The 71,511-nt window shown below is 38.9% G+C and overlaps 6 protein-coding genes across 9 annotated transcripts in view; 2 read left to right on the top strand and 4 right to left on the bottom strand.

The window, feature by feature from the left end:
- LOC128604647 (corticotropin-releasing factor receptor 1-like) overlaps positions 1–5,693 on the bottom strand; it is a 23,255-nt gene extending 17,562 nt beyond the window's left edge. Inside the window, exons 1-4 of one of the 2 annotated variants that reach the window (XM_053619852.1) lie at positions 4,760–5,693; positions 2,614–2,704; positions 1,465–1,509; positions 1,258–1,377 (exon numbers count right to left, since the gene is read on the bottom strand). In XM_053619852.1, coding sequence (XP_053475827.1) covers positions 1,258–1,377; positions 1,465–1,509; positions 2,614–2,638 — 190 coding nt within the window. In that variant the 5' untranslated portion in view covers positions 2,639–2,704; positions 4,760–5,693. The remainder of the gene's footprint in view (positions 1–1,257; positions 1,378–1,464; positions 1,510–2,613; positions 2,705–4,759) is intronic. The other variant, XM_053619790.1, reaches the window with a different exon arrangement.
- A 7,812-nt stretch (positions 5,694–13,505) lies between these two features.
- LOC128615933 (protein FAM171A2) lies at positions 13,506–23,367 on the top strand. The gene is made up of 8 exons (XM_053638339.1): positions 13,506–13,596; positions 14,405–14,719; positions 15,721–15,813; positions 17,441–17,593; positions 17,703–17,882; positions 20,527–20,640; positions 21,266–21,392; positions 21,539–23,367. Exons 1-8 carry the CDS (start codon positions 13,506–13,508, stop codon positions 23,106–23,108), a joined length of 2,643 nt encoding a protein of 880 aa, XP_053494314.1. The 3' UTR covers positions 23,109–23,367.
- Positions 23,368–29,372: 6,005 nt separating this feature from the next.
- Positions 29,373–33,492, top strand: dcakd (dephospho-CoA kinase domain containing). The gene is made up of 5 exons (XM_053620182.1): positions 29,373–29,666; positions 30,235–30,347; positions 30,953–31,156; positions 31,830–31,917; positions 33,059–33,492. The coding sequence occupies exons 2-5, from the start codon at positions 30,236–30,238 to the stop codon at positions 33,342–33,344; spliced, it is 690 nt and encodes a 229-aa protein (XP_053476157.1). The 5' UTR covers positions 29,373–29,666; position 30,235; the 3' UTR covers positions 33,345–33,492.
- An 8,451-nt stretch (positions 33,493–41,943) lies between these two features.
- Positions 41,944–47,031, bottom strand: LOC128605053 (C1q-related factor-like). 2 transcript variants are annotated; one of them, XM_053620173.1, is made up of 3 exons: positions 46,586–47,031; positions 46,127–46,531; positions 41,944–42,769 (listed from the first exon to the last, which is right to left on the bottom strand). In XM_053620173.1, the coding sequence occupies exons 1-3, from the start codon at positions 46,718–46,720 to the stop codon at positions 42,590–42,592; spliced, it is 720 nt and encodes a 239-aa protein (XP_053476148.1). In that variant the 5' UTR covers positions 46,721–47,031; the 3' UTR covers positions 41,944–42,589. The 2 variants fall into 2 exon arrangements, with proteins under 2 accessions (XP_053476148.1, XP_053476141.1); XM_053620166.1 differs by having other exon boundaries at positions 46,127–47,031.
- Positions 47,032–52,854: 5,823 nt separating this feature from the next.
- On the bottom strand, positions 52,855–58,573 carry LOC128615923 (endonuclease domain-containing 1 protein-like). The gene is made up of 2 exons (XM_053638328.1): positions 58,310–58,573; positions 52,855–54,868 (listed from the first exon to the last, which is right to left on the bottom strand). Exons 1-2 carry the CDS (start codon positions 58,571–58,573, stop codon positions 54,245–54,247), a joined length of 888 nt encoding a protein of 295 aa, XP_053494303.1. The 3' UTR covers positions 52,855–54,244.
- Positions 58,574–63,321: 4,748 nt separating this feature from the next.
- LOC128605080 (receptor activity-modifying protein 1-like) lies at positions 63,322–70,390 on the bottom strand. 2 transcript variants are annotated; one of them, XM_053620208.1, is made up of 6 exons: positions 70,187–70,389; positions 68,930–68,965; positions 68,616–68,690; positions 67,033–67,068; positions 66,642–66,795; positions 63,322–64,330 (listed from the first exon to the last, which is right to left on the bottom strand). In XM_053620208.1, the coding sequence occupies exons 1-6, from the start codon at positions 70,242–70,244 to the stop codon at positions 64,084–64,086; spliced, it is 606 nt and encodes a 201-aa protein (XP_053476183.1). In that variant the 5' UTR covers positions 70,245–70,389; the 3' UTR covers positions 63,322–64,083. The 2 variants fall into 2 exon arrangements, with proteins under 2 accessions (XP_053476183.1, XP_053476192.1); XM_053620217.1 differs by lacking the exons at positions 68,616–68,690; positions 68,930–68,965 and having other exon boundaries at positions 70,187–70,390.
- Positions 70,391–71,511: the final 1,121 nt, after the last annotated feature.

Below are 71,511 nucleotides of genomic sequence, written 5' to 3'. Positions count from 1 at the left end.
TCCGCTCCCAGTCCATAGTACTAGTTCATGTTTCTTGTTTTGTGTTTTGACCCTGTTTTCTGTGACCGCGACTCTGATTCCTGGTTTGCCCCGTTTATGCCTGTTTGCCGATCGCCCGACCCTGTTTTGTCTTTACAAACTGTCTTTACCTGCTTCCGTACTCTACTCCCTTACGTCTCGCGACGTGACAGAGTACTCCAGAACAGAAACAAAACAAACGCACGTGTCCACAGTAAACTTCTGTCAACATCCGAAGAGCACGTAGCTCGTGTACGTAGCTCGTGCATGCGCGCGCCCCCTCATCGAGGTTGTGACATTCGCGCATCTCACTCTGGTTGCTAGGCTATTTGGTTGTGTCATCAAACACGTCACTGTTCGGTCAAATTTATTTGGCCTTTTCACTTATTCGGCCGAACATTGAAAGTGCTTTTTTTTTGCTATTTTCTGCCGAATAATTTTGGTTGCTGAACATTCAGTGCATCCCTAATATATATATATATATATATATATAAATGGATCTATATAAATGGATCTTCCCTGAAACCGAGTTTGATTACTAATTATATTTTAAACATCCCTGCCCAGATTCAGATTTAGTGTTAGAGGAAAGTTCCATGTATTCAGAGTCGGGTTACACACATTTAATTGAGCTGTGTGTAGTTCAGAGTGAACTACCAGCTCCTCCCTTGAGAATATCGCACAATAAAAAAGTTGGGATGTGACTCAGACATGCTTCTGCCTTCCGAACTTCCCAATAGTCTGTAGTTACATCTAAGGTCTGAACACCGATCCTCACTAAGCACGACTCACAACTCAACTCCATTATGACACCGCAAGCAATGCTGAGGTGCATGGATCGAAGGTTATAAGGCTAATAAGACAGGAAGACGTGAAGATAAACAAACTGAAACTGTTTGGCTAGCCTTAGGACAAAACAAGAAGAAGAGGAAGAGGAATATTCGTTTAGAATAACAAGACATTTAGTATGCTAGGCTTTGCAGCTGTTCTTGCCAAAAAAGTTTAATTTCCCTTTGCTCAATAAGATATAAATATTGTCAAATAGTTTGTACAGCCACACTTGGACTTTATTACCGCCTCCAAGCGCTTTCCCATCCGCTGAGCAGCTTTTGGATGCTCTCAGAGTCAGAAGACTCCATAAACTAAAATTGTGAACTAATTACAATGAATGTTGTTAGCGACTAACGGCAGATATCGTCTACTCGATACATGGTGTGATGTTTTAAAATCTCTCCTTACTGGTGGTGTTGTATCGGACTCCGTAGAGGAACTCCGGACACGGACGCGACACCATCTCCCCGGCCACGCTGAGCGGCCAGCAGGTGCCGATGCCATCGATAGCTGTGCTGCAAAACACACCTACGCAAAGAGCGGGGGATTACCAATCTGTCATCTGGGGAGGAAATGGATGGCACGACAGGGAACAGATATAACCATGACACATACCCGAGTTATTAGTGTCAGAGTGATTAGCGGCATCCAGATGGTACACTGATTAAAGAGAGACAAAACAAAAAGAAAGTCATGTATATGCAAACAAACAAAAAAACAAAAGAAGTGATAAATCCACATTTCAGCACAAAACTGCTAACCAGTTTAGCTAAACAATACAGACCCACAATGTACATATATAAATTAGTAGTGTACTTGCTGACATGATCTCTATGTTCTCTTCCTTACAGTATTCGCTCTAAATTCTGGTCAGCAAGTGAGGGGTTTCTAGAAAACATGGTAACCTGACCACGCCAACTCTACTCTTGTAGCTAACATTTCTTTTGAATCCTAAGACTGCATATCATGACTTAAAAGGCAGCTTAGCATTATCTAGCATTAGTTAACAAGCTAGTTAGCTGTTAGTCAACTTACTTTTTGATACTAGAGGTAATTACTAATGTGAAATTTGACAAACTATCATGACATGGCCTTTACAGACTTGCTAGCTAGCATTAGCTGTTTAGTAGTTAGCTGTTATCTTGGGCTCTTTTGTTTTTTGCTGCCAAGCCTATTTGAAGTGCTTACAAGTTGCTCTAAGTCAATCTTAATACTAAATTTGGTTAGCTATCATCACATGACGTGACAGAATGCTTATGTAACCTGCTAGATAGCATTAATTGTTGAGCCTGTTAGGTATGTTTGTTGACACAAAAACTAGGCCTTTTTAAAGTTTCTATGCTATAAGTAAACCCTAATGTTATATTTGGCTAGTTTTCATAACATGACCTGACAGACATTTTATGTAACTTGCTAGCTAGAGTTAGTTGTTTAGCTAGTTAGCTATGTTAGTCAGCATTTTTGATAGAAGAGCTAACCCTATTGAAAAACACCTAGTGAGTGAAGAAATGTCACATGTAGAGTTACTAGAAGCTAAACAAGTAATTGTGGACTTCAGTATCATGGTAAATATGCTAATATAATATCAATTTAGTGAGTTAGCTCAACATTCATGACTATTCCATACCCTGTACAAAGTGTATCATTGACAGGACTGTAACGATGGCTATCTAACTGACTGAATATGAGATTAAAGATGCTCACTCTCACTCTCTCTCTCTCTCTCTCTCTCTCTCACACACACACACACACACTGAAACGCACATGTGTGATTTCCAGAAGCCAGCATTAGCACGGCATCGCAGGTGAGATCAGCTGACACCTTCACAACCACAAAAGGCAAGATAGACAAGACCTGAGGAAAAAGAGAGGAGACAGAAAAAAAGAAAGACAGAAAGAGAGATAGTTAGGAGTTGCCCAGAGAGGACAAAATGTCGTTCATTTTACCCTTAGTTGATCCCACATCTGTTTTTTTTTTTTTTTTTGGTATATGAGTTGGCTATTTTAAGAAATCAACAAGTGAGCCAAAGTCAACACTTCATATCAGTCTATATCAGCTGACGATTCAGTTTCTGTATCTGCGTGTAAGAACAAGCCTAATATCAACACCATTTTCATCACATCGGTATGCATGAGGATGCAATACACTTTCCAATCATGAAATGAATTTGAGTATATCGATCACCATAATCATTTATGTAAGGAATAAAAGAGGGGTATATATATAAATATATAAATAATCAAATCAGTATTGAAGATATATATTGTAACTACCTATAACAGCGTGACCCGAAGGGTTTTTATTCCTTTTATACCACAAAAATTGGGCAACGATTACAGCTGCTTATGTTTATATTACAGCAGCTCTGACTGTAGGTTGGTTGCAATACGTTTATCGTTTTTATAGAAACAACATTTTGTCCCATTTTGTTGTTACTATAGAACGTGCTATTGTTATATGTTTTCTGCGAGGACATGTTTATTTAACGTTATTGGATGGAATCTCCAGTGTCAGCACTTTGTCACAGTAAGACGTAAAGCTGTTTCCAACACGAGAAAGTCTTTGGAACAGAGGAGTGTATGATTTTTTGGTGGGTTTTTTTGGGTAATGCAAAATAACTTGGTAACACAATGACTTTGAAGTTGCTTACCTCCAGGATTTAGCAAATTTGCGATCACTGAAATGAACGCCAAATCAAGGAAACAAAGTAATATTCGGAGAGGCTTGCAATTTTGTGCATGATTTTCCATGCATTTGGGCCAAGACGTGTCATGTGACGTCATCACAACGCGGCATTTGACGTCATCACGACGCGCATTGAGCCGAAGCCCTCTCCGATTCACGTGCGTCGAACGAGTACAGCTAAAAGGTCTCATTTACCAACAAACATCACAGCGAAAGACCGTGTGAAACAATTTTGTGCGACTGCAGTTTCCCCAATTGAATAGTTTTCCGCAAAAAAAAGCACAAAAAAATTCTGCAAGTTGCATATTTACAAAAAATCCGCTGAACAATCCAGCGTTTTTGACCGCAACAATCACATAAAAAAAAAAACCTCAGCGAAATCCTGTATGGACTGATTTCTAGCTATTATAACAACAAGAACTAACTTGTTTCACGAATGTTCCACGACTTTAACTGTAAATCGATATAAAACGTCCAACACACAACACCATTCTTCCATAACATCCTGTAGTTTTAGTGTTGGCAAACTGCTGTGGTATAAGAGGAATAAAACACTATGAGATGGGCTTTAATTGGAAAGTAATCAATGTCAAGGTGATAACAGTAACCCTTCGCGTCAAGTCGCATCGCACCGCCTCTTGGTTGATTATTTTCCTCTAACAGCATGCGCTGTCATGTTTTCTTGCTTATATTTTCAGCTGTGCAGAGCAAAACAAAATATTGCAGGAAGATCTGAACATCTGGAAAATATAGGACTGGGAAATAGACCAATGACTTAATGTGCTGGAAAAATCATAAAACAGTATTTTAGTGGATGTTTAATTACAGTATTGGTTCATTTTTAACTTACTGTATATCGTATAATTGTTATTTTGCACTGTTATAGTTTTGACTCTTGTCATTTTAGGGATTTAAAAAAAAAATCATTTTCCATAATTAAGGGATTACTACTGAGGTCATATACTGAATCGGGTATTAAAGCCGTATCACGCTCAAATGTAGAAGACCGGATATAATAATTCATGTTAAATCAGAATTAATACAGCCTAACATAGCATCATTTTCTTGTGTTACACCAAATGTTTTTTTCCCCCCCAATCCTGCTTGCTAAACTACACATTTCAGAGTGTTTCCCCTCCTCACACACCCAGGTTCACTGCCTGAAGGGCTTTACAATGAGTTGATTCAGGTGTAATGGATCAAGAAAAGTGAAAATGTACTTACAGACTCTACAGTCTCACCTTTAGCATTAGGCAGATCCACATTTTCCTTTCCAGTTGATCAGATGGCAGGCTTATTAATCAGTTCAGCTTAACATCCTGTTTGACTCCAGTGAGGGACTTTTTTTTAGTGTAAGGCAGTCTCCATCTCCATATTTCTGAGTTGTCATATTTAGAGAGCTGTCACATTCCCATGCACATGGAAAGGAAGAGATTTTTAACCCATGTGGAGCTGTTGCCTGAGAGGTCAACAATGCTGCATGATCCTGTCCAGGATGCAAGTTCTTCACACAAAAATATTAGGATTTACAATCCAAAAAAATAAATAAATAAATAAATAAACCAAATTGCACATGTCCAAAGAAGCAGAAACCTCCAGGTCACTTCGAAGTGCATGAAATATGAAGTGAAATATCCCATGCACGTGAAGGCAATTCCATAATGTGACAGATAAATGTCGGGGACTTCTTTTTATTATTATGCTCTTCTTCTTCTTTTTTTGTGTTGTTTTCTCCTTTTATTTATTAATTTTGTCCATTTAATCGCGCGCCTGTTAATCCACTGATCGTCTCCGCTTTCCCTTCAAGTTCAAGGGAATCACGCACCGTCCCCGCGCGCGCTCACACCCGCAACCTGACGTTCAGAGGGAAGCTTTGATTGGCACGCGGGTGGGCGTGGCTGACCGCTAATACCCCTCACCCCCGCCCCGCTCCATAAGAATGAGTACAGCCTATAGCCTACTGCGTAGCAGCTGAGGCACGCGCGCGAATCGGCTCGGAATTGTAGGTGTCACGTTCATGGGGGCGATTACAGGCGACAGAGCTCCCGGAAGTTTATCATAACCTACGTAGCCTACTACTACTATTACTACTACTACTACTACTTCTACTACTACTTCTACTACTACTATTACTACTACTACTACTACTTCTACTACTACTTCTATTACTACTACTTCTACTACTACTATTACTACTACTACTACTTCTACTACTACTACTTCTACTACTACTATTACTACTACTACTACTTCTACTACTACTATTACTACTACTACTACTATTACTATTACTACTACTACTACTACTACTACTACTTCTACTACTACTACTTCTACTACTACTACTACTACTAATAATAATAATAATTAGAGGAAGAAGAAGAGTTAGAAGAAGAACAATACTACTACTACTACTACTTCTAATAATAATAATATTAAGAAGAAGAAGAAGATGAGTGGGAGAAGAAGAATTAGAAGAAGAACAATACTATTAATAATAATAACAAGAAGAAGAGGAGGAGCAGGAAGAAGAAGAATTAGAACAATACTACTAGTAGTAGTAATAATAATAAGAAGAAGAAGAGGAAGAATTAGAAGAACATTACTACTACTAATAGTAATAATATTGATGCTAATCATAATAATAATAATAAGAAGAAGAGGAGCAGGAAGAAGAAGAATTAGAAGAAGATGAACACTACTACTACTAACAATAATGATAAAAGGAGGAGGAAAAATTAGAAGGAGAAGAAGAACAATACTACAACTACTACTACTACTACTAGTAATAGTGATAATAATAATAATAATAATGAGTTAGAAGAAGATGAACAATACTACTACTAATAATAATAATGATGATAATAAGGGGAAGAAGAAGATTAAGAAGAACGACAACAACAATACTGCTACTGCTAGTAATAAGATTAATAAGAAGAAGATGAGGAGGAGGAGGAAGAAGAATAAGAAGCAGGAGAAGAAGAACAACTACTACTACTACTACTATTACTTGCATTGGGACACCCATGTATTATGTTTAAAAAAAAACAACAACACCAAAAGCAAAATTTAATGTAGATGAAACATCAAGACAAGTATTATTTAGTGTCTGTTTAAAGTGAATGTTTAATTCTCAGTGCTTTGCAGTCGGGTGTCACAGTCCCTGCTGAGTAGCCTACTGCATTTAACATACCTAATTCATCTCACCATAATTCAATTACCATCATGGCCATGGCCTGCTTTTCCTTCATTTCTGTTTATTTACCTTAGGAGTATTTAAGATTCTATGTCTCAGCTAAGATATCCACCACATTCAAACACAAACAAGGCACATCACATTGTACTGTAATGTGTTTACTTTGACAATAAAACAGAACTGTAAACACAAACAAATCTCCTGGCAGTGTGGGAGAAGGTGGCTAAATAATTAGCTGGTCTTCGGAATAGCACGATTGAATCGCTGAATAAGCATCAGGCACTTGTGTTTTTCAAACTTATGAGGTTATAATTATTATTATTATTAGATTCTTATTTCACACAGTATCTAAATAAACAAATTAGGTGGCTACTTAAATTCCTTAGTAGCCATGATTTCTCCAAGTTCTTCTCTAAAGATTGTAAGGGTTAAAATTCAACATTTCCTATAGACATGGATTAGCTCTAGTGTATCTTGCTGATCTCCTGAAGCAATTTAACCCATCTTGAGCACTTAGTTTAGTTGAGGCAGGCCTACTCTTGATATTTTTCTTATATCGCCCCTAAACTCTGGAATAATGTTTCAGAGAACTCCAGCTCAAGTGATGTTTTTCATCTTCTTAGGTATACTTATTGAGACAACACCTACCAGCAAGAATGCAGATCAGAAATGCATCAGTAGGATCTGCTATCACATAAACAATCAGAATGTTCTGCACCATCATATGACATTCTGTATTAAAGTATGATAGTTTGGTCATGTCTTTAAAAATTACCCAAATAAAACCATGAGAGTTAAAACAAAAGAGTTCAATGTTCTGGTTTGATTTTGTGTATGTATATACAAATCTCACCTGCCTGTCGGAGTTTGGTAGTCCGTGCATCCATCCATTTTACATACCTCTTATCCTACACAAGGTCAACTGGAGGAGAACACAGGGGAACCTGGAGCCTATCCCAGGGAACTCGGGGCACAAGGTGGGGGACACCCTGGATGGGGTGCAACCCCATCGCAGGGCACAATCGCACACACATTAACACACCCATTCCCACACTATGGATACTTTGGGCATGCCAATCAGCCTACAATGCATGTCTTTGGACTGGGGGTGGAAACCGGAGTACCCAGAGGAAACCCCTGAAGCATGGGGAGAACATGCACAGGGCAGCGGCAGGATTCGAACCCCCAACCCTTGAGGTGCGAGGCAAACGTGCTAACCAGGATTTAGTAGTCATTAAAAAATATTCTTTAATTCACCTTTACATGTATGTTATACATATATACATACATACTTTGGTGTCTAAAAGTAAAATTTTCGAATGAAAAAATTCGCATTTTAGTACTTTTTAGCAGAAGTATCATAAAATAATGGTGCATCACAGGTAATAATATAGTGAACTTTGAAATAGTTCATGATTTCAGACACAAATAACATAAGGCCCCAGCTAATATAGCAGGACTTTGGCCATTCCTCTCTTTTGAGTTGCTGTTTATGGAAAAGGGGCAGAGTTGAGGACCTCCAGTCATGCTGGGGACGGGGCTAAATTCCAGGCTGGATCAAATGTCAACAGAAGCCTGACATGAATAGACTAATGGTATAACAAATCTAAAGTAAAGTAGCTTCTTTCATTGCATGAGCGAAAAATACAATTCATACAATTCTTACAGTCAAGAACACTGCAAAGACCTGCTTATGACATTTAAGGCTTTGAATGGGTTTGAATTGCTGTATCTTGCTGATCTCCTGAAGCAATATGACCCATTCTTTTTGTTTCAGATAGCATCAGGAATTCCAGCTTAATAGATGTTTTTTAAAAATTATTATTAGGTTGTTTGCTATAAAAATAATAATATTTCTTAATTATGTCTTAATATAATAATAATATAAACACTGAATCACAACGTATGAAATTGGACATTTTTGCCATGAGAACCAATGGGTGTGCAGTTCACGAGGAATCTTCCTGGAAACACTATGACATCATGGCCTTGCATAAATGCAGAAGCCTATTTCATGTTGAACAAAATCACATAAAATATTTCATGGTATATTTAAAAAACAAAAACAAAACAAAAAAACAGATAATGTAAGCATTTGTCTGAATAATGGTGGAGGAAATGCATTAAGCTTTCAGCTGTGGCCAAACACACACACACACACACACACACACACACACACACACACCAATAGAAAAGATGACTCTGGTGACTTTGACCTCTTTGTGTAGATAGTAGAAGCTTCCCTGAGATGTGTGTATATGTATGCGAATGTATGTTTGCGTGAAAGATAAAAAGTGACAGAGCTGGTTTGCCGCCATTCTATTTCTCAATGCTGCACACCTCATTTAATCTCAAATGGAAGAATGCAACATAACCAGCATAGCTTAGATATCTATCTATCTGTGTGTGTGTGTGTGTATGTGTGTGTGTGTGTGTATGCATGCAAAAATGTGTGTCCTGTTCAATATTTACATATGTAGCTGTGTTTCTGTGAACACTGGATAACCAATGGGTCAGTGAGACCTTCAACAATGCACATAAGTACAATTACTTTGTCACTGTACGTAATTTTGGTTTGGATGTATCGGTATTTGACTTGATTCTGTTTGTCGTAAGTAAGAAGATGATGGGAAAAATGGATGGAGTTTATGGAGCCGCAGTGCCGTGTATAACTAAGAGCTCTGTAGTTTTGCATAATGAGGGACATTCTTCTTGCAGATATTCCCCACAGTGCCATACTGTATAATCCAAAAAGAGACAGATTAACTAAGAATAGAAGTGTGTGTGTGTGTGGGGGGGGTTAAATGGAGCTTAAAAAACAGTGTCAGAAACATTTATAAAGCAGTTATAGCAGCAGTTGTAGCAGAATTATAGTAGTTTTGAACTTCATGATTTCAAACTTGTTGATTATGCATAAATACAGTAAAGTAGTGTTGCTGATATTATCTTCTTTACACTTCCTGCTAAGACTGTTCAACAGTGACCCAAAGCTCAGAATCAGAAATACACCAAGCAAGGCTCAAACATCTTCATCTACAAGATTTGGCATTGGTGAGGATCTTACCTTGTCTTTATCTTTGTTGTTGACAAATGTATCATCTGTTTATGATACAGTGTTTTATTTGTCATAAACCACAGCAATTTTCCAGTGGAGAAGCTGGGCAACCTCTCAAACTCCAACTGGGATTGGAGTGGAATCGGCTGTTTTTGGATATTCCAGTTCCAAGTCGTCTTTCTCCACCGACACTGACGAAGACTGCTTTCCTCGATTGTTTGAGAAGGTTAAAGTGGTATATGTGCTGTGTGTTTCTCCTGCCTGTGAGCAAAACCTCATAGTCAACTTCTCCCACTCACCATGTCACCTCAAAGGGCCCTTGGCAAATTCTCCACAATACTATAAGTGACCCAAAGTGTATTGAACTTCATTTTTACTGGCCGTTGGACCGTCCTCCTAGTTTTCTTATATCATGTCCAGAACACCGCAGGTCTTCCGCCTGTGTAATAATTCAAATGTGGGAAAACCCTGTGGAGGCCAAGAGTACCTCCCAGACCATTTATCCCAATTTCAACTACGAGATTAGGAACATTGCTGTTAAGCATTTTATAAGCACTTAAAGTGCTCCAATAACCCCTCCATTAGTGGATGAGAAACACTGGTGTGGATCTCTTTAATTCCCACTAATTCATACAGTTCATGTGTTATAAATGACATGCCTCGATCAATTAGGATCTCTTTCAGGATCCCAAGTCGGGAGATTACTTGAAACAGTGGAGATCTTTCGCAGAGGGATATCCTTGTGCTGGCCTGAAGAGATCCATCCCAATTCTTCTGAGTTGGATCTCAATAAGAAGGAGAGATGTTAACGTCATCTCAGTGACTAAAGCCTTGATTCTTGATAGTGGCCCCCTTTAATGAAATGATATGCTTTACGTGTAGTCTAATGAAATGTTTATTGAAAATGTAAATCACTGGAAAAGGTCACAGTATTGAATAGACTTTGAACACGAAGATATAAAGGGCAGTCCGTGTGCAATGAGACACAATTAATAACAACAAAATTGAATTTTCCCTACAATCATTTGGGAAAGGGAAATAAAACAGATGCCTAACCGGGCTGTACCGTTTTCACACAGTGTATTTATTATATTGTTCCACCTCCAGTATGGAGTTGTGTTCAATAGTTAGTGTCAGCTGGGATGTGGAGTTTATTTATGCATGTTGTTGTTGTTTGAAATCCACTCTTTTTATTGTTAGAACAGACTGACCTCATTTTTCTGGCTCTACTGCACAGATTTGTTGGACAAACAAACGTGTGTGTGTGTGTGTGTGTGTGTGTGTGTGTGTGTGTCTTCTTCCAGATGTTCTCACAGTGCCCCGTAATCCAGGAACAGATAGATTAACTGAGATTAAAACATTTCATAAACTGAAACAAATGAAAGCAACCGCATGAAAAAACAAAAATGTTATAATATTTATTATTGCAACCAACTGGAATATGCTTGCAATGACACAGCAACACCCTAGAAACCACCTGGGATACCATAGCAACCATATAGCAACACCCCAGCAACCAGCTGGAATATCAAAGCATCTAGATAGCAACACTCCAACAACCAACTGGAATACCATGGCAACAACCTAGGAAGATCCTAGCAACCAACTGGGATAGCATAGTAACCACCTTGCAACACCCTAGCAACTATATGGAGTATCATAACCATTTGGCAAGAATTGCAACCACCTTAGTAACCTCCTGGAATACCATAGCAACCTAGAAAGACCCTAGCATCCAACTGTGTTAGCAAATCAAACACCTAGCAACACTCTAGTGACCACAACCTACAGTCTACTGGACTCAAATAAACACTCTGGGTGTTAATTCAACACTGGGGATTTTACTGTGTGGAATATTATAGCAACCAGCTGCGTTACCATAGCAACCACCTATCAAAACAACTAGCAAACAACTGGAATACTATAGCAACCACCTAGCAACCATATAGAATATCATAGCAAGCACATAGCAAAAATTATAACATTTTATATATACACCAATCAATACTGATTGGTCAGAAGGTGTTGATTCATTTTCTATAACAGCAGCACGGACAGTAGTTCCAGCACGGGTAATAATCACAGATAATTAGTTAACATTTCTGGAAGGCATTTCCAGAGTCAGTGCTGCGTTTTCAGGGCGTTGATAACAGTTGGATAACAGTAACTCTGTTTTCATTTTGGCCGCATCACACACCACCCTGTCCTTGATTATTTTCCTATAACATCTCACCCCAAGTGTTTTATTCCTTACATTACATAGTTTTACATACTTAATTAAATCTGGACTATCTCTTAAATATTTTATGCATGCTTAATTAACAAACGACCTTTAATTTAAGAAAGAGGCTTAAGCAAAGCTTCCCTAAAGGGCAATAACTGTCTGTCCTACTTATTCACCAGGAAAGGAAGGACATCGAGAAAGAAAGAGAGAGAGAGAGAGAGAGAGAGAGAGAGAGAGAGAGAGAGAGACAGAGAGAGAGAGAGATGATTTTTGTCTGTGATATCATTTTGTATTCACTGTTTTGATGGAGATGGGAACATTATTGCTTGGGTTTGTGTCCCAAAAGCCTTTTCCAGCTTAAAATGTAAGCAATCAAGCAACAAACAAACAAACAAACAAACAAAGACAAGAAACAGAAACTGAAAGAAGAGTGGAAGAACAGAAAAAGAAAAACACTTGCTCATTACACTGGAAAAAGAAAGATGATAATCCACATCACATCACCAGTCCTTTAAAAAAAAAAATCTGAAATACAACATAGATTGATAAATAAAAAGAAAGAAAAATATTTAAAAAAAAAAAAAATAAAGGCAAAAATAGACAAATATGAAAGAAGGCTCGTTAAGAAAAGAAAAAATGTGAAAAAATGGAAAGAATTTAGAAAAACAAAGATGATGAAGAGAAACAAAAAAAATGAAGAAACCAAATGAAAGAAAAAAGAAAGACAAGAAAGAAATATGAGAGTTAAAAAGATGTCAATCTGCATCAACATATATTTAATCCTTCAGATATCATATCTGAAACACAAAAGCTGATAAAAATCAACAGAAAATAAGTAAGTAAGAAAGAAAGAAAGTGATAAATTGCGGTAAGGAAAATGAAAACAAGAAATAAAAGAAACGATCATTATACTACTGAAAGAAAGAAAGAAAGAAAGAAAGAAAGAAAGAATGGAAGGAAGAAAGTGCCCTAAGGAAAATGAAAGAAAAGAAACAAAAGAAATGATCATTATACTACTGAAAGAAAGGGAAGAAAAAAGAAAGAGCTCTAAGGAAAATGAAAACAAGAAACAAAAGCAACAGAAGTTCCCCCCGCTTTTTTTCCTTCTTCTTCAGTAAAAATAATGTATCGCGTCAGGCCTGATGGTATTATTGTCAGTAACGCGATTAAATGGCGCCCTCTGGCGCTGTTTGGCAGGAAACGCACAGCGCTGTAAATATTTATCATGCAACGCTATTTTCCCACCACTAGATGTCGCTGCCGCTGTTTTTATTTTCTGGAACAATGAAGCTTCAGCGCACGGCGGCTGTTCTGAGGAGGAACAGGAGGAGAGAGAGGACAGGGATGTGTCGTGGTGAGGATGCGCGAAACGCCCCTAGCAACAACCATCTTTAAAAAAAAAAAAAAAAATTTCACAGTTGGGAAGAAAAAGCACACACATAGACGGATGAATGGAAATGGCTAACGTGGTGGGAACGGCGGTGTAGGTTTGACAATGCCGCCCGAGCGCGTGTGCCGTTTTGTCGTCTTCCTCCTGCTTTTGTGCTGCGCCGCGAGGACGCACGAGAAAGCGGCGGCGGATCCCGGTGAGTGTGTGCGCGAGGAAAAGGGTGGGGAGCGGCGGGCAAGGGGGTCTAATCTCTAATCAGTTACATCAGCCAAAAAACAAACAGATTTAAAAAAACACAAACAAACAAACAAAAAAGACAGCATCATCTGCATGATTAAAAAAAAATAAAATAAATCGATTATTCGATCAACGCTCTTTGTTTTGTGTTCAAGCTGAATGGTAGTGAATTCAGTTTATCCTAATAAAAATGTGTTTCTGGTATAAAAGAGCATCTTGTGTTACAAAAATTATCACTGAATTGAAACCTGTCTTCAGAGGTCCATTTTATTCAGTAGGTGTTCACTGGACACCCATTTCGATGAGATGTCATATATAATTTTTTCTATTAAGAATATGACAGCTTCTTCAGCACAGCCAATCAGATGACATCATTTGAGATCTTCAGGCCTGTCATTTATGCAAACGAGTGAAACGCGCGACACACGTCTTGCAACGCTTTTGTTTGTAAGACATGTGCAGGGCCTGGGATGTGTAGAAATGTGCACATAGCTACTTAAAAGGAAAAAAAATCCAGCCTTACTAACATGTATATTAATCTTTATCATAAAAATCATCTGTTCTGTTGTAGTTGAAACTCCTTTCATGCTTTATTTTCACTTTGAGTTACGGTTTCCTACATTACCCACAATGCCATTCGACACATAAGCTTCTACTAAAGGTTCGACTTCGGTGCTAATATCGCAGTGAACATCTCAATCTCTCGTCATATAACGACTGCACTGAAGTTTCCTTCATTACATCACTACGTTATTGGATTCCTCGTTAACGTAAACGCCACTGTCACTGCGCTATAGCATTATGTCGTCCTTTTCCCCGTTCATCACTTCCTGTGTGCGATGTTGCTCTTTCAGAGGTGCAGGTGAGGGTCAAGGTCTTTGACAGCGGCAACCTTTCGCCCCTGTCCGATGCCGCCGTCGTCGTCCATGGTAACCGGAGCGTGCTGGCATCCAGCCAGGGGGCCAGTGATGATGCGGCGGTAGTGAATTTCCAGTACCGCACGGGCTCGTGGGTAATCATCACGGCATCTCGAAAGGATTATGTCACCAGCTCAGTGCCGTGGCACGCCAGCAAAGTGCCCTGTGAGTAAACACTGAAACCCCCCCCCACTAATTCCACATCACTGTCGAATTCTTGATTCCGATTGGTGGGATGGTGATGATTGATTTCGTTCATGACAGCTGATTCACAGAGACTTGTATCGTGGACGCAACTCATTTAAAAACATGTCTTAGTGTTGATATGGTGACGTTTTCTGTAGGGAGATGTTTATTTACAGAAGGAGTCTCCAGTGACAGTGTTTTGTAACAGTCAAAGATGATGATTTGCTGGTTAGCTGCAGACACCAAACAACAACAACAACAACACCAACATGTGGTTTCGTAGTTACTGGAAGAGATTTCCAGTAGCTCTTGACTTCTTTCATCAATTATAAACATTACACAGTTAATCTCACTCTCGAAACAGTAAAAATGATAATTGAATGCTGAAGGCGATGCTTGATGTGTCCTCTCATGATGGGTGGTATTCAGAGTTGTTGACTTAAGCCCGTAAGTTAATGTCAATATTTACGCAGGGAAATTTAATAAATTTTCAACAACGTCTAGACCAGTGCCTTTAAAAACAAACACATGCCTTTTAAAAATTGGGGGATAGAAGATAAGGACTGAGAAGACAGATCTAAGTTCAAGGTCAGAATCGTGCATAACTGAGACATGCTTCAGGTTTCTTAAGTTGCTAATTAAAACCTTTCAGTTGGATAGTTAGTAGTTTCCTTCCTCACAGTCGACTAGTTTTATGTTTGTAGTGTTCAGAGGAGATGTCGGAAAGGGTGATGGAGTCGGTTTTCTTAAAGAAATGATGATGTAGTGAATGTGATACGGATAGTTCTAGTCTCAGACTGTCTGTCTGTATTTGAAGGATGCTATTTTCATGATATCTCCTGCCTTGGGGACAAGTGTCAGTGATGGGAATGCAATTATTCAGAATTCTTTGTTAGATTTCAGAACGTAATAATGATGCTCCAGCATTCTTTCATGACTCTCTCTCTCTCTCTCTCTCTCTCTCTTGTTCTGCATTTTAGTATTCTCCTCAGTCAGCCTGTACCTTTTGGCTCAAAGGCCAGGAACCCTCATCCTGTATGATGATGTCATCCATGTGTTTCACGGCTCTCCAGGTACAAAATGCAGAAGATATTGGGTACCACTGCGGTGATGATGATCAGTGATGGCTCGTCCATAGGGGCATGTGTAGCAGAGCCCAACCACATATATCAGCCATTCAACAGATGTTAATTTTCATAAAGTCCTCATTTAGAACTCCGTAGATTTTACATTTCCATTGATATAATAATGACCTTTTTTGAGTATCCAATAATTTAAAATATGTTGCTATTTGACAGATATAAGCTGAAGTGCTATTGATTTGCTCACCTTTCTGCCCTATTTAGCTCCGTAGAGTTATTATTGCAACTATTGGCGCTAATAGAGGCCCATTGAACATTTTCAGTAGAGGAAGAGGAGTAGGCAAGGTTGCCAGGTGCCAAATTGGGATAGTTTGAAAATGCTCCTCAGCAAGAATGAAATCTAATACATTTCTGCAAATAAAGGCAAAGTGTAAGTGCAGAGAGTGTGTCTATAATGTATAGAACCATTTCTATTGTAAGATATCTTGAAAAAAGATTGGTTGGGGGAAAGGGTGTATTACAGAGTGGTGAATGTTCGTACATCATAGAGTAAATGCGTGCGCACCACAGTGACCTTGTTTTCCCAAGGTCAGCTAGCTTCAGGTCTTTTGGGATGTAGCTGGGCTGGAAATTTCGCTGAAACTAGGCAAACTCGCATGCTGTATCAAGCAAAACTGAACAACATCTTTCACAAGCTGCCAGACTGTATGTTGGTGACTCTCAACTGCCTAATGCCTAAATAATGGAAATACTCTAAAAATTCACTAGATACTAGCCTACAGGAAAAGTCAAGTGTGATAACCTCTCGACTTCATTTTGTTTGAGTCTATTCCGGTATCTCTCGCTCTCTCTCACATGTGCACACACATACATAACCTTTTGTCTTCAGCTACTTTTCCTTACAGTTACTATTTCCTGCTGCTGTTGCCATAGCAACAACATTCTCAAAAATCTTATGGTTAACACAATATTCTAGCATGGATCTGAATTATTAAATACTGTATTTTACTACTCTACATAATAATAATAATAATAATAATAATAATAATAATACAACTATTAGTTTTTATAATTATCAATGTGAAAGCTATATTATGATATGGACAGTTAGCTCTTGTAACACTTTTAAAAAAAAATTACAAACTTGATGTTCTTTGTTTCTTTGCTGACAGGCTACACTTTGCTTTTAAATGTGTAACAGGGTTGAACGGAACAAGAAAAAGTTTTAGCATAGAATTAACAAGTACATAAAGTGGGGTTACCTAGAATCCATGCTAACATTATGAAGACATTAAGAACATTTTAATGATTTTTAAAAAAACTTATAATGAATAGCTTATCATTTGTGTAACAGTGGTGTACATTCAAAGTGTCTTGTCTTGTCAGTCAGTATCATTGTAAATAAAGAAAAAAAAATGAGACACTTATTTTTCTTCTTCCCATGATCTTCTGTCAATTGATGATGCAATAATGAAAGTTATTTATCTGAAACATGCACATTGTTGCTTTGAAAGACACTTTGCCTGTGTTTAAAATGTCTTTTACCTTGTAACTCTAATATCAATTGGACACAAATATATATATAAAAAAAACAAACTACCCTGATTTGTACACACAGGAGGGCGGAGCCAGCCATGGCTGCACATTCCAAGGCGGAGCTTGCAACGGAACTCCTCCTTCTCTGAAATGACTGCTGTTTTGACCACTGCCAGAGATATCAGTGAAATCAATGACTTCCCCTACCTCCTGGCCCTGGAGCCCAACACCACAGGTCATATTCCAAATGGAGAGATTGATATTATCACTGTAGATTTTTGAAAATGATAAGCATATTTGCTCCTAAACTACTGCGTGTAAATAAGGTGTGTATGTTTGTGTAGGAGGAGAGAACAGTTGGACGGATTTGACAGTAGTAGCTGCAGTCAGTGCCCAGCTGTTTGATCGGGAAGGCAGTGAGGTTCAAGTCACAGAGCCAGTTCATTTCTCTGTTCCTCTGCCCTCTGACACCCGTGTCCGGTCGCCCACCAGCATACCTGTGTGGGTGTATAACACGAATACAGGTATACATACAGATAGAAACCTTGAAGACTTATTTAAGTAATATATTTATGTAATGTACTTTCTGATGGATTCTTGTCAGAAATGGTGAAATGTTAAAGCTGGTGTGCCACAGGGTTTCATTTTGGGGCCTCTATTGTTTACTGTATGCTGATGACACAATTGCTTCTTATTGTGCGAAATTCTCAACTGAGGCAATTTCAGACTTAATTGTCCTGTGCAGGACAGATCATATTATCTTTCTGTCATTTGCTCTTCTTTTTTTTTGTAATTTCCCACATTTTCTCCCCTATTTGGTTGCCTGCTATTTCTCACCCACCAGCCAGCTATCCCCTATTATATGACAGATATCAATTGGGGAGGGTGAATGCTAACACACTTCCTCTGGGACATGTGAAGCAGCCAACTGCATCTTTTTGACATGCTGCTCATGCTGAGTCACGGAGCAGCATAACAAACTCTGGGGAAAGCACTATCAACCCTCTTCCACACACATCAGCGAACAGATTCCCACAATTGTTGCTGTGCAATTGTTGCAGGGGAGAGCCCACCCATAGAGCATAGCCAATTTTGCTCCTTTGGCTCCTGGGCATGGATGTTTGTGGCATCATCCCTAAGCACTGGCTATGTACCTAAATCACTTAAATTAGCAGTTATTAAACCCTTGATTAAAAAACCTGATCTTGACCCGTCTCAATTGTCCAGCTATAGACCAATATCAAATCTCCCCTTCATCTCTAAGATTTTAGAAAAGGTTGTAGCAAAGCAGTTATGCTCGTACTTAGATAGGAATAACATTCATGAAATGCATCAGTCAGGATTTAGACCTCATCATAGCACAGAGACAGCGTTAGTTAAAGTGGTAAATGACCTTCTACTGACGTACGATCAGGGTTGTGTCTCGCTGCTTGTGTTACTCGACCTTAGTGCAGCTTTTGATACTATAGATCACACTATTCTCCTTGATAGATTAGAAAATGTTGTTGGTATTAAGGGAACAGTCCTCTCCTGGCTCAGGTCTTATCTGACTGATCGTTATCAGTTCGTAGATGTAAATGGTGAATTCTCCATGCGTACTGAAGTTACTTTTGGAGTTCCACAGGGTTCTGTTTTAGGCCCACTGCTCTTTACTTTATATATGCTACCCCTAGGTCAAATTATTCGTAAACATGGAATTAGCTTCCACTGTTATGCTGATGATACACAGTTGTATGTTTCAGCGAAGCCAGAGGACAGACAGAAGCTTAGTAAAGTTGAGGATTGTGTAAAGGACATTAGACATTGGATGTTAACTAATTTCCTTCTACTTAATTCTGATAAAACAGAAATACTTTTATTAGGCCCACGTGTAGCTAGAAGTAATCTTTCTGATCACATGGTTACTCTGGATGGTCTTTCTGTTTCATCATGTACAGCAGTTAAAGACCTTGGAGTGATTATTGACTCCAGCCTATCATTTGATGCTCATGTAGATAATGTTACTAGGATAGCTTTCTTTCATCTCAGAAATATTTCTAAAATAAGAAACATATTGTCACTACATGATGCGGAAATACTAGTTCATGCATTCGTCACCTCTAGATTAGATTACTATAATGCCTTACTGTCTGGATGTTCCAGTAGGAATATAAATAAGCTCCAGTTAGTCCAGAATGCAGCTGCTAGAGTCCTAACTAGAACTAGAAGATACGACCGTATCACACCGATATTATCAATACTGCATTGGCTCCCAGTAAAATCTCGCATTAACTATAAAATACTTTTGTTAACCTATAAATCACTAAACGGTCTTGCGCCACAATATCTAAGCGACCTTTTGGTTTTATATGATCCGCCACGCCTACTTAGATCAAAAGATGCAGGCTATTTGACGGTACCTCGAATAGTGAAGGCTACAGCAGGGGGAAGAGCTTTCGCTTATAGAGCCCCACAGTTATGGAACAGTCTTCCTATTAGTGTTCGGGACTCAGACACAGTCTCAGTGTTTAAGTCTAGGCTTAAAACGTATTTGTTTACTCAAGCCTACCCTGACTAGATTCTGTTCTACTACTTCGCAGTCATAATAATCTTTTTTCTCCCTCTCTCCTTTCGCCGAGCCCCACACAAATTTATGGAGATACTAGAGATCCAGATCCTTTCTGCCTCTGGATGGAGCTCAAATCTTCTCTAATTCCAGACTGCTGGGACTACGGCTGCTCCTAAGGCCATACAGACTTCATATAAATCCATAATGAACTTTTTCACACTATCTATTGTTACCCAGATGAGGATGGGTTCCCTTCTGAGTCGGGTTCCTCTCAAGGTTTCTTCCTCTTAAAACATCTTAGAGAGTTTTTCCTTGCCACCGTCGCCACTCAGTGGCTTGCTCAGTTGGGATAAATTAACACCTTTTATATCTGTATACCATGTTGATATTTCTGTAAAGCTGCTTTGAGACAATGTCTATTGTAAAAAGCGCTATACAAATAAAATTGCATTGAATTGAATTGAATCATCGGAATGTGAACTTGCGCTCTCCTGGCGAGAGGGAAAATGTTTTTCTGTTGTGCCACTTAGGAGCCATCCTTGTTCTATGTTTTAATGTCATATTTGGTAACTTGTCTGCCCTTTTAGTCATGGCTAAAACAGTGATTTTGCTATTTGCAGGCCTTTGGATGAGAAATGGGACTGGCTACATTAGAAGAGATGGCTCTCATTTTACATGGGACTTTATGGCCTCACGGTTGGGATACTGGATAGCGGCCTTCCCCTCTTCATCGGGTAAAATACACATGCACATTCATCCTTGTGCCTTGAATCAAACAAACAAGCCCAGTGATTACTCACTAGCTCAGAAAATAGACACATTTGGGCCGTATTAAGAGGTGGTGGCTTAAGTTCAAAGGCAATGTCAATAATTTATATGGGGAAAGTTCTCTGTATTCAGAGTCAGCTTATTCACGTGCTCAAGGTGAGTTTCAAGGCTCCCTATTCAGATTATTAAATTTAACTGCATTTAGTTCATGTATTTGAGGTTTCCAGGTTCTTCTTGAGTATAAACATCAGAGACCGGGGTTTTCAAAAGTGTTTAGACCACCACTGATAAAGCCAACCACTTCCTTGTAAACTTGAAAACTGAGATGCCTCTGTTTTCAGCAAATTCTGGCCAAACTCCATTCTGTATCAGTAGTTTGTAAGTCTATTGAATAGGACCCATAGTTACGACTTGTTTTGTGAAGAATTTTATATAGTATTGTGCACTTATTTACAGCAAAAAAAAAAAATAGAATTACATTACAGTGTAACAATTTGAAAGGTGCTGTATGTAATGTTTAATAGTGTTTCTAGATCTATAATAATTGTGCAATGACAGTGATACATTAGTAAAACCATGATTGCATTTTAGGACCTGGTTTGTCTCATCCGAGCCTAAGGGACATCACCGCATATCATACCCTTATCTTGCTCTCAATACTGGGATCTCTGGCTCTGCTTGTACTGGTACTACTCTGTGTTCTCCTCTACTACTGCAGGTTGGTGGTTGTGGCATATTAGATTTTGTTGTTCATATGTTTTGAATGAAGGATTATCCAAAGTCTTTCCTGAAGCAAGGTCTTTACAGAGGCTTCTTCATGTACCAACATGCACTCACTTTCTTGTTTTTGTCTCCTGCTGTTAGACGGAGGTGCCTGAAGCCTCGGAGGCAGCAAAAGCAGGGTCAAGTCTCAACTGCTCTGAGCAACTCCAGAAGAGACCAAGGCACCTCCACCTCTCGCCTCAACCTTATCTGCGGTGGTCATGTTGAAACCACCACCTCCAACGGCGATCCAGAGGCCAGCAAATCTGAAGCGTCCACGTCCCACGAATACAAAAGTGCACGTGATGAGTTTGCCAAGCACGTACCAGCACACAAACTCCGTCATTCATCCAAGAATAAACAGTCCAAAGGGGCCCAGCGAGGTGCTGAAAGCTTCCCTATGAAGGTGCATCGTTCCACAGACACAACCAACCTCGACAGTACCCTTCCCCATGAAGACTTCAGTCGCAACTACAGCCCAGATGTAAAGGATCACGAGTACCGTCGCAGACATGTTGTTAATGATAATCGTGGATACACGGCTGACCCACCTTCTCCGCCCCTCTCTGACAAGCCGCCAGAATATTCGCAGGTTTCCCAAGGTCAGGACCATCTTGCTCGTCCAACAACACTGAACACACAACCTGGTCAGATCATATTCTGCAGCTCTTTAGATCAAATGACAGAGAACATGTACCGCAGCATGGTTCCAACCCTGGTCATTCCAGCACATTACATGCGTCTGTCGTCTGAGTTTGGTGGCTCTGAAGCTGCAAAGGATGGCCAGAGTCAGGCTGAGAGGGAAAGAGAAGGCCAAGGAGGGGCAGGTAATGGTGGTAGCAGTGGAGTTCAGAGCCAAGGTCTCCAGGTCCAGAGCCAGGGATCAGGTCAGATGCAAGCCCAGCAAGGTGTAGGGTCCCCATCCGGTTCGGAGGAGAATGTATGGGCATCTGGAGGTCCCTCAGCACCAGTCCACATCCCAGTGCTCTTTAACGATTCCACCATGGCTCAGATGAATGGAGAGCTCCAAGCACTTACAGAAAAGAAACTTCGAGAACTAGGAGTCAAGCAGCACCCTCGTGCCTGGTTCATATCTCTTGATGGACGTGCCAATGCTCATGTGCGCCATTCCTACATCGATGTTGCCTCAGAATTTGCTCACAGTGGCGCTAACAGCAGTAACCACAGTGCTCAAAGCACCCTGAGTGCCCCTGCTGGCACCAGTAAGGATTGCTGCCCAGACACAAGTCTCCAAGATACCCAACAGGAGCGCAAACAGTCATCTGGACGGAAGAGTAAAGAGGAACGGCACGGAAATGGGCGGAAGGGGCATGGAGGAAGCAGCAGTGGGGGGAAGCAGTATTCCAAGCTGGCTTATCATGACCCTCTAGATCTTGCTGGTGGTGTTGGCCGTATGGGGGCGGGATCACCTCTGGAAAATCCACTGACTCCCCTCCTTGATGATGGGCCAGAGGAACCACGAGGGTCACCAATGCCACGAAGAGGTCGAAGCCGGGGAAACAGCTCACGTAGCAGCAACAGTGAGACCCAACGGGATTCTGTCACCAGCCCAGAGGATGATAATGACCCAGATGACAAGGATGAGAACAAGAAAAGTCCATGGCAACGAATTGAGGAACGGCCTCTCATGGTGTTCCATCCCAAGAAGTAAAAGAGTAACAGAAAGAGACCATGTCACACCTTTTACATATGAAGGACATGTCCACCTGGGTCCTGGACCATGCTTGACACTTGAGCACTATAAGCACCATCTTTAAAAAGGAGGCCATTTGTGGAAAAGGGTGATGCCCTTGTTTAATGATGTGGATATAAGCAAGGATATACACAATTTGTTCAAATTGGTGATTGTAAGCAAAATTTTGTCTATATTGGGACAATTTAATCTAGTTCCTCCAAGCTGAACGAAACACTGTCAGAATCATTTTGTAATTAATCAAATACCATCCTTATATCACCAAAAACTATATCTATAGCTCTGATGTGGATAAGAGACTAGTGAAATATGAGATTCTGGGAACAGAAGAGCAGATGAGGTGACACTCCGACATAAGACATATTCAGCACCTCTATGATGCCTGACTGAAGTCCCTTATCATAATATGAAATGCCATTTTTACCATAGGTCTAAATAAAAAATATTCCTTAATGTACGTTGTATATGTTTACAATCAAATATGGCACAAAAGAAGTCACAAAACTACGTACAAGACTGTTTGAATTGCTTCAGAACGGCTTGGAGGTTGCTGTGGATTTACGGAATAGTGCCATAGTCGAGATGGCGTGTTCATGAACAGACTTGTTTTGGGAAGAAAAAAAAAAAAAGACCAGGCATTGTGCTGAAGAGTGAAAAATTACTTTTAAGCTACTGGATGTTTTCATATTTGATGTAACACAGCAATCTTGTGTACATCCTGTTTCATAATCCCAATGTGAATTTTTATTCCTAGATCCAACAGGAAGCATTATACCTTATTCATGTATTATTAATGTTTTTTTTTTTTCTTTAACTATCAATATCGTCAAGATGAATTACAATATGAACAGTAAGGATAAAATGAAGTACTGGTTTATAGATCCAAACACTCCATGTCAGACATTCCCAATTAATGACCAATACTTGTGTGCTCATAGTTTATTACTTCACTAGGTAATTTTATTCGATGTGGTTAAGGTAAATATTTTTCATATATTCCTGTTTGTGATTTACCAAGTGGTGATTTTTTAAATGTATTTTTTTGCCATTATGAACTTTTCAGATCATACGAAGCTGGCAGTGCACTTTAAATGAAAAAGAGCGCAGTAGTCGGTATACGCTAAAGTAGTACGTTGTATGTCCTAAAATGGTTTGGAGGGGGCTGTGTCAGTGTCATGATATCGCACTGTTGCCAGGTTCACGATCAACCTAACATGATATTTAGACCAATCACAAACAAGGGGGCCAGACAAAACAAATTTGACTGTTAATCCAAACATGAGCAGTAAAACACATACTACGAAACATCTTAGTCAGCCAGATCAACAGTTCTGTACATGTTTTTCAAACTTATGTGCAATTCTCGTCTCGCAAATGTACTTATATTTTTTATGGAGAAGGTTACATTGCACAAAGTTGGTCGTGGAGCGATGGAAGACAGCAGAGTTTATTTAAGACATTTTTACCAATGTTATATTTAAAAAATATCGTCTTAACCAGACAGCTGCTTCCTGAACAGAGAAAAGGGGTAGAGAAGATATTTCAAAGAGTCAATAATACTATAAAGTGCATTAGGTAAAAAGTAAGTAATAAAACACAATTGGGCGTACTGTTTTAGGAAAGTAATCAAAGAATAATCAAAGAAAGGGTTGGGCTATAACCACTCTAAAGTTGTTTTGAATTATTTTCCATGGACAGCATGTTCCAGAGTGTTTTATTCCTCTTATAAACACAGCAATTTGCTGAACAGTTATAGTTTTTATCTGCTTATTTGTACATTTAATGTTGTAGAACGTCTGTGAAACAAGTTAGTTACTATTCTCACTTATGTTATAGCAGCTATAGACATTCATTCCTTCAAAAGCCTCTCGTTTATCTCTCTGTCTCTCTCCCTCCAAGTTAATGAGACAAAACTAACGCAACCTGTCAAGTTACCAAAAAAAATGCAAAAGTCATTACAAAGCACTGGCATTGGAGACTCCTTCCATGAATGTCTCCTCACCAAAAATGTCACCATATCAACAAATATACATTTTTATTTCTTAAAGAACAACACGTTTTTTTTTGTTTTTTTTTAAAATTAGGATTAGATTATTTGGTGCATCCACCAAGCAAGTACCTCTGAAATAGCTGTTTCTATAGAAACAGTAACGTATCAGAAGACTTCCTGATTAATCAGAATCAACAGCTCTGTAAAATAAATATGGTAAACATCCAGATTTTACTCTTAGCCAGACTCCATTAACACAAGTCCAGATGTTAGAGGGGTCCTGTGTATATACAGTAGCATTTATATGCATGGGATGTAGACTAGAAAGACAGTTTTTTTTTAAATGACTGATGATCAAAATGGCTCTCGTGAGAGTATGAAATGTGGGAGGATGAAATGTGCTGTGTTGCCTTTGAGGAAAGTGAACACGGTGATTATTTAGCATGTTTGGTAGTGTCGGATAATGGTGCCAAAATGGCGCTCAGATGCCTTGTCGGAAGGCAAAAACAACCTTGTGTTCCAAGTTGAAATATTTGGTGCTATTTACGTTTTACTTTCACTGTATGGCAGTTTTTTTCTCTGTAATCACTCGAACTGTGTATGAAATGTTGCTTTGTTGCTGAGAATTCTGAACTTGCTCTCGTATTAATATTCATACCACGACATACGCAACTACTCTCACTTTCTTAGTGTAGTGCAACTTCCTTATTTTTAACAGAATGTCTTATCTAATATTTTAGCTTTTCACTTAATCGCTTAGCTTATTCGTCAATTAATAATCTAATAATAATCAACCTCATTTGTGTCATGTGGATGATGTTTTTTTCTGCCATTGTGGAGACAAATGCCATTTTGAGACATTTTTTGGCTCATTTTTTAGGGGAAAAAAATTGTGGCCTATTTTAAATCAAAGCACAGAAGAAGCACAGGTCTTCTTAGCACTACTGGTTTGGTTCGGCAAAACATATATATATATATATATATATATATATATATATATATATATATATATATATATACATATATATATATATATATATATATATACACACACACGCACACACACACACACACACACACACACACACATATATATATATATATATATATATATATATATATATATATAAAATAAATTGCTTGATTGATTGATTAGCTGAAACATGTTTGTTTGGTTTTGCATAAAAAATGAGACATTTTTAAAACTATGAAGCTACTTGATCTGCATGATCTCTTTATGATGCGATAGAGATTTAAGTCACAGTGAGTCTGTGCCGTTATAGAAAAACAATCAACGATTTTTTTTTTCCTCTTATACCACAGCACGTTGCCAAAAAATGACATTTTTTAACATATTAGTGAATGGCATATTGTACTTTTTTAAAATCCATTTATAGTTATAGTTACATTTATTATTTTGGGATGCACAATGCAAAGAAATCTTAGCAAGTAAAGATGACTTGAATATAATCAAATGTATCTAGTATTTCATACAATAGGATTATAATTTTTTTTTAAAAACCCCGAAAGTTTACACTTTTCAAGCTTGAAATTTTTCAAGCTTGAAATGCTTTTTTCAAGAAGCAAACGTCAAACACGTCTTGACTTTATACCGTGGTTTTTGTTTTTTTTTGCCGAACCAAAATTTCACCAGATGACTCTGAGGATAGTACTGTAGATCCCAGAACAGTCAGTTCACCCTGATTGAAGCACTTCTAACTGCTGTCAATCAACAACATTGACCTGTCGCTATTGGTGCTTTAATATAAATACCGGCAGCATTAGCACACACAAGACCTCTGTGTAATGTAGTCTGTTTGTTTTTATACCTCTTCGGTAAAGAAAAAATCCCCCAGAATACCCAGTTCTCAGTCTAAATATATTTTATGCAAAGCAGACCTCACTCAAGCTGTTCTCTGTACAGCGATCGATCTTTTTCTCAGTGGTTTAACAGGCTAGTCTTTAAAGCAGAGGTTCTCAAAAAATAAAAATAAACATTTACACGTAAATAGAAACTTATTTAACATAAAATATTTCAACTTTTTAAATATTAGGGACTATATTTAAACATGTAGAATAATATATTGCCTATTTAATGCAGCCGCAGAACTTCTTTTAAAATATAATATGATTTCTGAAACTGTCTCTGAGAGAACACACTTTCGTTTTAGTTTAATAAATAAACTTGTGCCTGTTTTTGCGAGGTCTGGATGAAACCAACTCAACTGACGTGACCAGTCAAACCTGCTATAGCTATAATAACTTGATAATAAATATGTAACTAAGCTCGAAACTTAAAGCAATCATGGACACCCTTTGCGTTACAGAACCCTGGGTGTTCCTGGACCCCGCTTTAATACGTGTCTTTAATGCTACTATGCCCCCCAAGATGTATTTCTTTAGCTTGTCCCTTAAAAGTTGTATTTTTCCCCCTTGAAGAAACCTTGTGCAGAATCCAAGGTGTTGAAGAATCTGTCTGTTTTTTTGAACCCTAATGATTTTTTTTGGTTTGTTGCTTAAAGTTTCTATTTAGAACCTAACAACCCTTTTCCTTAAAGCTACATCTACATTAATCCTGATAAAATTTGAAAAATTTTATTCTACTATTTGACTTGTTTTTAGATACACAACTGTTTCCTTTATATTATTTCCACCTCCTGTTTACAGTGACTGATTTTTTTTACACAAAATGTTTTGTACACAAAACTCTTGATTTCTTCTTTGCCGTGTTATTCTAGAGTATTGTATAGAGAGTATTGTGTGGAGAGTATTGTTTACTCTCTGGGAGTATGGCGTGTATGAATTATCCTCTGTGTAAAGGTGCTCCCTTTGAAATCGAAGCCATTCTCTGTCGTTACTGCAAACTGTCCGTTAAGATCAGTTACACATTTGTCGGTTTATATTAATAATGTGACGTGATTGCAAGTCTGAGAAGACATGTAAATAGTTCTGTCTTTATTTGAAGAGCAGTTTGATGGACGGACGGACGTCCTGACACTTCGTGATTCGGCTCAGACTTTTCATTCGAGGTGGTTGATGTTTCAGTCATAGCTTTCCGTGGCGAGCGTGTCGATTCTAAACTCTTACTGGATTGTTTGCACACAAAAAACAAGCATTGATTTGACTGTATATTCTTCCAAAAAAACAAACAAACAATAAACTGGTTTACATATTGGTTTTGCATGTCTCTCTTCCGTTCTTTTCTACAACAATTATGTAGTAACTATTGCAACTGAAGAAGACAATTGTAATGTGACTATCCATTCCTCTCTGCTGTATGTTCTTGAAGCATGCTACATTCGAGGTTTAACGGTACACTGATTGACTGATAGTTAGCTGATACTATAAACGGAATAAAATTATCTAGTGTGATTTTGGTATAGAAAACAGTCAATCATACCAGCCCAAAGTTTATGATTTTCCAATAGCATCTGGTCCTGAAGTGATTCATTCCTCTTATACTACAGTATTGTGCCAACACTAAACATTTTCCATTCACCAAAGAATGGCATAATTCATTTATAGTTACATTTAATGTTCGAGAACCAAGTCGGTTCCTGTTATCACTTATATTAAAGCAGCTATAAACAGTCTCTCACATCAACACCAGTGATATCAATGAACACAAAGTATATCACAGAATCACAAAACAAACAAACAAAAACGCCAATACCAGACTCCAGTTTAGTTTTCTGATTTTAACCCAGATGTTTCTGTTTCATTGCTAAGCCTCTCTTGTCCTTTGAAGGTGTCATTCTCTTTCTTCCAGTTCTTGTTTTGTTCATTTTGTAGCTGTGTTTGTTTAAAAAAAAAATAAAAAATCCAGCACCATTTCGTGACAATCGTTCCCTCACTAGCCTCTTTTTTTTTTTTTTTTCCCTCCTTGGGAAGTGTAAACTACTCTGTACTTTAGACTTTCCAAAAGGGGAAAGGTATTGTTATTATTTTAATATTATTATTTAGCATTTGGAAGGAGTCTCCAGTGTCAGCACGAACCCTAACACTTTTACTTTAACAACAATAACATTATTATTATTATTATTATTATTATTATTATTATTATTATTATTGTCATCATCCTCCAGTCCAGCAGATGGCAGCAACGACATTTTCCCCACAGGGAAGTATTTCGGTTTAATCCCAAATGGCTTCCTCTCTCACACACAGTGCACTACAGAAGGCTTTCAGGCGCCATTTCGTAGTGCTCACATGTAGGGAACAAGGGAACTATTTAAGACTTAACCTGCGTCACTTTTGGCCAAATGGGGCACTGTACTTTACTTCATCCGTCGGTCAAACTCTAACGTGTGATTCGTGTGAAAAATATTTTTGGTCTCACTATGTGCCAGAACAGTCAAACTCCTAAAAGTGCACAATTAATTTCTTTCATGGTGTCGAGTATGATTTTATTTTAATTTTATATTGAGTCCAAATTAAAGGATTTATTCGTGTCAAGGAAAGGAGAAGGACGTCTATTTTTTTAAAAACTCTTTATAGGTCAAAAACAACAACAACAACAGCATTTAGTAAGTTGGCTAAACATTAACATTAAATCATTAACATTAACACGTAAAGCTTTCAGGATGTTTCCTTGTGTTGGTTAGCTGTAAATTAGTAAGAATAATTATACATGCTGTGTAAATCTGTTACACAGGAACTACATGGTTATAGTAGCTAGCTAGCTCTTTTCCATAATCATATAACGTTAGTTAATAACTAGCTTATAATAAACGTGTTACAGCGTTGTAATATGGATTATTATATTAAGGAATGAATATTGTTTAATGAGGTAAATAAATACTATTTTGTATGTAAGTGTGTTTAGATCTAGAGCGCTATTTTGCATAGAGAAAACGAAACTGTAATTTATATAATGGTCGCCAGGCCGCGCCAAATATCTTCTCGTTTAAAAAGACAGCGCAGTTTTATTGGATTTATTTTCGGTATATAAGTCTGTCGAGCTTTTAAATGAGGCAATGGGTACATTGTCCATAGTGCTTTCTGTCAGGGAGGAATCTTGGAGGAATATAATCTGACAGAATCCTGTGTGTTTGGGGGTAATGAATGAAATTAAATGTGTGTGTTGTGTTGCAGCATGTTTCTGGTGGGGTTAACGGGAGGAATCGCCTCAGGAAAGAGCACCGTGTCCTCTCAGCTCAGGGAACTTGGCTGTCCTGTCATCGACGCCGATGTCGTGGCCAGGAAAGGTGAATATATAGAGGAAACAAAGTCACATTAATGCATGAAGTAACCAATTCCTCTGTTCTGCTCTGTCTTCCTTCCACAGTTCTTTCATTCTGGACTTCCATCCTCCCTTCTGCACTTGTTTCCTTTCACACTTCATTCCTTTCTTCCATTTTGGCACTCCCATCCTTCTTTCCGAACTTCCTTCCCTCTTGTTGCACTTCTGCCCTTCCTTCCTTCTGCACCTTTTTGCTTCCTTCCCCACTTCCTTCCTTGATTCTTCCAGTTCTTTTCTTCTTTCCTCACTTTCTTCCACAGTTTTTTCCTTCCTTAATTCCCTCCATCCTTCCTTCTTTCCTTCCCCACTTCTGTCCTTCCAGTTCCTTCCTTCTGCACCTTTTTGCTTCCTTCCCCACTTCCTTCTGCACTATTTTGTGTATTGAGGTGTGAGAAAGGCAGTATGTAAATGTTGAGCTTCTCGTTTTCCTGACCGCTGCAGTGACAGCTGTTACCCATTACCCGGCCTGCACGACAAAACGATCCAGTTATTTAAAATATTTATCGCCTAGCCCGAATGTCTCGAGTGTGTTTGTGTGAACCGCAGCTGTGCATTGTGTGTGTTCGACAGTGGTGGAGCCTCAGACCCGAGCGTACAGACTCCTCGTGCAGCATTTCGGGCGGGAGGTTCTGCTGGAGAACGGTGAGATAGACAGGCAGAAGCTCGGCCAGATCATCTTCTCCAACCCTGAGAAACGCAGAGTGCTTAACTCCATCACACACCCCGAGATCCACAGAGCCATGCTCAAACAGATCCTGTACTATTTCATCCGAGGTTGGAGCCAATACACACACACACACACACAAACCCCTCTATCCTTCCTTTCTTCCACACTTCTTTATCACTTCCTTCCATATATCCTTCCTCACCTCCTTCCTTCTTCACTTCCCCTCTTCCTTCAGCATTTTCCTTCCTTCTTTCATTCCTTCCAAACTTCCTTCCTTCTTACTGCACTTCCACCCTTTCTCACTTTTATCCACATTTCCTTTCTTCCTGACTTTCTTCCTTCTGCACTTCTTTCCTTCCTTCCTCACTTCCTTCCCTCCATATTTCCTTCCACACTTCCTTCCTTTCCTGCTTCCTTCTTTCCTTTCTTCATCACTAGCATCTGTACTTCCTTCCTTCCACACTTCCTTCCTTTGTTCATGTTTGATCCTTCAAATCTTTTCTTCTGCACTTCATTCGATCCTTCCATCTTTTCTTCTGCACTTCCTTCCACACTTCCTTCAACACTAGCATCTGTACTTCCTTCCTTTGTTTGATCCTTCCATCTTTTCTTCTGCACTTCCTTCCTTCCGCACTTCTTTCATTCCTTCTGTTTTTCTGCACTTCATTCTTTCTCTATTTTTTCCCCCTCACTTCCATACTTTGTGTGTGGGTAGGAGAAATATTTTAAATAATTTTTTGATGTTGCACAACATAAAACTGTTGTGTTTTTCTTTATAAGGGTACCGTTATGTCATTTTGGACGTACCTCTGCTGTTCGAGACGCGTCGTCTCACTCGCTTAATGAAGCACACGGTGGTCGTCTACTGGTAAGAGCTCTAATTATTATCATAAATGTATTTATGTTGGTATCGTCCTTTATTTATCTCTATACAGCAAAGTGGATCAAAAAATTCACAAAAATACTCTGCTCTCATGGATAGCAAACAATTGCAAACACAACACAGGTTTATAAAAAATATCTTTGTTAAATATAGGTGTGCAAAAATTATTGGCACCCCTATGAATTCATATGAGAAAAATATATTTGAAGTATATCCCCATTGATATTTTAACATGTTTTTAGTACACCTGGGTGACTAGGAACAGGAAATTGTTTAACCATGACTTCCTGTTTCACAGGGGTATAAATATGAGGTAACACACAGGCCAAATTCCCTTAGTCATTCATAACAATGGGTAAGACCAAGGAATATAGCTGTGATATGCGGCAAAAGGTTGTTGAGCTTCACAAAATGGGAAGTGTCTATAAGAAAATAGCACAAGCATTGAAAATGCCCATTTCCACCATCAGGGCAATAATTAAGAAATTCCAGTTAACTGGAAATGTTATGAATCAACCTGGAATTGGACGTGCGTCTATATCATCTCAACGCACTGTGAAGAGGAGGGTTCGAGTGGATAAAAAAATCTCCAAGGATCACAGCTGGAGAATTGCAGAAGTTAGTTGCGTCTTGGGGTCAGAAGGTCTCCAAAATGGCCATGGCCATCCCAGTCTCCTGACTTGAGCCCCATAGAAAACCTGTGGGGTGAACTGAAGAGGAGAGTCCACCAGCGTGGACCTCGAAATTTGAAGGATCTGAAGAGATTCTGTATGGAGGAACGGTCTCAGATCCCTCACCATGTATTCTCCAACCTCATCAGGCATTATAGGAGAAGACTCAGAGTTGTTATCTTGGCAAAGGGAGCTAGCACAAAGTATTGACTAAAAGAGTGCCAATAATTGTTGCACACCTATATTTAACAAAGATATTTTTTGATAAACTTGTGTTTTATTTGAAATTTTTTGATATGCAAGAGACATTTATTTAGCATTTTTGGAAGGAGTCTCCAGCGTCAGTGCTTTGTAACAGTAAACGGAACTGTATATGCGGTATAAATCCTCCCCTCTTTCTCTCTCTATCTATTGTTCTCTATCTGTCTGTCTCTCTGTCTGTCTCTTGTCCTCAGTGACCCCACCACTCAGCTGGCTCGGCTCATGCAGCGTGACGGTCTTAGCCGGGAGGAGGCAGAGCAGCGCATTGCTGCCCAGATGCCCCTGAGCGAGAAGCGTGGGCTGGCCAGGCATGTAATCGAAAACTCTGGCTCGCGCGAGGACACACATCGCCAGGTCCTGCGCTTACACACCGCGCTGGACGACTCCATGGAGTTCCTGCCCATCAGAGCCGTTGCCGTGGCAGCCGTCGCCGGGCTGGGAGGCCTCTTTCTGTACATGGTTAAACTTCTAGCATCCTAGCCATCAAGTGCAAAAACGTTTTATATAGCTAATGTACTTTATGTGCAGAAATGATGTTTAAAGGGATCGAGTCCAGGACTTCCATACTAGCACAAGTATTACAATACGGGGTGAAAATGTCGCTTATATATATATATATATATATATATATATATATATATATATATAAAACACGATTTTATGTAACGCTGTTCCCGTCAGTTCTGTACTGTTTTATTTAATTTTTTAAAAAAGTATTTTTAATAATGTGTAGTGCAGAATGGATTTATAGGCCAATTCATTAGTTTGTGCTGTACACCAAAGACATTTCGGGTTTGAGATCAGAACCTAGGAGGCGCACAGTGGCCCTTGGAATTGCTCCCCAGTCCAAAGACATGCATGGTAGTCTGATTGGCATGTCCAAAGTGTCCGTAGTGTGTGAATGTGTGTGTGAGTGTACCCTGCGATGGATTGGCACCCCGTCCAGGGTGTACCCTGCCTTGTGCCCCATGCTCCCTGAGATAGGCTCCAGTTTCCCCACGTCCCTAAAGGATAAACGGTATAGAAGATGGATGGATGGCTGGATGGATGGATGGAAACATGGATATGTGATGAGAATTTCATCTTTTAGTCCCCGATATTTACATCTAAACCTGTTAAACAACATAAAACACAGAGCCTTTTGTTTCAGACCACACAATTTGTAGACAAGCAAACGTATAGGAACAGACAAGTCTGTTGAAGTTACAGTGTTTCCCACAGGTTCAGAACCACAGGTTGTGGTGGTGGTGGTTGGTGCGGCGTGTGACGGAGCGGGTTCAGTAATAAACTAGTCAAACAAAGGTTTATGAATAAACTATTTATTGCAAACGAATGACCACTCAAAATAAATTACTACTAGCTATACGTCAACATAAATACCTCCAAAATGTTACGTTTCCAAAATGTATTAAAGAACAAAACAGAATGATTTTTGACAAAAATGTCAAAATAAATAACTTTCGAAATAAATAAGTATTTACATTATGGAGAGTGCACGCGTGAGAGAGAGAGAGAGAGAGAGAGAGAGAGCAGTGGTGGTCTAGAGACCTAGACAGTGAATGAAGAGAGAGAGAGAGTTCAATTCGGTGTCGAGGCTAGTAGCTAGCTAGCCAAACCAATTAACATTATTAAACCCTCGTACGTTAAAAATAATATGTGTAGCGTTAACGTTTACACATTAAATACGAAAAGTTTTTTTTAGTTTTTTTAGGCATCCAATACACAAAGTGCTAAGTGTGGCGTTTTTATTATCGAGCTAGGAAAAAAAAAGTTAACTTACTGTACCTCAGAAACCTCGCTGCTAACCTCCAGTTGAATTTTGACAACGGGTCGGGGTGTTTGCTGAGTAGTTATAGGAAGTTCGGATCATTTTACGGACTCGGATGTTTGAATCTCGTTCAGCGGTATGAACGAATCTTTTTCGAGTCATTTCGTTCATTTCAGCAGAATATATTAAAATGTTGCATGTTCAATTCCCCAGCACATCTAGTACTTATGCAAACGTTGATCACATTTGGAATAAAAAATAAACTTCCTTTGGATCTCAAACCCAAATATCCTCAGTCTACAGCAAAAAAAAAATAAGAAAAAAAAAAATGGGTCTTTCTGCTCTAATAGTTTCTGAGGGGACTGTAGACACTTGCCCTTGAGCCATGTTTAGTGTCTGATGTTTGCTTTTCGAAGCATTGGGGCTAAAGTAGCTAACAAGTAATGGAAGTCTCATCCAAAATCTCAACAAATACATGCCTGCATCCTTCAAACCACATCGTGAAGCTACATGCATTCAGATGAATGTAAACCGTTTTCAGTTTGTAATTCTCAGCAGCAGGACTGACGTATTTCTGGTACAATTCTGGTACAAAACTTTGAGGAGTGGGGCTTGAACCTAAACTAGATTTCTTTTTATTTTATTTTAAGTATACCTTTAAGGGTATAAGTCTATAAGGGAAGATGAGGAGAGGTGGAATGGAAGATGGTGTGTCAAAAGAGTATTCAAACACAGTCTTAATATCGAACCACACTCATTTGCATATTAGCCTTTTTCTGTTAATTGAGTTTTCTCATTTTCCATGAAATTATTTATTGTTCTGTATATAGTTCTGAGTAATTGAGTTCACTGAAGTGAACTAATGGAAGTCAAGCTAGTTAACACACTTCTTCACAGTGTATATAAATGAAGCTGATGTTGAAATGAGTCATTCCTGAAGTACCTGACGTAAAAACACTGTGATTAACGCACATGAACACTATCACCTTCTCTGTTCAGTTATTTATAGGAACAGTTACATTTTGATGTTGAACTGACACATTAAACAGTTTTCAACACAACCAGATGTAAAGTTTGATATATTTATGAATTTTCTTTGTTGCTGAGGTGGTATTTTTTATTTATTTAATTAATATACTTTTAATATTTATCTTTATATTTAACTGTAAATGTGGCATTGTTTTGATTAATTTATTCTCTGAACATGCCCCTGTCCTGCCATTGGTTTATTACCCTATTGTGTTCACCTGTTCTGTGTTCAGCCCTTAATTCGCTTGTCTAGTTCTTCTTCCTGTTTTCATGGGCGAGATTACTGGGGCTTATTTGCTGTTCCTGGTTTCTCCCAGGTAACGGTTTTAGATGATGAAGGTTTTGATGCGTGTAAATTGACTCGCGCTACGAACTTTGATTATGATTCATGGATCGGCCGTAATAAAACATGCGCTGGGTAATATGCACACGCGTCCCGCTTCTAACCGTACGTTACATTTTAGAGAATAAACTTTGTCTAAAATGTAGTACATTTGAGCATTTGAACGTTTTGTCTCCATTAAATTAAACGTTAAAATGCATTTTTTATGTTATTGGAAATAACATTAACGTAATACAGCACTTTTGAAATGAAGAGCAAACCAAATATGAACCACTTTTAACTTTTATTTATGAAAGCAGCTCCGTTTTACAGAATTTCTTAACTAATCACTTAGTTAAGTGAATGCGTGTGTGTGTGTGTGTGTGTGTGTGTGTGTGTGTGTGTGTGTGTTATGTTAATGCAGAGTGACGAGGGCCAACGGCTTCACAAGCCAGACCCCTGATTCTGTGTGTGTGTGTGTGTGTGTGTGTGTGTGTGTGTGTGTGTGTGAGAGAGAGAGAGAGAGAGAGAGACAGAGAGAAAGGCTGATGAAGACTTCATGCTAGCACTTGTTCTTTCATTTGCATGTTCTCGAGAGAGAGAGAGAGAGAGAGAGAGAGAGAGAGAAAGAATGCAGGCTGAAAGACAATTAGTCAGTTTTTCAGTTTTAACGCAGAACATCTGCAAGATGAATGTGTACAAATGAGAGCCGGTAAGTGAGAGTGTAAGTGAGAGTGCGAGCCTCCATAAATCCACCGCTGTGCTCCATCTGTCTCTTGCTTCAGATTCGCCCCACAGCAGACAAACCGTCGAGCCGCAAACAACGCTCTGAAACTCGCCTGTTTCCTCTGTTTCCTCTTTTTTGTAATCATTATGTCTTTGTTCGGTTCTTCATTTTACAAATGAATTAGGTTTAACGTTGCAAACAAAGAAGTCACAGTGTATATATAGTATATCTGATTACCAAAGGTGTAATATGTCATGTGTGTGTGTGTGTGTTTGTGTCAGAGAGCGAGAGAGCCTGTAAAAATGTTAGATCTGATGCCAGTCATGTGTTTTTAAATCAATAAGAGAATAGGTCAGTGTGTGTGTGTGTGTGTGTGTGTGTGTGTGTGTGTGTGAGTGTCCATGTCCTGCAGGTTTTGCTGATGGTGCCGGTCCAGCCATCCAACACAGTTGTGCCAACTCTGCTGGAAAACACCCTCCAAATGGGAGCTGACGGCTGCTTGGTGTGTGCTCACACACACACACACACACACACATACACACACACACACACACACACAACTACTACTACATACTATTGAAAAACTGTTTTCAGTATATTTGTATATGTAGATAGCCTGAGTCTTCTGCTCTTCCACCTATACACCTCAAGTTTCAGCATGTTGAGATAGCCTTCCTTTCACCTCGAACCTGTCTGGCAATTCTCTCCTGAACTCTCTGTTCAAAAACTGGATGCACCACCGATTCCCCATGCTGATGCTCGACGTGAGCGTTCACTGAAGCTCTTGACCTGTGTGTGTGTGTTTTTTAATAAAACGATCGTAGAATCATTTGCGAACGCATAAACAAGCAGTGCAGACCAAAGACCCTATTAAGGAAAAGCTTTTTGTCACTGTGGGAAAGAAGTTCTGCTTATTTAAACCATCCAACACATTTGTTTTCCGTTTTGAAGCTAGCGTGTAGTCATATGTTTGTTTGGATGCGTAAAGAGATGTGGCATTTCACTAATCCGATATGCCACATTTCACCCCTTCATTCGTAACAGCTACCGCTGTGAGAGGGATATTAAATGTAAAATGGGGAAATGTGTGTGTGTGTGTGTGTGTGTGTGTGTGTGGGTGGCTCAAACAAAACAGTGCACGACTAAAGATTTGCTGAATTACTGCAGGAACATCTGGATGCTAAATAAGGACTAAAACTGGAAAATTGTGGAAAATTGTAATTGTTATTGAAAATTGTTGTGGTATTTGTTGCTTATTTTGCTACAGTGTCACGTTTTATTCATCTTATAACACAGCCATTTCTTAACGATTCCCAATTTTTTATTCATGAAAGAACAACATAATTTTTTTAAAAATTCGTTTATAGCTATGTTTAATGTTGTGGAATGTCTACTAAACAAGTTCCTGTCATCACTTACGTTATAGCAGCTACAAACGGTCGCTGAGGTTAATAAGACACTACTTGTCATGTTACCAAGAAACATAATCTCCTCCTTTCCCGTGTCAGAGAATTGAAAGTTACAGCTTTACCTCTGGCTGTTACAAAGCGCTCTGATACTGGAGACTCCTTCCATAAATGCTAAATAAATGTCTCCTCACAGAAAACTTCAGCACATCAACAATTAGATAGGGTTTTAATCCAAGTTCTAGCTGCTCCTATAGGAACGTTATAGAATGATTAGAACATTACAGAGCCAGCATATTATTTCCTCTCCTGAGCTGTTTTCTTGGCCGCTGAAACACTGTGTGAAATGGAATGAAAACTCATTTGCATACAATCTCTAAGACATTTGGTTTTTATCTGATGGAGCTGACAGCGGTAGACAGAGACAGATAAGGCGAGTAATGCTGCTAAGCAGGATCCAGATTAAGCAATAATAATTGGTCTTTTTGCCTTAGCAGGTGTCCAGCTCTAGTCCTGGATCTGTCTTTGTGAGATAAGACCGGCCTTATTAAAATAGAACACAAATGCCACTACTGATCTCGTTCCGCACTGAAGTGACCACCGTCTCACATTGTCCTCACATATACGTAGCTACAGATTTGTTCTGGTAATACAGATGGAATTTAAGCAGTGGGGTGGGATGGGGGTACAAACATCTTTTTGAAGGAACGTAGGGCTTAAACAGAGATGGTTTATTCATTGGTATGATGATCTGGAGTTTATACTGAAATGTCTTGCATTGGTAGCACTAGTGTACTCTTTTGCAGCCATTGATTTTTCACCAGGTAAAACGAACTACATTTCCCAGAATCCTCAACCAAACAACGATCTACATACCCGTATCGTCTTGAGATCACAAGTTTGAACGTCCCAGCCATCGGTAGCCTAGAGAGCAAAATTTGGCCGTGTTCTCTGGGAGTAAGTGATGGCGTATTCTGTCTTCCATGTCAATCACAGCGACACCAGCCAATCATGGGCATCTGTGGGATCATGTATGCGGAAGAGGGCTGGTAGGACTTTCCTCCGAGTGTGTTATGTTGCTCGGTGATGCAGCATTTGCAGCAGTTTGCTAGCTTCACGGATCTTGGCGGAAGCACGTGTTAGCCTTCACCCTCCCCGGTTGGTGGTAGTTGTATGATAAGGGATGGGTGGGAAAAATGATCACATTGGGATCAAAACAAGGAAAAGAATCTCTGCTGGAAAAAGCGTTAAGTAAGGGACACTTGGGGACACACCGCTATTGGAAAATAATCAACAACCGGGTGGTGCGATGGAGCGAATTTGTTTTATGGACGTTCCACAACACTAAATGTCCAATATAAATGGATTAATATCAATATAAATTTAATTAATAAAAATTGTAATAGTTAGCAAGTTGGAGTGGTTAGAGGTTTAAAACACTATGGAATGTGCTGTTATTTATAAAAAGAACATTAAACGTGGTAACAGTCACACCGCTTCACATCGGGGTGCATCACCATTCTGTCGTTGATTATTTTCTTCTTAGAACATGCCCCCAAGTGTTTTCTTCCTTACTTACCTGAAACAGCTCCCGTTTATCATTCTGCGTACTACTTTTTAAAACATTAAGAAAAAATATATTTGTGTTTGAAATGAGAAGCTTGGATGACTAATATTTAATGGTTGCATGATGACACATTCTCAAAGAGATATCTATTTTATATGGGCTACTTGTATTTTTTCCTGATTTATTTCTGAATAGTGAATGTTGAAAGGGTGTGAGTAAACTTACATGGTGTCACTGAATTTAATTGCAACTGTAGGGGAAAACCGTTAATAAGACAGGAAAGCTGTCAATATGATCGTTATGGGCATGGTGCCGTTTTAAATCCATGCTGATGGGCATAAAAAATTCACACATAAAATTCCTTTGGGGCTCATTGTACGTCAATCATTCAGCATATTTGAGAAGACGGTTGGGGTTTCGGTGGGTTCACTACCTCTCGTCAGTTACCAGATATAGAGAGAGATAGATGGATGGATAGATAGATAGATAGATAGATAGATAGATAGATAGATAGTCTGGTTCTGTGTATGTGATCATTTGAAGAAACACTCCTAATGTCTGAGATGAACTGACTTCTTGTTGCTAAGGATACTGTATGTGTGTGTTTACTGTATGTGTGAGTTTGCTATTTCCGAATATCTCGCATCTTGTAAATTGAGCTAAGTGAAAGTTGTTTTTTTTCCGCCTCTTTGCGTTCTGACACCTGCTTTTCTCACGTAGGCTCATCAAAACAAATCGAGTTAAACCAGAAGATTAGACTTTGGAGCTCTGACCCCATTTTCAGAGCAGTGGCTCTATATAATTAAGGAGTTCTAGCAGAAACCAAATATTGAGAAGGCCAACTCTAAGCTTGGGAGACATGTTTGTGCATTTGTTTGACGTTTGATGGGAACTTTTTTGACGTCCACATTTCCGAAATCCCGCCCATAACCCTGTTTGATCTTATTTTGATTTCATGCAATTTAGAGGCATTTCACCCTTGTTGTCTATCCTTTTAATCAAGCCTCCAAGCCTCTACTGGGGCTGGGTCTCGCTCTCTCTCTCTTTCCCTGTTTACTAGTACATAGTGTTTTACTCTAATTCATCTTCTTTTGGAAAGCTATAGCACACAATGACGGGAAGAGAAGTCTCTTTTTTCAGTCACATCTTGCAACAAAATCTCCATTTATTAGCAAAAGTAAAGTCACATTAGACATAATCAGATACATAAAATGGAAGTCTGATTCCCTTAAAACCCCAATCAGTAATGGCTGCATTGAGACATTTTTCTTTCCTCTTATCTGATGGAAAGGTTTCTCTCAATAAGGGAACCACTTGCACCTTCTGCACATAATTATCCAGCAGTAATTAATGCTGATGATACTATGAGATATGTGATGTCACCATGTTTCTATCTCGGAGCGACGTCCTGATTGGAATTTTAATGAATCTTTTCCATCTCAGGAGCTGTTTGCTATAGAAATCGCCCTCCGTCCTGATTAAATCCATAGTTTTGGTAAATCCATACTGCTTGGTTGTTTTTTAAAAAAATTATTTTTAGGAAAACTAATATATCAATGTCCACTTTTTCACAGATGCTGTACTGATAATAATTCACACTATGGTTTTGGATTAAACACCAGGATCAGGTTAATTTATTCCACATTGAATTTAGAATCATAAAGTGTTTGGATAACACGAGTAGTAATTACATACAACACAGCAAGCAAATTCAAGAACAAGACAAGAGACTCGTGCAAAGACAACATCTTGATAAAATGGCTAAATGCATCTTGGTCCAGTCTCAGATGAATTCATGGGAGCCAAACAGAGTCCTGTAGTTACAACATGGCCCATCTTTTTCTAAATAGTATGATTAGAGTGCTTTGCATAAGTATTCACCCTTGAACTACTTGAATTTTTCCACATTTTGTGCAACCTGGAACTGAAGTGGACTTAATTTGTCCATTTAATGTCATGAATCTAGACAAAACAGCCCATATTGCTGAAGTGGGAGTCAAAATCAATATACAGTAGTTTGTAACATTATTTACAAATAATAATAATAATAATAATAATAATAATAATAATAATAATAATAAACAGAAAACTTATGACTGCATAAGTATCCCCCTATTGTTGTGAAACCCCTGTATTAGTCACATTTTATTGAGAGAGGCCAGGGGAGAATGGCCAGACTGGTTCAAGTTGACAGAAAGGCTATAGTACCTCAAATAACTACTCTTTACATGGGTGGTGATGAGAAAAGCATCTCAAAATGCACCACACATCAAGCCTTGAGGTGGGTGGGCTACAACAAGCCTCTATATTAGTTACCCATTAGAAGTCACACATTTTATTGAGAGAGGCCAGAGGAGAATGGCCAGACTGGTTCAAGTTGACAGGAAGGCTACGGAAACTCAAATAGCTACTCTTTACAACTGTGGTGCACAGAAAAGCATCTCAGAATGCACAACACATTGAACCTTGAGGTAGTTGTGCTACAACAGCAGAAGACCACAACGGGTCCACTCTGGTCAGCCAAGAATGGGAATCTGAGCTACAGTACAGTGGACCCAAGTTCACCGAAACTGGACAAGTGAACCAGGCCAGACAATGTTTTTCCAATCTTCAGCTGTCTACTTATACGACAGTACAAAACATGGAAAAGTAAAGGAGGTGTGGGGATTGGGGTGAATACTTATGTAAAACACTGTATGAATTGAATGATACATTGAATACTTTTAGATGGAAAAAAATACAGCCATCTATCTAATTCATAAGTATTTTGGTCAACCCCTAAATTTAGCCCCAATTTAACCCCTTTCTTTACTTAATAGTCTGAAGATTAGTGAAGTTGCCCTGTCCTTTTCAAGACACTTAAATATCTCCCCTTTAAGAAATCACAAACCTTAACCTCAACTCCGCTAATCAGAGTAAAGGATGAAGCCTGCAAAGGTACTGTATTTGTTGCTGTTTCCACCGTGAGCTTTGCCACCATCCAGCTTGATGAAGATCTCGTCTCCAGGGTCCAGGTGCAGGATCACTGTGTTTGAGGCGTAATCGTAGCTCTGATCCTGGTCCTGGGCTATAGCACTTGCCCTCACCTGGAGAGAGGAAGCACGAGAGACAGACAGAAAACAGGATGTGAGACTGTGAAGTAAGTATACTGTTTACTGGATGTGTCATTTCTCTGGATGATGGACATAAAGACAAGGAAACTGTCAAGCTAAGCATGAGTAACATTGTTGAGTCATCCAGAAGCGCTGACTCAGTGTGTGTGTGTGTGTGTGTGTGTGTGTGTGCACTGAGATGGATGAGGATGTACTGAAGGTCAAGTAAAAAAAAACTGCATTCAGTACTTTTTTCAGTGCTTTTTAAGGTTTTTATCACCTTTAAGTAAGGCCAAGTTTAGGAATTATAGTTAAGGTTTATAGTTAAGGCTTGTATAGTTATGGGTTGTTAGCTTCCTAAAAGAGTTCTGCTTAGAGGTCACTACATAGAATTGTAGCACGTAGGGCCATGGTTAGGTGCAAACCGGCATTATGAGGGAAGCGTTTGAGGATGAGGAGTGTAATGACTGATGTGGCACAACTGAATCATGCTGTGTTCTGCAGAACCACTACCTTTAAGGGGTCTTCCAGAGGGATAACTGATAACGTTTTTGGATTTACGAATGTGAATTTCACAGTGTCTGCATATGATGGTGTGACCAATGGACTATGACCAAGATTCAGATAGATTAGCCTAAGAAACAGTATTCCCAACTGCCTCTGGGTTAATTTATTATAGATACCTAAGGCTTTAGGGACAGGTGCTGGCCACAGGACTAGAGTTTGAGCAGCAACTATTTAGAGCCATTTAGTCCAAGTGCAAGGATAATACATGGAGGGTGGAACGGTATCTGTCCAGCATACATCCTCTCTTGTTTCTGGCTCAATCCAAGATGACCTGTTCATGAGCATTTATACGAGTCCACTACCATAGGCAGTGGCTCACATGCTAAAGCTGAAGCTAGAGGTTCAGCCAGTGTGCTGCACATGGTATTTCCAGACTTCTCAACCTTTGGGACCTCCCTCTGCTGCCAATGTCTTGGACCCCTGCTCTGCTGGACCTAATTCTCTCTCTGTCTCTGACTCAGATCTAGTTCCAGCCCCTGTCTCAGGCCCAGATCCAGTCTCAGTAATTGACTCATGGCCAGATGCAGTCCCAGACCCTGCCTCGGGCACAGATTCATCCTCACTCAGTGTCATGTAACCATATCCAGTCTGAGTTCCTATGTCATGCCCAGATCTAATCCCCATCCTTGTCTCAGGCCAGAAATCCAGTCCAAGTCCAGTTTCTGTCTCAGACTTTCAGGCTCAGATCCAGTACCAGTCCTTGTCTCAGGCCTCATATCCAGTCCTTATCTTATATCCAAATGCAATTAGTTAGTGCCTTGGGCCAGAAACAAATCTCAGGCCCTGATCCAGTTGAAGTCCCTATCTTTTGACTAGATGCAGTCCTTGTTTCAAGCCAAAATCATGTCCTAGACTCAGGTAAAGTCTCAGTTCATGTCTCCAGTCTAAGTTCCTCCAATAATAATGACAGATTTATTATTATTATAATTATTTGCATTTATGTAAGTGAGTTTCTATGTGCATGAATTTGCATTCTGGAGAGGGGGTCAGATTACTAACTGACAAAACAGATTCTGACAATAAAACAACTCATCATGATCACCTTGAGAATTTTTTTTTTAATGACAGTGATTGACCCTAGACCTTTGTGATTGGCCAACTTAGACTTTGAATAGATGTGTCATGAATTATTTATTCCTAAAGTTCCACAACCTGAAGTTCAGGATACAAGTGAGGCTGATTTTTTTTTTAAGACCCGAATTTCAAAATGATGACTTCTGACCTAATATATTAAAATATCTATGATTTGCAGTGAAAATATTTTTAAATGGCGGCTCCCAGCACATTCTATTCACTTGAATCGGTACAGTATGTTGCTTTTGCTTGCTAGTTCTTTACTTGGTAGTTCTTAGACTCAGACTTTTGTGTGTCTGTGTGTCTTTGTTGTGTGCATGTTCTGAATGTGTATTTATGGAGGTTTTTTGTGTGTTAGGACACGCTGTCAGAGCTTTGCAGCTTCACTGGTTGCATCTATATGTGTGTGTTATGACTGGCCACATGTGATTGAGAAAGCTACTGATTCAAGATGACACAGTAAAGGAGGCCAGAGATGACACACACACACAAAACACAAGTAAAGAAACATATATTTCACTTCAGATCATGCTTGGAAGTGTACCACGCAAAATGTGCTCTGACATTGCTTATTTTATTCCTTAAAAATGTCAAAAATCTGCATCCGCATTTGTGGTAGCACACACATTTCTACTGCAGTGCACTTAGCTTTTTTTTTTTTTTAAATACAGTATTTTAAAATTATATCTAAACACTACAGGTAGGTATTACATGATTAGTGTTAAGGTTTCCTAATTTTTCTACAGTATATTTTTTGTGAATTGGTGCTGCAGTACTGGCTTTTGTAATGTTGATATTATAGAAGCATGCTGATACATTAAAAAAGAAAAATATATAGGTATAATGGTCATAATAGCCATTTGCCTGTAAAATGCTGAATGCAGAATATTGTTTATTCTGTTTATTCAGTTATGAATAAATACAAAATTGTCATACTTATTATACAAAATGAACCAGTATTTAAAAATAAGATAAAAAAAAAAAAAACTGTATTAAGCTGAACATCCTGGTTGCACACCTTTTTGGTCACTTTTTTAAACTGTTGAAAGACTATACATTTTATAAACATTTGTACGCACATAAAAGGCTGGGGAGCACCAGTTGTGTTTGTAACCATGGTTCTCTGAATACTGGATAACTGTCAGATTTCCCTGGCGTTCATAATCAGCACTGATCCAGTGAAAACTCAGTGAGAAGGATCCAGCAAAATCATTTATATAAAATATTATGACAAATGGACACTTCGTGAATCTGCTGAAGGCTTTGGCATGCTAGTGCACGTGATATTCACCACCTTTCAAACAACCATAATTACAAACAGTATGTAAGTAATGTTCTCTAGCTCAATGGCTTCTGTTGTCTATCTTTTACTAGCTTTCCACCAAATTAGAGAACAACAAATATTATTCCCTTTCTGGAAAATAAAGCTCTTATTTTGTCATTTGAAACTCTTTCACTCTCATTGGCTTACACACACTCTCTCTCCTCACTGGTGATTACGCCTGCCAGTCTCCGTGTAGCCGGACAAGGCTAAAGTTGGGACGTGTTGACGTTTGATGTATCTGAGCCGTATGTGTGAGGTATGACTACACACACTATTGAATATACTACTCGAATTGCATTACAGTGTAAGTGTTTTGTATTTAACAGTGCAGTCTTTGTATTTTTTGTATTTCATTTCAGTAGTAAAAGTAACAACCACCTTCTTACCTGTCCATTTTTCACAAGATCTGCCCACATGCTGGTCCCATCGCCGCCCCTCATGAGTACATTGTAGGTAAAGAAGTATGTACCGGGAACCTTGCACACAAACTTCCCTGATGCACCATCATAATTATTGCCAATGTTGGTGACAACATCATCAAACCTCAGGATCTCGTAGCCCTCCTGCGGGTTCCGTAGGCCGGCGTAGAATGCCACATGTGGACCGGTATTAAAGCTGCCAATGCCAGCAACTGCTGTCTTGCTTTTTTCTCCTGGTGGCCCCATCTGACCTGGAGGACCGGGCTCTCCAGGTGGCCCTGGTGGTCCAGGAGGTCCAGGTTTTCCAGGTTTTCCCGGCCTGCCATGGATGTACGTTGGCAGCGGCGGGCTCACACTGTGGTCGCTTAGTGGCTCCGCTTCAGCTAGCACGTCGATGCCTGCTGCTGAACTGATTCCCGTTGCGACAGTGCCTGCCTTGTCCATGTATGGATCGCAGACCATGCGGCAGGTGCCCAACACCTCGTAGCGTCTACCATCCTCATTGCTGCCCACTGAGTTCACCAAGACCGGAATGAGTACGACCAAAATGATGAGAAGCATGATGGCGGTGGCGCCCAGCAGAATCTTCCGGGCCGCCAGTGCCAAGTTCTCCCCGTATTCTGGAATGATGAGCAGTGAAGGGCAAAGAAACCGGTAGGAGGTCTACGGTGCCAGTGGGACACCAAAGTCTCCTGAAAGTATTTGTGTGTGTGTGTGTGGGTGTGTGGGTGTATGAGTGAGAGAGAGAAAGAGAGAGAGAGAGAGAGAGAGAGAGAGAGAGAGAAATACACCAGTCTGGCAGGTGAGCACAGAAGAGTCCCAGCGTGTATTGAGAAGTCGAGAGAAGGAGATTGAATGGATGGACAGAAACGATAACGATGCTTTTATACTCTTTCTCCTGACTCAGTGAGGGAAGGCGAAAGAAGGGGAGGAGAAATGAAGGAGGGGGCTAGGACACTGAGCAAGCAAGAGAGAAATAGAGGAATAAAGAGATAAGCAGAAACATCTAGTATGCAAAAAAACCCCAGATTTGTTTAAGTGTACTTTTATTTTTTAACATCTTGCTGTGGGATTTTAAGTTCATGTTTGTGTGAGACAGTTCATGTGTGAGACAATTAATGTTTTTTGACTTCAAGAAAAATGAGACCAAGCAGAGAGAGAATGAGAAATAAATAAATAAAACGCGGATAACAAAACAGGAAGAGAGAAGAGACCGAAATTCCCATTATCGCAGTCAGTACCAGTGAATTAAGTGACAAATTGAAGACAGTAGGTGAAAAACTTGGTATCTAACACACACACACACACACACACACACACACACACACACACACACACACACACACTCTACTTTATGGTCCATGACATAATTCTGTCCATATGCATTAACGTTCTTGATTCCAGCTGGCAAAGATGACTGGAGTCAATAGGACTGCAAATAAATTGTAATCCACACACAGCTAGGAATCACCAGACATGGTCATTAGCAGAGGAAAATACACCAAGTGTGGCAGGGCGTGAAACACTGACACCTTGGAATTTAAGCTCATATGTAACATATATCCAAGACCATCAGTCATCTATAATTAAAATGGAGCGATGCTAAATTAGCATAATGCACACACTTTCCAGAGAAACAGGAACTTTGGAACAAACCTTCTTCAAAATTTGTGCAAGCAAAGTGTTTATGAAGCCATAGAAGTTCATATCCGAAATAATAAAACTGTAGAGGATTGACCATGCCATGAGTGCAAATACAGAATCGCCCACATACGTTGGCCTAAAAGATGTGACCTTTTCAGTTCAGATCTAAAACATTGTAGACTGAGGCGAATCCTACTGTCTGCACTGCTACACAGTATGACTCAAATTCTTTTACTTCCTGCTTAATTAATTCATTATTTTATTTGTTGTAGCTACAAGATGCTAGAAAATGAAATTCGTCACTCCTTCTGACTCAAACCTCCTTGCCCTTGGTCCAGAGGATTCTTGCCATCCTCTGTTGGCTCCCTAGGGCTTATTTGTCTGCTCCCTCCCTCCACGAGAGGAGAACAACTTCCTTCAAGGCAGTCAGAGAGCCCAGAGATCATCTTCATCATCTTTGTACACTTGGCAAGAAAATCTGTGAGGGTGAATTCCTAACTCATTATTTGATTTTACTTGAAAGCAGACATAATGTACAGATTAGACTTGTGGCGGGACCAGGGAGAGGACAGCATGGGAGTTTGAGTGTCTGAAGGCTTAACAGTGTCTCAAGGCTAAACTACAACCTACTGTAAGTGCCATTTTGTCCCACTTTCTTTTTCATTTTTACACTTCAGTGCATGGACCGCAATTACACGCAATTACTGTATAGTTTCAGCAGTTGTGGCATAAAAAGCCATAAATAGAAAACATACTGTACTATCACTACATGATTCCTGAGTTTTCACTGCTTGTACCCCTAAAAAGAAAGAAAATATACCATCAGAATAGGGCTCTTGAATTCTTAGTCTTTATGATACCTGTAAGAAAACAAACGGTCACTAAGGGATACCTGCAACTTTGGTGCCTGGACCCCTATAAAGAAAATATACACTGATGAAAACATTTATACTATTAATCCCACTCCTGAAGGAAATTCTCACGCAGTTATGTTTGTAGTCCTTTAAAGCTAAATTAAATTTAAATAAATTTTCAAATTTAATAGTGAAGTCAATTGCTTTGTAAAAAAAAAAAAACCCAACAAAAAACAAGCAAAAGAAAACAAAAAAACACTTTTGGAGCCACGGGTTGCACATCACTATCAAATCCCACTCAAGTAAAGTTGCATAGTGTTGCATGGCAGCTCAAAGAGGCAGATCCGGACTTGTTTTCAAACGCTACTAATGCAGAATATGGTGGAAACAAAACCCTGATCCTGATGTAGATATTGCGTTCTCCATCCATCATTAAGCTAGAAGGAGCTTCTGTGCTACAAACTCTCGATTTCAGAGTCAAGAATTTCATCTGAGCCGCCAACTCATCGACATTACTGCATTTTAAGAATAGGTATGTTCTTAAATAGTATAATACGATACACAGATTTATTATTTTGTATATTTATTGCACCAGATTTATTTACTTTCATCCTTGACAATGTAGACTAAATAAGCATTGAATCTGGAGATGTCATTTGTATGTAATTTGTAAGATGTAATAGAACATGGCACATTTTGTATCACACCACCTAAATGGTAGTCGAGCAAAAATATTGGAACATGTGACCGACAGGTGTTTCCTGTTAGATTGATTATTTAAACAATAAATATCTCTGAACATCTACTCTTGGTTTTAGCCTTCAGTTTCACCTGTGAAGACTGCATTTGTTGTTGAAAAAGGATAAGCCAACATGAAGACCAGGGAGCTGTCTGTGGGAGAAAAGCAAGCCATTTTGAAGCTGAGAAAAGAGGGAAAATCAATCAGAGGTATTGCACAAACATTGGGAATAGCCAGTACAGCAATTTGGAATGTCCTGAAAAAGAAAGAAACCTCTGGTGTACTAACAACCAGACGTGGAATGGGTCGGCCATGGAAAACAATAGGAGTTGATGACAGAAACATTGTGTTAGCTGTCAAGAAAAACCCAAAAACAACAGTCGGTGACATCACCAACAGCCTCCACAGGGCAGGGGTGAAGGTATCACAATCCACCGTGCGAAGAAGAGTTTGAGAGCAGAAACATAGAGGCCATACTACAAGATGCAAACCACTCATCAGCAGTAAGAATCAGAAAGCCAGATTGAATTTAGCAAAGAAATACATAGATGAGCCACAAAAGTTCTGGAACCAAGATTAACCTTAATAGAACCTAGTGATAGAAAGGTGATAGAAGAGTGGAGAAAGTAAACATCCACTCATGATCCAAAACATACAAGCTCATCTGTGAACCTCATGGTGGAGGTAGTGTCATGGCTTGGGCTTGCATGGCTGCTTCTGGACAGGCTCAATAATCTTTATTGATGATGTAACTCATGAGACATGCATCCAAATTAATTGGGAAGAACAAGACAATGATCCAAAACACATTTCTAACTGGGGGGGAGTGTAAGGTTTCAGACTGGCCAAGTCAATCAACAGACCGTAACCAAATAATTGAGCAGCATTTCACCTCCTGGAGACTGCAGTAAAAGACTAGGAAAAAATCTCAAAATCTGTGTGTGTGTGTGTTTGTGTGTGTAAGAAAAGCAGAGCATAGCTGGTAACCTCAGATTAAGCAGCTGTCTGCTCTTCTTAGCGTCACAGCACAGTGCTGACACCCAGAAAGTATCACACAGATAACAAACACGCTCCAAATCTCTCTCTTCACACACACACACACACACATACACACACACACACACACACACACACACACACACGCACACATGCACACATTCACACACCATACTGTGCTCACTTGCCTGCGACTGCACCTTGGAAAAGGTGGAACAGCAGTCAAGGTGCAACAAAAGTCACAGAAAAGTCAGTTAGGAATAGCTCAGATAAAATAGGTATTTCTGTCCACATTTTTAAAGCTGATACTGAAAAGTTTAATCTATTATATAGAAATATTTTTCATGAAATGTAAATGTCGATTAGTCAAGACATGTTGTCCAAAGGCACTGTTTGTACTTGTTCATTGTCATCCATATGCTTTTGTTAATTTTTTGTCATGTGCCTTTGTTTGGTCCTGTTATTGTTACCCTACTTTGTGCACCTGTTCTGTCTTTAGCCCTTGATTAGTTTGTCTATGTATACGCTGCGGTCTCTTGACGACTGTATCATGGATTGCCCTTAATAAAGAACATGCCTTGTTTACACACTTGAATCCTGCCTATCCTGCTGGTTACATAAGAATTCCAAGTACCTGGCTTATAATTTCATACTTTACATTTTGATGGAGGTTTTTTTTTTTTATTTAAAAGTTTTTAAAAACCTTCTGTCATATGTGCCTTTTTGTAATTTGTACTTTGAATTTGGTGATGGTTGCTTCTACATCTGGTTTCTCCTCCAAAGGCATTTAGAAAAAACCATGATCGAGAAAGTTTTCCACCTCATTCAGGTTTATTACCCAGCTATTGTATTTCATATATTCACTACTGCTGGAACATGTCAGTGAACTGGGCTTAAATAAATGATCCCCAATATACGCAAACATTAGGGAACATTTCACCAAGTGTAATCACCTGACACAGTCAGCCTCAGCTTCTATAGATTGATATATATTGGGGCAGTGGTAGCTTGGCAGTTAAGGGTCTGGGTTACTGATCAGAAGGTTGGGGGTTCAAGCCCCAGCACTGCCAAGCTGCCACTGTTGGGCCCTTGAGCAAGGCCCTTAACTCTCTCTGCTCCAGGGGTGCTGTATCATCTCTGAACCCAGCTTCCTGACATGTTTGGGTATGCGAAGAAAAGAATTTCACTGTGCTGTAGTGTATATGTGACCAATAAAGACTCATTATCATTATATCATTCTGTGTTGCTGCTGTTCTTGGTGCCACACGAAGCCAAATATCATCCACTTTAAGCCATTTTTTCAACAAATACGACAATTTTGTTTTGCTCTTGGTCCTGTCTCCACCCATGTCCTGCCATTAGTTCATTACCCTATTGTGTTCACCTGTTCTGTGTTTCAGCTTAATTAGTTTGGTCATTTACATATTCCCTAATGTTTCTATTTCTCATTGCGAAGTCTTGCCCATTGTTTTGTGGTGTTCTGAACATCATTTCTCTTCTTCGATGTTGCCTGCTTGTGTATTGACCCCAGCTATGGGTAATGATTACGATTTTTGGTTATATGCACTTGCATCCTGTCTCATTCACCTGCATGTTGCATGACCCTGGCTCCTAATGACATCTTATGAACTAATCTAACTTTTCATTCATGTTATGACCTGGACTTGCAGAGCATTTAGGACACATGGAACCAAAAGAACAAGATGTGCTGTAATTGGTTGAGCTGTTTGACAGTGCACCAATTACTAACATTTAGTAGGTTCTATTAATCTCTAATAATCGTGATCTATGGAAACCCCTTCAGAGATATTGTTGTCTAAATGCAGATGAGATTCAGATGAGATATGCTTTCATGGAAACTCAGTCCATCACAACTCCAGTCCACTCTTTTATGTCCTTCCACATTATTCCCTGTCTTCTTTTATTCGTCTCTCGCTCTATCTCTCAGTGTCTGGAGCGTTGAAATCTCACAGCCTGCAGGCCACTCCACTGCGACTGACATCGTCATGACTGGAGATGTCAACATGGCCGCCAGTCTCATGGAGGTCTTGACCTTCAGTACAAGCTTTTCAATGAACTCATCCTTCACTTTAACAAGGTGGCACTTCATGACTTTCAATGATAACTCCTACCAGAATGTTCAAAAGCAGTCTTTAATTTCAATTTTTAAAAAAAACATAAAACCCCATTGTGTTACACTTGCGTGCTGCCATTGACTGCCATTGAGCCTTTGACCTGCGCCTGGATTCTGACTACTCTTTGGTTCACCCTTTTGATATTGCTTGCTTGATTTACATGTTTATTGATCTTGCCTTGCTCATTTAGCCACATTTGTGGATTGTGAATATTTACTGTAAACCTCCTGCACATGGATCCTAACCTTTCCTTGGAGTCTGCCTCTTTAGAACTGATTAACAGGCTTCAATCATACATGGCTGAGTTATTTTGATTCGCAGATCCAGATGATTTAATATTTTTATTAGATGATTACATTTTAAAATTTTAAAGTGGGTGTGATTACAATGCAAACATTCATGCATAAAGTGACAAAAAGTAAAAAAGTAAGACATTAGTCTGAGGTATAAGAAAGTTTATCCTGAGGTATAAGGTACAGTTGGTGACAAAGGGGGAAAAAACAACAACATGGTGCCTTATTAAGGTGTTTGTGCCACCACATGCCACCTGAACAGCTTCAATCTTCAGCTGCATTGATTCTAAAGTTTCTAAAACTGTACTGAAGGAATGAACACCATTTCCGCAAAAATAGTCCTCAATTGCTTTGGTGGAAAGTGCTGATTAGCATGTCGAAAAACAACAAAAGAAAAACTAAAAGAGGAATTCACAGCTTAAAACTATCATATAACTTAAATACATTTTAAAATTAGTTTTTGCTACGGTATCCACAAAAAAAAAAAAAACCTGGCAAGATTTTTTGGCATTGAGAAAAAGTCTCTCTCTCTCTATTTTTTTTAAACCAAATGCTGACATCTATTGGTAGAATCTAAACCTAGACTCATTTTTATAATAATTTATTTTTTATTTGTTAAAAAAAAAAATTCTACTTCTGTGCTGCAAGTTGCAAATGAATAGACCAATTAATCCAGTGCTTAAAATTCTACACAATTATAGATACAATACCACTGTGGGACCTCATAAAAAGTTAAATATATTATGTACATTATTTAGACCTTTTCAACATCAACAAATATAGGCAAAATATTAATATTATTACTGATTTTTTTAGTTAAAAACGCTAAAATTATTAATTTGATGATCACTCTTAATCCATATCATCAACTGATGTCAAAAATAACCGAACTTTAGAGCGATAATTTTCAAAAGAACTAATTAACTGTGAAATAATTTTTAGTAAAACAGTACCTTGTGTATACATTTGTGTGTACAGTTGTTATCTTTAACCCTTATGTCCTGACCCAGTCCATCTCTTTACTTTAGTAAGCAATTATCAACACAAACATTATTTATGGTGATGGTCACGTTTCGGTTCGTTCGATGCACACTACTGTAGAGAACCCGTGGCCACAGTTTGAACGATAAGCTGACCGAGCACTCATCTGCTACACCTCACTTTAATTTCATTTATAATTTTATCCTTAAAAAAATCCTCAAACACTTTGTCATGTGAAAAAGATTTTTTTTCATGGAATTACGAGATGTTGTGATGATAATGATTGAATGAATTAAGTAAGTACTGATGTACTTAATATTCACACTGAATGGCATTCCATATGATTATATGTACAAAACAGTTCGCTCAAATGAGATCTTATGAGACAGAACAGAACGTAAGGGTTAAAGATCTGCACAAGGATTTTTGGCTGTGACTGAAGGTTATGCCCTTGAGCACTGCTGATCAAAAACACTGATCGACATCCTGTATTTCTCCTTCAAGTACCCCTCCAGAATCGGTAGCGACATTGACCGAACATCATATCCCTGCTCTTCTTTCTTTTTGTGCAGGTCCACTGGCACAATCTCCTGAGTACTGTTTGGATCGTTCCTGCCAATGGCTCCAAACGTTGGGAAGATGTCATTCAGGCCCTTTGGAAGATCTTGGCTGTAGTTCTGGCAGCAGTAGGCTGACCACATATACTCAGGGATGGCCACTCTGCCCTCATCCTTCAGCCAGTGGTCGTTTTCATATGGAATCACACCAGTCACTATGTACGCCTCTCCCAGGCAGTATTCAGAGAGGATCTTGCTCACGCGATTCTCAAGTTTGGCCCAGGGACCGTCATTGGATGCAGACTTCTGTGGCACTACGTTAGTGAGGGTGAAGGTGGCACGACGCACATCTGTGCCATTGTGGTGCTGGCTCGGGTTTAGGTGGCCACGTGTGTAGGTGGAGTTGGTGTAGTCCTTCTGGACAGCCTGGCTGTCCACTACATTCTGGTCCACTTTCGCAGGTGGAGTCGGGAACGGGACCATGTTGCCGCCAGCCTTGGAGTTGGCTAGCTGGGAGAGAGGGAGACAAACAAGATTTGCGACCTAAATTTAATATACATGCACCAATGTTCAGGAGAATCAGGATATTAGAGTTCTGTGTGTTGAAAGTAGACATAAATGCATTAAACAGACTGCTGTCTTATGCTAGGATGCCTTATATTTCCAGTTTCAGTGACCCAGAGTGCAACTTGATGTGGTCTTCTGCTGTTATAGTCCATCCACCTCAGAATTTGACGTGTTGTGCATTCTGACATACTTTTCTGCTAACCACAGTTGTAGAGTGTGGTTATTTTAGCTGATAGCCTTCCTGGCAACTCACACCACTCTAGCGATTCTCCTCTGACCTATTTGTTATATTTAGTTTATTTTTTAGTATATTTAGGCCATACTTTTGATATTTGTCAGTAGTAATGATCAACAAAGTATGGGAAAAATTTGGTGTTTCTGTGATTTCGCTGTGTTAAGTTCTTTACTTGTACTGACCTGACCTAAAGACATGAGAATGATTAACTTGAAATTTATTATGTTGTTTATGTTGTTTTCAGTTGCTGTTTTCTGATTTGTCCTTTGGGTGGTGGATATTGTTTATGACAGTGTAAGGATTTGAGAGATTTGGTGTCACTTGGTTGTTGTTTTGCTACGTTAAGCTTGTTTTTTCCCCCCACGTTAAACATTTTTGGAACGTTCTTCCAACTTGCAAATGATTTTTCCACCCTTGCTTACGGGTTTTATTTTGTACATATCCGCTAAGGCTTCTTGTAGTTACGTTATATGGACCAGTGCATGATACTGACGTGCAAATGTAGTAAGCTGCAGATGTTGTCAGATTAACATTCGTGTCTGAAAGTAAGAAAAAGTAACCGAAAGAGATAAGAAATCCCAGAAACAGTAATTCTGGCAGCAGTTTGATGACCACAGATACTCCTGTACCTATTGTAAGCTTGCGTGCATGAAGTGAGTCATAAGAGTACACATCAAAAAAAGATAGAGATGTGCAATAAGTGCTGAAATGATTAAGTGGGTGAGAGATCATGCTAAGACTTGTTATTTTTCTGTGTGTGGTAAACCACAGTTGAGTTCCTCTTCACTCTTTGCCTCACTTCCACTTGTGTATTCAGTGTTCATTTTGAACATACTTGGTCTCATCGAAACTCCTATTATGCAGTACAAAAATAATTTGCACTACTGTGCTGAAATCTGAGTCCACACCAGATTATTTACCTTTAACTAAAATTTTAAACCTGATTAGTTTGGACGTTGAGGAACTGAGCACAGCAGCACCACATGTGGTGACCCAGTACAATAATCATTTTGCTAACTAATGGACTTGCTCACTTTTTATATGCCTTACATTGCTTTATTTCAAATAAGAGCCTAGCAGCAAATCTAGAAACTTTGAGATATATAGGACTATAGCGACTGTCCTGCACTCGATATGACTCTCCAGCTTACATCACTGCTGCTGGTTATAGGAATTGAGAGCAGAGGCTTACTCGACCCACCACCAATGTGTAATGCCTGATTTGCACCTATGCAAGCCGATGTTCCCAACAACCAATCACTTATCACCATTGTTCCAAACGACCAATCACTTATCACCATCGTTCCCTACAACCAATCACTTATCACCATTGTTCCCAACGACCAATCACTTATCACCACTGTTCTGAACGCCCAATCACTTATCATCACTGTTCCGAATGACCAATCACTTATCACCATTGTTCCCAATGACCAATCACTTATCACCACTGTTCCGAACGACCAGTCACTTATCACCACTGTTCTGAACGACCAATCACTTATCACCATTGTTCCCTATGACCAATCACTTATCACCACTGTTCCGAACGACCAATCACTTATCACCACTGTTCTGAACGACTAATCACTTATCACCATTGTTCCCAACGACCAATCACTTATCACCATTGTTCCCTATGACCAATCACTTATCACCACTGTTCCGAACGACCAATCACTTATCACCACTGTTCCGAACGACCAATCACTTATCACCACTGTTCCCAACGACCAATCACTTATCACCATTGTTCCCAACGACCAATCACTTATCACCATTGTTCCGAACAACCAATCACTTATCACCACTGTTCCGAATGACCAATCACTTATCACCACTGTTCCCAACGACCAATCACTTATCACCATTGTTCCCAACGACCAATCACTTATCACCATTGTTCCGAACGACCAATCACTTATCACCACTGTTCCGAACGACCAATCACTTATCACCACTGTTCCCAACGACCAATCACTTATCACCATTGTTCCCTATGACCAATCACTTATCACCATTGTTCCCTATGACCAATCACTTATCACCATTGTTCCCTATGACCAATCACTTATCACCACCGTTCCGAATGACCAATCACTTATCACCATTGTTCCCTATGACCAATCACTTATCACCATTGTTCCCTATGACCAATCACTTATCACCACCGTTCCGAATGACCAATCACTTATCACCACCGTTCCCTACAACCAATCACTTATCACCATTGTTCCCAACGACCAATCACTTATCACCACTGTTCCGAATGACCAATCACTTATCACCACTGTTCTGAACGACCAATCACTTATCACCATTGTTCCCTATGACCAATCACTTATCACCACCGTTCCGAATGACCAATCACTTATCACCACCGTTCCCTACAACCAATCACTTATCACCATTGTTCCCAACGACCAATCACTTATCACCACTGTTCCGAACGACCAATCACTTATCACCATTGTTCCCTATGACCAATCACTTATCACCATTGTTCCCTATGACCAATCACTTCTCACCACTGTTCCCAACGACCAATCACTTATCACCATTGTTCTCAATGAGTAATCACTTATCATCCCTTTTTTTTTTTTTTTTTTATTTAACAAAGAAAAATGCATCATTGTTGATATGGTAAGACATTTATTTAACTTTTATGGAAGGAGTCTGCATTTACAGCACTTTGAAACGGTCAGTACAGGACAGGGGAATTTGTCACTTTCTGGTTTGACAAGCTGTGGTTTTTGTCTTAAATGTCATATCGTTAAAAATGTGCTAACAGAAACTAACTTGTTTCATTACATGTAACAATAAACTGATACACTATGACGTGTCATTCTTTAATTCTAGTGTTTTGTTTAGTGTAGGCTGACTGCTGTGGTAGACTATAAGAAAAAAGAAAAAAAAACATCAGGACGTGCTGTTACTGGAAAATAATTTATATTTATATTCTTTTTTCTTTAACAACACACCCCAGGTGTATTTTCTATTCACAGAAAACGTGATTCTAATCCTACACAGGAAACGGTTTGCTGAGTGAAGATCACGAGGATTCGGTTCACAGACTATGCAAATGAGATGATGACGCGACTTCTGAGCACGGTGGTACTGCGGCTCATTTCCGCAGGTAAAAGACCTACCTGTGGCTCGTACTTCCACTCTCCTCTGGGGCGCTTTCCGTGCGGACAGGAAAACACGTACCCGGAGAACCAGGGCGTGCGGCGCTCCCGGCTGTACAGCGTGGCGAAGTGGTAGCGGTTACTGTAGCGTTGACAGATCGGAGTCCCCGCGATACCTGTGGGTGGTCGGGCACGGTAGAAGAAGTTCAAACACGGCGTGAAATCCCCGACGTCTCCATCGCCCAGACTGAGCAGCGCGCTCAGGAGTAGCGGCACAAAACGCATTTCTGAGAACAGATCTTAAATCGTCCTCGATGCTTCTGTTGCAGATGTTCACTCGTGATCCTTGTTTAAGGGAACTCGCGAACTCAAGGAAATGCGTCTCTGTGTTGATGGGAACCAACAAAAGCATATCTGGATGGATGTTGCCAGATTGTGCCTATTCACCCTTCCACAAAATAGTTGCCAGTCTAAGACCTATTCGTTTGTTGTTGTTTTTTGCTATACATTGAAGATATTTATCCAAAGATAAATATAAGACTTGATCAACAATTAAAGTAATTACAGTAAATAACATTTAATAATGAGTCTTTATTAATCACATACATTACAGCACAGTGAAATTCTTTGCTTCGCATACCCTACCATGTTAGGAAGAGCGCAGGGTCAGCTATGATACGGCACCCCTGGAGCAGAGAAGGTTAAGGGCCTTGCTCAAGGGCCCAACAGTGGGAGCTTGGCAGTGCTGGGGATTGAACCCCTGACCTTCTGATCGAATGTTTGTTTAATATGTTTCTGTAGACTTCTGAATTCATTCTGCTGCTACCGTTATGAGTTACATGATCAATAAAGATTAGTGAGCCCAGTCCAGAAGCAGCCATGCAAGCCCAAGCCATGACACTACCTCCACCATGCTTGACCGATGAGCTCGTATGTTTTGGATCTGCCATCACTTTAGCAGAGGGTAAACTTGGTTCTGGACCTTTTGTGGCTCATCTCTGTATTTCTATTGCTCATGAGTGGTTTGCATCTTGTGGAATGGTCTCTATATTTATCCTCTCAAAGTCATTTTTGAACAGTGGATTGCAATACATTCACCTGCCCTGTGGAGGTTGTTGGTGATATCACTGACTGTTGTTTTGGGGTTTTTCTTCACAGCTCTCGCAATGTTTCTGCCATCAACTGTTGTTGTTTTCCATGGCTGATCTGTTAGATGTCTGGTTGTTAGTACACCAATGGTTTCTTTCTTTTTCAGAACATTCCAAATGGTTGTATTGACTATGCCCAGTGCTCTGATTGATTTTGTTAATCTTTTCTCAGCTTCATAATGGCTTGCTTTTCTCCAATAGACAGCTCTCTGGTCTTCATGTTGGTTTATCCTTTTTAACAACAAATGCAGTCTTCACAGGTGAAACCCATGGCTCAAACGGGGATGACATTCAGAGTGATTCATTGTTTAAACAATCAATCTAACAGGACACACCTGGGCAGCAAGAAACCACTATCAGTCACATGTCCCAGTATTTCTGATCGCTTGCAAAACGGGTGGGTTCAAACTAAATGTTCTAAGTTGTTTAACACATCTAGATGTAAATAACAGGACATAAAAGCTGAAAATCTGACTCTAATTCTGAAAAGAAATGTTTTAAAAAATATGATCCAATTGGTTGATCTAATATACATCAGATGTGTTTTAACATTCATTTCCGTTTCAAGTTTTGGAAGGAATACAAACAGACTGATTTGAGATCTAATCTGGCAACCACACACCAACAATTTCTTTGCATTTTCGCTTTCCCAGTAGTGGTCATTGCGCAACTGGCTGAGTAAGGTGTAAAACATTTGCAAAACTAATTTAGCCACAGCTAAATTAAAATAAGCCTATGAATTTTTCAACAAATTGATGATTTTTTTTTGTTGTGATTTTGCTACTCTATGTTCACACAGACAGTGAATATAATTCATTGTTTATTAATAGGCTTTTATTATTTCATGTATGGAATCAGTAAATCATCTATGAATATCTCACAGGATATAAACAGAAAATCACAGTTCAACTTGCTTTAGTAATGAAAAAAAAAAATTCTGTCAGGTTCAAAGTACATTTGCATACAATTTCATAACATATTCTCAATGGCCCTTTAATTAACACTGCTGTTTTCTATAGGTGCAAGGTTCTAAGGTTCTTTGCATTATCTGAGACCTGGAGCTTTGACTTTATGCGTTTCAGCCCTTCCTGAACTCCATCAAGCCCTGAACAGGAAATGAACCTCCAAGCTGTAGTACAAAAATATTATAAAAGGGCTGAAACCATTATTATTATTATTATTATTATTATTATTATTATTATTATTATTATTATCTAGCTATTTGCTTCCAGTTTTACTCAAGGTTTGGACATCAGCCCTTTCTCCTTCTTTTCTATACTCTTTCCTAGTATTTTTTTTTTGTCTCTCACTGTGACTTTAATAGTCCAAAACATATATATATATATATATATATATATATATATATATATATATATATATATATATATAAACCTTATTGCCCATGGAAAGTCTTCAAAACAGACGTCTTTGCACTTCAAGAGCGAGAAAAAAAGAGAAATGCAGGTGAGGAAACAACTGTTATAGTTGCCATAACATGATAACAGGAACTGCTTGTTTTGTACACGTTCCACAAATAACTATACAGGGATAAAATCCAATAAAAAGTATGCCATTGTTGAATAAAAAGTAGCTGTGGACGTCCTAAGCCTTGTTTGGAGTTTCTCTTTTTTTTTTTTCTTTGGTTTTGTCATTCCTAGTGAATGAGAGGAAGTAGTGAGGGAGGAGGTGGCCTTTGTTTTACACACACACACACACACACACACACACACATACACAATTTTAATAGGCCCTTCTGTGCCTCGCCTTTTTCAAGCGCTGAAACTATGGTGTATCCTCTAACAATCCAATACATAAGGAACCATAAAAAAATTGTTCCTTGCGATTCACGGTGAAACCTTAGACACTAAATGTCTTGTCTTCATTGATGCCCATACAGTGCAACACCTGTACACAATATATATATATATACACAGTATATTACTATTACTACAAAAGCAAAAAAAAAGTTAATTTATTTACACGCTTGTTTATTTTCAAAGATTTCAATCCAGTCTCTATGAAAGTGTCCAAGCAAATATGTGTGAACTTGATTAACTGACGGTACTTCCAGATGCAAAGTTTATATGAATGCACTTGTTCTAATGTGTTATGATTGTATGGTGTATAATCCTAGATAGAGTGAAGTCTTCTGTGGGGAAATGTTTATTGAGCATTTTTGAAAGGAGCCTCCAGTTTCATTGCATAATAACAGTCAGACGTAAACGCTGTTCCTTTAAGGTATATTATAATGTATTTATGGTTTGGTGGTGTACTTTGAAAGATTTATATTTTGAGTTTAAACATTTGAAATGCTAATTCAGTGGAATTCTGGACTGTGCTTAACCTTTAGATTTCTGTTTTATAATTAACTGTGCAATTTTCAGAAACCGTAATTCACAAGTTCTACCAGGAGATGGCACTAATGTTTCAAAAGGGTTCTCTAAGACACCCTCCCCCTCCCAAATATACTGTTATGAACATTCATCTCCAGAATTGTTTCCTTTCATCCTTCTTTAATTACCTCTGGGAACTACCTCTTCTCTCTCAGTAAGGGTGTGTATGTTTTCCAACAATTGTAGTGGTAGGAGTAGGTCTTTCCTAAGAAAAAAAACAATAGACTAGCACTCTAGGTTAGTAACTGGGGTGTAGATGTGAAGTCGGCCAGTCTGACTTCTGCACTTCCCGTCATTTCCCAAGGACTTGGCCTGACAAACGTTGGAAATAGTCGCCAATGGAAATGGAAATAGGAAAGGACCCCTCTATTAATGTCAAGAAATGTGTGCAGAACAATACTTTTGGTGTATGTTTTTTCTTTTTCGCCAGTTAGAAGCCACAGACCATGCAACTCATTACACAAACTTATTTAATAGTTAATAGGTGAAATCCTATTTTCGATTAAATTGAGTATTTTCGATTACTGCTGAACCAAGCACAACAGCACCTAAAACAATCGTGAGAGACAGAAACAGAAATGTTTAGACACGTTCTAACATGTCATAGCAGTGATTATTTACTCTAATCATCCATTTTTTCCACAACGTCGTCCAATCAAAGTGCAAATGGCAGAGCTGTTTAGTGTGTTTAGGTTTGAACCTGAATATTACAGCTTTTCTGTTGAGCATGTTCGGTCTTCAGAGGAAAGATGTCCGAAAGCCAGAAGAGCATTATGCATTCGAAACACTTCAAAGGAATCTGAAATCATGAACGCGTATGAGGGGGTAATAGTTTGGCCTATCGTTCTTATTACAACATCAACGAGACATCGTGGTGAAACGGATTGCTCAACAGCCGAAGAGGAAAACTAAAAGCTGATTTGTCTGTTTTCCAAAAGCACACAGGATTGAAACCAGGGGCAGCTCCACCACTGTAGTGCTGAGTTTCATCATTTGTTTTTTAACAGACCCATATCAGCTTCTGCTTGCCAAATCCCTATATGAAGCAAGTATAGTTTGTCACATGACCTTCTGGACCATCAAGAACTTAACCAAAGGTTCCTGTAATCTGAAGCAATTTTTTTGGTAGCTCAATGTTCTTATGGACAATTTGGGTTTTGTGTAGCTGAATATTTTTCATTCACACATGACCATGTAGTTTGTATGCTAGGTAGTTCAGAAAATAAGCAGGATATTACTGGTATGTTTTTGTTGCCCAACATACAAACAATGTAAATGTACCCTCAAATATACAAAGGTGAGAGTGGTACTTAGGGTTCAATTAATTACCCGACATTCACTTTTACAGGTGAAAGACCTACTCAAACCGGCCCGTACAGGCTCTCCGCATAAAAAGTGTTATAACAATGAGCCGTGTATATCTTTTGTTTGTTTTTGAATAAAAAGTGTTGAATATTCCATGTGCCGATTATTTAAGAAGACCATAACCCTGTTGGTTTCCATATATTTAATGCTTTCAAAAAATTCAAATACAAAAAAAAAAAAAAATGCATTGAAATACATTGAATAATTCACTCTAAAATCATAACTGAAGTAGTGTAGCTTAATTGCAATTACAGTTTACACCAATAACACAAACCAAAAACTAACCGACTACCAAGAATCTTAAATTAATACAGATTTTGCCTCAGTTGGTTCTTTTTATTCATTACTTAATTTTCATATTAATATCCTCCTAGCTCTTTGAGAGATTCTTGTGTAAAACTGAAATCAGAATCAAATTACTTTAGTTTTTATTCTAGTGCTTGTGTGTTGTGATATATATTTCATTCAAAGTGATGGATAACAAACGGCTGCTGGTGATGAATTCTTGTCTCATAATGACTAGCTTCTAATATTTTTTTTTTTTTCAAATCTACTCCAGTCACATGTACATGTACTCATTTCAGGCACCAAGTGCTTAGTCAGCAGCAGCGATCTCTGAGACAGTGCAGACAGATGAGCATCACTGACCTAACTGATCAGCTCTCTTCAGTTTTTTATGCTATTATTATTATTATTATTATTTCATTAGAAGTTCTTGGTAATGGACTTTTTTATTTGAAGTAAAACCAGACTTCCTATATATAGTACATTACATTGTGTTACAGTGTATTGCTTTAACATTTCATGTTTTGGTGTATTTCAAATGAAGTACATACAATTTTCAAGTGAAGTGCAAACAATAGCATGAAATTGTGTGGGTTTGTGTTTCTCAGTCAATGACGCTACTCTTCCAGATGACCATGTAGACCAGTATGGGAATGACGCTGACGGGCAGCAGGGTGAGAACGAGGACAACCCTTGGTGGGGCATCTGGGAAAGCGTCCTCTTTAGTGACACACGAGCTGAAGTATTGGTTATGGATTTCCACAAACATCTCCTGCACAATGGTGTTTGGGTAGTAACAATGTGCCAGCCTAGCCCCAATCTCCATGCAGGAGGTCAGATTATTGTAATTACTAAAAGGGCACAAGGACAGAGATACAGATCGCTTATCAGACAGCAGGAGGAAATGTCTGTCAGTAATAATGCTTTAGTTGTGTTTATGTGAAAACATTCATTTCAAAAGTAAACTCCAGCCTTTCCTTTGCATATTTGTACACTTCCCCCTTAAACACAGGCATGAAATGCTTGTTGTTTCAGTAAACTATGGGTATAGAATGTAAAAAGGTTTTCATGATCATCATGGACCATGCTGGGGCTACTTTTCAACCAAGTATTTGTCCAGCTGAGTGCACAACTGCAAAAGTGTGGCTCATTACACAACACTTATTTAAACCAAGCTCACACATTTACACTTCACAAAGCCACAGTGTTAATTTTAACCACTAATTTGTGGTCTTTATTACAATAAGATTTATAACAATCTTTATCGATCACATTACTGTAATTTCAATTATTAGTTAACAACCATTATCTATCCTAGTACTGTAATTTCTGTAGTTAACAAAAAACAGTTACAGCCCCCTCCAAAAGTATTAGAAGGGCAGGGCCAACTCTTTTGTTTTTGCTATACACTGATGACATTTGGGTTTGAGATGAAAAGATGAATATGAGGCGATAGATCAGGATTTTTTTTTTTTTTTACATCTAGATGTGTGAAACAACTTAGAACTTCTCACCTTTTATTTGCTGCCCAGGTGTGCCCTGTTAAATCGATTGTTTAAATAATGAATACTCTGAGTTTGAGCTCTGGGTTTCGCCTGTGACGGCATTAGTTGTTAAAAAGGATAAACCAACATGAAAACCAGAGAGCTGTCTATGGGTGAAAAGCGAGCCATTTTAAAGCTGAGAAAAGAAGGAACATTTTATCAGAGCCATCACACAAGCTTTGGGAATAAACAGTACAGCAATTTGGAATGTCCTGAAAAAGAAAGAAACCACTGGTGTACTAACAACCAGACATCGAAAAGGTTGGCCAAGGAAAGCAAAAACAGCTGATGACACAAACATTGTGAGAGCTGTAAAGAAAAAAACAAAAACAACAGTCAGTGACATCACCAACAACTTCCACAGGGCAGGGGTGAAGGTATCACAATCCACTGTTCAAAGAAGACTACAGCAGTACAGAAATATAGAGGCCATACCACAAGATGCAAACCAGTCAGCAGCAGTAAGAATCAGAAAGCCAGATTGGAATTAGCAAAGAAATACAGGGATGAGACACAAAAGTTCTGGAACCAAGTTTGACCTCTACCAAAGTGATGGAAAGGCCAAAGTGTGGAGAAAGAAAGGTTCTGCTCAAGATCCAAAACATACAAGCTCATCTGTGAAATATGGTGGAGGTAGTGTCATGGCTTTGGCTTGCATGGCTGCTTCTGGACTGGGCTCACTAATCTCTACTGATGATGGTATCAGCAGAATGGATTCTGAATTTACAGAAACATTTTGTCTGCCAATTTACAGAGAAATGCATCCAAATTAATCCGGAGGAACTTCATCATGCTGCAAGACAATGATCCAAAACACACTGCCAACTCAACAAAGGACTTCATCAGGGGGAAAAAGTAGAAGGTATTTTACCTCCTGAAGAGGAGATTGAAGGGAGAAACCCCCCGAAACAAACAACAACCGAAAGAAGTTGCATTACAAGGCAGGAAAAGCATCACAAAAGAAGAAACCAACAATTTGGTGATGTCAGTGGGTCACCGACCTGATGCAGTTATTGCAAGCAAGAAATGTGCAACCAAATATTAAGTGTTCTTTACTTTAATACACTTTAAAACAATTCTAATACTTTTGCTCACCTAAAACTTGGGTCTGCCGCCAAAGGCTTCATGGTTTATGTTTCTCAATACATCTAGATGTAAATATCAGGAAATGAAAGCTAAAATTCTGATCAATCTTCTCATATGCATCTTCTGATCTCAAACGTCTTCAGTGTACATCAAAAACAAAAGAACTGGCCTTGCTGTTCCAATACTTTCAGAGGGAACTGTATCTATCCTATTATTGTACCTTTTATTATTAGCTAGAAACTTCTGTAGTTGTTTAGCACCGGATATCTAGCATATTACAGTAATTTCTATTATTAGCTAGCAACAGTCTGCATGTCTCAGCTGGTCTAACAATTCAATTAAGTAGGATTTCATTTGACTATAATTTAGTTGTTTATATTTGTGAAAACCACAGCATTTTTGTTTCCTTGTTTGTATTTGATGGCTAGCATAGGACACCTACCGTAAAAATCCATATAACAAACACATCTAACTGCATTATACATTGCAACTAGTCTTCTTCTTCTCCTCTTTTTTTTTTTTTTTTGCTTACCCGAGCACCATCTCCCAATCACACCAGTCCTCTTGCCTCAGGTTGATCATGTGGGTATCAAAGTCGACTATGCAATATACTTTTCCAATCATTATGAACAATGTTTCATCACAGTTTCTATAGTGATGTATGATGTCCTGATCCTGGAAAGCCACTGGAAAAGACAGAGATGGAGTATCACGTGATCGAACAAATCCACATGCAAACACTCCATTTAAATGCGCCAACTATTTTTAAGGGCATGTTTCTCTTTAACGTTAGTTCCGATTGCTTGGTTTATATTAATTCAATCTTTCTAATACATAATCGTTTCTATAGCAACAAAGTACACGGGGATTTGTATGGCAATGTTTATTTAACGTTTATTATTTCACACAGTTTTCTGTCCTACCTTGATCTTCATGAGTGGCATTGTCTTTCGTGTTTTCTGAAAAATAAGACAAACAGTTTATTATAACCTGGATAAACCTTCATCAGAATGGATTTTAACGCCTTCTGAAAATAAGCGTAGGTTTTACACAACTCATCGTTAATTTCCCCAAATGTACTTCTTAATAAGAACAACAGGAAGTACATTATTTATTTTCCATAATGTCTTTATTGGAATGGCTGCTTGGATAGAGTAGCCGTTATTAGCCATAGCTCTGTCGAATTCTCCATTCTGATTGGTCAGAGGGTGTTGATTCATTTTTGTATAACAGCAGCTCCGAAAGTAGTTCCGGCTAAATTGCATGTTCATATAGTATCAAAGCGCTCGTTCTGATATCTGTTATCATTTCTATAGTAACACCTTACACAGGGACTTGTATGATGGAGCGCCCCACTCCAAAACATGTACAGTATAATTGATTTATAACATTTTTGTTGAAAGTTCTTGGAAGGAGTCTACAGTGTCGGTGCTTTGTAACAGTCAGAGCTGTTTTAAGTTCATTGACATGAAAAAAAAATCTCCAAAATGGAGGGCTTCGCGGTTTCTCGGGAACATGACCAGGGTGCGTTTTTACCCGAGAGAGAAAAACGAACCAGCCGCTGGTGACGTAACATCTGTTTAAAATAAGTGATACCAGGAGATAACCTGTTTCGCAACATTAAATATAACTATATACGGATTAAAAACAATAATGTGTCAGTATAGGTAATTAATAAAACGATTTTATCATAAGCAAATTGCTGTTGCAATTTTTATGACTACGGGACATGCTGTTATAGGAAAATAATAACATTTTAGGATCTGATTAAAACTCAATGGCAAGAGTACCATCACAGATTGGATTTCACCATCGCTGCCCCTAGGCAGGCATGTAAATGTGCAAGGAAGCCACATGGCCTTTTGTGGCTTTCACTACATTGCAACTTTTCAAGGGGTCTACCACCTACTGGTTTCCAAATTACTCAGACAATACAGGAAGCAGGAAACAGGAAACAGGAGCACACAGCTTAGTCGTGCTATAGTAGTCGTGAGCGAGAGGGCATCCCGATGGGAGAGTGGATTTTTATTTATAGACAAGAGAGTCACAGAATCAGAAACAAAACAGAATCCACCCGATAAGTAAATTCATTTCATTACATTAAAAAGAAATCGTTGTCTTTTCCATTAGATCATTAGATAACCTTTGACGTTATCGGGGTAATCAGTGGGTCTTGTGGTGAGCCTTCGGGGTGTTGTGTTATTGTATTGTAACCTTTAGGGGGGTCTTTGCAACAAATTGTGGCTGTGTGCTTGTCCATTGAATGCCGCTAACTTCCTGTTTCTTAGCCATGATTCCAAAAAGTCCCTAATCAAATGATTCAGATTATATCTGATTTGTGTTTTTTTTGTATATTAAAAGTGCTGGAGTTATGTCCTATATGCTCTTACATTACAAAAGCACTGACGAATCACCTCAGAAATCTCTCACTGCACATACAAATCAACGCAAGAAGTGCGGATTTAAGTCACGTTGTGAAAAAATCGTGGAAAATGGACCGCTTTACCTGTGATTAAGGTTCCACTCACAGCGGAAATTTGCGAAACATTGTGAAACTGGGTCGTGAAGTTCTTAACCACATCTACATAAATAAGAAAATACACTTACATATACACTCATGTATTCATAATGGAATAATTACAAGTAGAAAATATGTCAAATGTGTATGTTATCTGACAAAAGACCTGGCCAAGCAGTGAGTATAAAAGTACCTGTGTTTTTAATATTTTAATATTTAACACCAAATTTGGAAAGAGAATTATATAAATGGCCTGATTCAGAAAGAAATGTAAAAATTTCAGCTGATTTGCAGCTTCCTACCTTCAGATCTATTCAAGGTGCCTTCTGCGATCTGACCTATAAAAAGCATAAACTTTTTTTTTTTTTTTAAACACACACCTATCCATTTAACATGCACGGGAGAACATGCAAACTCCGCACACACACAGGGCCACTTCGGGAATCGAGCCCCCCAAACCCTGGAGGTGTGAGGATCATTATAATAATAATAATAATTATTATTATTATTATAATATATAATATATACAATGGGGTCCAAAAATCTGACCCCAATATTAAAAATGCTTCTTTTTCCCATTCGCTTCTAATTTAATACGAAATTGTTCATGACACATGAGTGAAAAGTGGAATCGCAGACATTTACAAGAGTTTCAGAATTAGTATTTGGTTCCTGTTTCTTTCGCTTTAATGACCGAGTGCACTCTGTGGGAGGGTGAAATCTTAGCATCACGCATTTACTTAAATTTTAGTTATGACCTAGAAATAGTGCAGATTACTGGATGTTGAAAATTGAACATTCAGGATATACTAAAACACGTTCTTTCTACATGTTACGTTTATTTTTCCAAATTTGATTTATCATCAGTTTTAATGCGGGTGAAAAAAAAAAAAGAAAAAAAAAAGAAAAGTGTAGTGTGCTTAAGTAATCATTGTGGATGGCGTGAAAGGGAAGTGAAAGAGGAGGTTCTCGTCCAAAATCGCACTCAGGATGTTTTTCAATCTCACAGTATAGTGTTTACTTTATTTTTCGATTTCTATTCTGTTTAGACTTCTCAATATCTCTGGTTTATCTTTACAAACCTTACACAAAATCCTTTTTTTTTTCCATGTCAGACTCCACTTCATCTTTAATTCATTATTTAATTCATTTTCTTCTAAACTAGCTTAATAAATTGAAGCTATATATATATATTTAAAAAAAACTCCAAAATCAGCTTCGTCAAGCAACGGCGAAAATTTTATACTATGCTATATTTTGTATCGATATATTTTTTGATTTTTGCAATGAACTCTGTGTTAAATAAACAACATTAAAATACCTGAATGTCGAAGTTATTCGTATCTTTATTATTTGTACTCGTGGTGTCCCCTACGAAAGGACAATTCGTTTAATTTTTTTTTATAACACAAGTGATATTTCGAATTTAAAATATGACGCTCATGTTTAAAATTTCAAATGAGATGCAGGTTTAAATAATAAAAAGGCACAATAATCTAAAGAAACAATTCATGCATGACTTGTATTTTGCGTCTGTTATAAGTTTATAGATCTCATACCCGAAATTAAGGTTAGGTCCAGCAGGAGTGACAGTAATCCTGAGAGCATGGGTGGCATTCTGCTAGCATGTACGTGGTCCAGAAGAACGTATGAGCATGTGTGGGAAAGATCACGATTTCATAACTGAGAGCAAGGATCATTAAGTAGGGGACGCAGGAGCGTGTGTGTGTGTGTGTATGTGTGGGGCTGAAGAAAACGCCCACGTCTTTTCCTTTCTTTGTTGATGGATCGGTTGGGATGGAGTTCTGCTTGGGCTACAGATGTCTGCCGATTGTGTGTGTGTGTGTGTGTGTGTGTGTGTGTGTGTGTGTACTGTATATGAGAGAGAGAGAGTTCAGGGCGTAAAGTGGAGACAGCCTATTGTGATAAGCTTGTCTAAAGGGAATTCATTTTGCTCGATTCAGCTCCACAGAACTTTCCATGTCAGCATTTTTTGTAATTAAAATGCGGTTTAACACAGTTTCTATGCCTAAGTGCGGGTGTAGCAAAGTTATGCATCCTTTATAATGCCTTAGTGGTTGAAACTTCTTAACCGTTTGACACAAATGGCTGCACTTTGCGTGTGTTTCCTTCTTTGACTCTGTTCAACTTCCCCTCTTATCTTCTAGAGACAGGAAAGTGGTTACGCTTTGGAAATTCAGATCATCGGGTTTAAAAACCAAAACAACAACATTAATACATCCTACATTTAGAGTCCCCTCTGAAACGATCGGGAATAGCGAGGCCAATTCATTCGGGTTGGAGATGAAAAGATGGACATGAGATGAGAGTTTAGGATTTCAACTGTTATTCCCTGGTATTTGCGTCTAGATGTGTACGACAACGTAAAACATACCACCTTTTGTATCAGACCACCCAATTTTTAAGTGAGCAAAAATATAGGAACAGATAAGTCTTGAAGAAAATGAAATAACGCAATATTTGGTTGCATATCCCCTTGCTTGTAATAACTGCATCAAGCCTGTGACTCACTGACATCACCAAACTATTGGTTTCCTCTTTTGTGGTGCTTTTCCTGGCTTTCACCGCACTCTCATTTAGTTGTTAATTTGGATGCATGTCTCTGTAATTTGGCAGACAAAATGTTCCTGTAAACTTCTGAATTGATTCTGCTGCTACCATCATGAGTTACGTCATCAATAAAGATTAGTGAGAATGTTCCAGAAGCAGCCATGACACTACCTCCACCATGTTGTTAGTACACCAGAGGTTTCTTTCTTTTTTTCTTTTCTATTCCCAGTGTTTGTGCAATCGTTCTGATTGAGAAAAGCTTTTCTCCCATACACAGCTCTCTGATCTTCATGTTGGCTTGTCCTTGTTTACA

The sequence above is a fragment of the Ictalurus furcatus genome, chromosome 1 (assembly GCF_023375685.1).
Source record: "Ictalurus furcatus strain D&B chromosome 1, Billie_1.0, whole genome shotgun sequence".
Classification (NCBI taxonomy): Eukaryota; Metazoa; Chordata; class Actinopteri; order Siluriformes; family Ictaluridae; genus Ictalurus; species Ictalurus furcatus.
Note: the sequence above shows the minus strand (reverse complement) of the source record. Positions and strands in the feature narration are given on the sequence as shown.

Bases quoted from the DNA above. Each gene is read 5' to 3' on its own strand.
- LOC128615933 (XM_053638339.1), top strand. From the start codon at position 13,506: ATGCCGCCCGAGCGCGTGTGCCGTTTTGTCGTCTTCCTCCTGCTTTTG. The intron at 14,720-15,720 runs GTGAGTAAACAC...TCTGCATTTTAG, and splicing joins GCACGCCAGCAAAGTGCCCT to TATTCTCCTCAGTCAGCCTG. The intron at 20,641-21,265 runs GTAAAATACACA...ATTGCATTTTAG, and splicing joins GGCCTTCCCCTCTTCATCGG to GACCTGGTTTGTCTCATCCG.
- dcakd (XM_053620182.1), top strand. From the start codon at position 30,236: ATGTTTCTGGTGGGGTTAACGGGAGGAATCGCCTCAGGAAAGAGCACC. The intron at 30,348-30,952 runs GTGAATATATAG...TGTGTTCGACAG, and splicing joins CGATGTCGTGGCCAGGAAAG to TGGTGGAGCCTCAGACCCGA. The intron at 31,918-33,058 runs GTAAGAGCTCTA...TCTTGTCCTCAG, and splicing joins CACACGGTGGTCGTCTACTG to TGACCCCACCACTCAGCTGG.
- LOC128605053 (XM_053620166.1), bottom strand. From the start codon at position 46,720: ATGCTTCTCATCATTTTGGTCGTACTCATTCCGGTCTTGGTGAACTCA. The intron at 42,770-46,126 runs GTAAGAAGGTGG...TCCTCTCTCCAG, and splicing joins ATCTTGTGAAAAATGGACAG to GTGAGGGCAAGTGCTATAGC.
- LOC128615923 (XM_053638328.1), bottom strand. From the start codon at position 58,573: ATGCGTTTTGTGCCGCTACTCCTGAGCGCGCTGCTCAGTCTGGGCGAT. The intron at 54,869-58,309 runs GTAGGTCTTTTA...CCTCTCTCCCAG, and splicing joins AGTGGAAGTACGAGCCACAG to CTAGCCAACTCCAAGGCTGG.
- LOC128605080 (XM_053620208.1), bottom strand. From the start codon at position 70,244: ATGCCACCCATGCTCTCAGGATTACTGTCACTCCTGCTGGACCTAACC. The intron at 68,966-70,186 runs GTATGAGATCTA...TGCTTTTTATAG, and splicing joins GGACCTAACCTTAATTTCGG to GTCAGATCGCAGAAGGCACC. The intron at 66,796-67,032 runs GTAGGACAGAAA...TGTCTTTTCCAG, and splicing joins TGCCACTCATGAAGATCAAG to TGGCTTTCCAGGATCAGGAC.